At 33.9% G+C, this 72,089-nt stretch overlaps 3 protein-coding genes across 3 annotated transcripts; 2 read left to right on the plus strand and 1 right to left on the minus strand.

Moving 5' to 3' along the window:
- Window positions 1-7,984: 7,984 nt before the first annotated feature.
- Window positions 7,985-14,878, minus strand: LOC129228392 (uncharacterized). Its single transcript, XM_054863070.1, has 3 exons — window positions 14,768-14,878; window positions 10,302-10,522; window positions 7,985-8,171 (listed from the first exon to the last, which is right to left on the minus strand). The coding sequence occupies exons 1-3, from the start codon at window positions 14,840-14,842 to the stop codon at window positions 7,985-7,987; spliced, it is 483 nt and encodes a 160-aa protein (XP_054719045.1). The 5' UTR covers window positions 14,843-14,878.
- A 917-nt stretch (window positions 14,879-15,795) lies between these two features.
- On the plus strand, window positions 15,796-25,107 carry LOC129227325 (uncharacterized). Its single transcript, XM_054861870.1, has 3 exons — window positions 15,796-15,884; window positions 21,261-21,469; window positions 24,905-25,107. The coding sequence occupies exons 1-3, from the start codon at window positions 15,807-15,809 to the stop codon at window positions 25,080-25,082; spliced, it is 465 nt and encodes a 154-aa protein (XP_054717845.1). The 5' UTR covers window positions 15,796-15,806; the 3' UTR covers window positions 25,083-25,107.
- Window positions 25,108-57,623: 32,516 nt separating this feature from the next.
- Window positions 57,624-65,207, plus strand: LOC129227361 (uncharacterized). The gene is made up of 3 exons (XM_054861908.1): window positions 57,624-57,725; window positions 60,162-60,370; window positions 65,005-65,207. The coding sequence occupies exons 1-3, from the start codon at window positions 57,648-57,650 to the stop codon at window positions 65,180-65,182; spliced, it is 465 nt and encodes a 154-aa protein (XP_054717883.1). The 5' UTR covers window positions 57,624-57,647; the 3' UTR covers window positions 65,183-65,207.
- Window positions 65,208-72,089: the final 6,882 nt, after the last annotated feature.

The raw sequence follows: 72,089 nt of genomic DNA on the forward strand, positions 1-72,089 counted from the left end.
GCCCCCAATGCTCATTACTTTTGAGCTTTTCACCACTCTAGCCAGCCACAGAAGAATGTTAATGGTTAATATAATGCTACCTTCCCTCAAAATCATGTGGGTATGAAACTATAGAAGACTGTAAAGTCAGACAAAACAACGTAAGTAGAAGCACAAATTTGCTGTAATTTACAAATTTGTTCTTCTACTTACGTTGTTTTGTCTGACTTTACTTTTCAGCACAAAGGTATTTATTTATCTTATAGAAGACTGGTTAGAATAGGGGGATCTGTTCCCCAAAAGTAATGAGTGAAAAATGGCAGTCATATTCGGGCTTTTATGTCATTTTATACACGAATCAGCAAGAATGATCTCGAAAAGTATTTTGTGGAAGAGTTTTTTCTTCTTCCCCCGCGCATTAATATAGGTTTGCGGTTTTCATATAAGACGACAGGTGGCACCACAAGTAGAAGTTCAGATTTAAAATTTCATGGAAGATGACAGCATCGTGATTCCCCGCCGATCCGGCTTTGGGGCAGGGCCGCCAGGAGTCCACTCGAGGTCCTCTTCAGTTGGGTCGGCGGGTCTCCTTCTCCCATAAAACTGACATAGGCGTAGGAACCGTTGGAGCAGGTTCTCCCCCTGGAATATTTCAGACAGGCTCAGCTCCCCGGGAAAAAAGAGAAACTCTAGCACTACAGCTTTTTGTTAAGCCGTACAGACTGTCTCAAACCTGATTTCAAAAATGTGATCTGCCTTTTCTAGGAATTTCCACACAACAAGCAACAAAAGCACCTGGGGACAGATGGAGTGGTCAGTGCATTTGAGTTCGTTTCACCCTTTTCCTCCCCATATATATCATTCGAACACATTTTTTAATTTCTTTTGAAAACTTAAATTTATTGTTTTTGGTGGGATCTTAGGAATGGTATAGTCAAGAGAAACACCCTAAATCAGTGGCATACCTAGAAATTACTTTTCGCGGCGCATATCATTGCTGTGATAAAGAAACGCAATTTCTAGAGCCATCCGAAGGTGAAAATGCAAAAAAAAAAGTTCTGTTTATTCTTTGTACCAGTTATTTTGAATTATTCTAAACCGTCAGGGATAGATATTTTTTATGAAGTTATAAAACTGAAAACTTAGATACATTTTCAACTATATGCAATGAATAAAGCTAGGCCAATTTTTGGAATCAAAACTTATAAGTTTCTTATAGCCTCTGTTTGTAAATTTTTTGCTCCTCAGTCATCTGATGTTCCAAAGTCTAAAGACAATCTTTTGTAAAAAATTCTTAGAATGATTGTGGTTAAAAATCCAGGTAATGATTTAAATCTACCTTCCAAAATTCAAATAACAATAATAACACTTCTGATTCTCTCATTTTCAAATTGGTATAACTTCCATTTTAGAAGCAATTTTGTAATCATCCTGTATTCTCGAAAGCATATCATATTTTATAACGTAGGTATTGACTTTTTTTTCTTTCTTTTATGTCATGTTAGTAAAACATATTCTATTGCAAGAAATAGCAAAAAATTTTAACTTGAAGAAATTAAGAGTTAAAAAGAAATCTAATTAGAAGTGAAAAACACAAGAAAATTTACCTCGCATTCACCTTTTTTTAATTATTTGCTTGTAACTCAGTAAATAGCAGAAATTTTCACCAATTTATAGTTAAATGCACATGTCCGTTTTTGTTACATTTAATGCTACCATCGCAATTTACTAATGATGGATGCATAGATGCTTAGTAAATAAATCCTCAGTACAATGGCGGTAAATAACGATTAGATAATTTATTCCAATGAAGCAAATACAAATATGCTTCTCTTGAAAAACGGAACAACATCGAAGAAAGATTTTTTCTTCAGTTAAAAATGACTAACCGCTCTTCTCTTGGGACCATAGACCTCACAATTCAGTAAGATTTAAAAGTACGAATTTCAATAACTACTTTTAAATTACATGTGTTATATGGCCGAACTTGCAATTTCATAAACTGATCACAGTAAAATATTTGAGTAATTTTCAGTTTCATTCTTCGCTTTATAAAATTTTGATACAGCGAAAGTAATTTCGTTGCAACAACTTCAAATTTTATTTATTCACTTATTTTACCTTCAAACAAAAATACTTTTTGGACATTTAATATGTTTCACGGTCATGTTTAAATATTGAGTGGAAAAACATCCGTAAAAATCTAGTTTGTGCTAAAGATAAGACACAAATGTTCAAAAAAAAAAAAAAAAAGAATTTTTCAGGATTACAGTTTAAAAGTTGTAAGCTTTCGGGGAGATAATTAATCTATTATTGTTAAAAATAAACTAAATGTTTAAATAGGATTATTAATCAAAATATAAAAGAAATCTGAAATGAATCATACCAAAAATATAAAGAACAAAAATTAGTTAATTAATAATTAATGTTTATTTTTTTCTCATCCTCAGACACGCGAAATGTGTAGAATTTCTTTTTCGTTGCTGTCTGAACTTAGTTTTTAAATGGGAAAACAAATTAACACATAAAATTGATCGTATTATTAAGAAAACTTTAAAAGGAAACACTACAACTTACCTAGTTTGCGTAAACTTAATTTTCTTCTGATTACAATTTCGTTCAAGATATGTTTCCTGTAAGTGTGTGGTAGAAAGATACTGTGTGTTAAAACAGAAAATAATAGGAATTTCAGATAAATATCATTCAAAGAATACTAAAGATACTACAAGAACAAAAAATCACACTAATAAAAATCGGTGAAATCTTCCTTAGACTATTCATAAAAATCTCCATAATTGTAAAAACAGTTACAATGTAGAACACAGTTTAAAACGGTGCGAGTTTATTGAAATAAACTTTGAACAGATTATAATTTAAGAAGTTAAATTTATTCTTGTATTTTGCTTTCTGAAAATTAAGATTTTTTGTCGCTTACAAATATATTTTCATGTTAAAATTGTTACTTTTCATTTAATTATTTCAGAAAAAAAGCTCCAATAATATTTTATAGTTTCTATTAAGTACTTTTACTAAAATGTATCTGAACAATTTAATACATAACGAATATTTCATTTTAACTCATTTCAAACGTACTGTTTTTCCGCCCTCCTCTTTCACTTATTCCCCTTTTTCTAGTTCTCTGAAAATAAGTATGTCTTATAAATGCTACACTGCTGAAGCCCTCCCTTCCCGCCGAAACTATTTACAGAGTACCTGAAATTTTGTTTTCAGGACTCCCGATTATTTCCTGAAGAGAGTCCCTGAATACCTGGCCCTCCAACAACATATATCATATAATGTTCTGTTTTTGGGGCTTCAATTTCAAAAACTTGCTGGGACCCCAATTCTATCAACAAACAAAATCTACAGTCTTTTTTTAGACTACAATTTCGAAAAATTACTGGAGCGCTGCTGTCGAAACCCTTCTCTCTGATATTGAAGAAAAAAAGGAAAAAAAAAAAACGACGAAATGGAATTTTTACAATTAGAATTTCGAAAAATTGAAGGGGAAGGAACCTCTTTTGATAACATGATTGAAGAACGCTCTCTAAGACTTCAGTTTCAAAAGTTTTCCGCAGGAAAGCACTATATCCTTTTTTCCCCTAATTAGAAATTGTTTACAATTGCGTTTTTTTTTTTTTTTTTTTTTTGGAACTTCAAATTTGAAATATTGGGAGGAGATGTAAATCGATTCGAAAAATCGATCGAGGACAATCTCCGAGTTATGTCATTTTCACTAAAGACAACAAATCTATCTATATTAATAATATAAAGCTGAAGAGTTTGTTTGAACGCGCTAATCTCAGGAACTGCTGGTTCGAATTGAAAAATTATTTTTGTGTTAAATAGTTCACTTATTGAGGAAGGCTATAGGCTATTTTTTTAAAATCAGATTGGCCGAAATATTTGCAATTGCAAATTAATTGTTTAGTTCTATATATTCCTAATAGATGGCGGGGTAAGTTAACTCATCGAGAGGGCGCTGGCTAACAGTGTCAATAGCTGCGAGGAACCATGCAACGCGGCTCAGACACTACGCTACTGCTGGACTGTTGTGGTCAGCGAACTGATTTTTGAATGAGATTTTTTTTTATATTCAGGTACATAATTTGATTTTGTACGATTTTTATTGGGTTTTGTTTTCCTTATTTCTTCAATGTTTATTTTTGTTCTTATAGTTGAAGATAGTTACTTATCTAAGTAAACAATTTGATATGCCGTATTATTCAATTGTGATTGTTCTTTATAACGTTTTAAGTGAAGTATTGTTTACTTGGAGAAACATTTTAAATAGCTGAAAAAAAAAACCACTTCACTCGCTAAAGGGCAGGGTTACGGTAGCGTGGTTGCTTGGCGCGTTAAGTGATGAACTATACAGTTGAAGGATTATTTTGAGTTTTAAAGCTACTGTTAATCATTTTATGTGTTTTGGCGAATATTTTTAAATTCCAAAGAGACTTCAATAGGTTTTTTGAAAAGGTGTGTACGCGTTTTAGTTAAAAAAATTATAATTTCACATTAGAAGGGGGTGGAGCATGGATTTTTTTTTGTTCAACAGACTTCCTTTAAATTCTTAGCACGGGCATCGCCGTGCGGGTACTGCTAGTATGGTAGATATATAATCGTATTTTTAAGACATCAACTTCGAAAATTTTTCAGGGACAAATATTGTCTACCCTCAGCAATACTAAACAATGCCTAAAATTACGATTTCAGAACTAGAATTTCAAAAAATTCTGGGGGAGAACCCCTTGGATCCCTCAATTTTTACGTACTCATCTTCGAGTACTGAGAGTCCCCTTTTCAAAACCAGAAGTTTTATCACCCCATGTGCAATATTAAATATGATTGAAAATAAATGCTGGGAAAGAGAGATAGAAGCATCGAAACTAATTTCATATGAGAAAAAAAATTAAGTCCTCACCCCCCCCCCCCCCCACTCCAAATTATTTTCTGGTTGCGCCACTGCTTCTACCTCTTGGATCCTGTACATTTCCTACTATCAGCCCCAGCTCCCCCTACTTTTACAAAGCTCCTACGCATCTGAAAACTGATGAAACTTATACAACTGCCAGGGACAGATTAAGGCATGGGGCACAGGCCCAGGGCACTAAATTTATCGATAAAGATTTAGAAAATTGAGTAATTTCCAGGGTTGGATTTTTTAAAGTAACATGACAGAAACTAGTAGAAAAGTCGCAAACCTGACGAAAACTGTCGAATACGGACATTTGTCAAACATTGTCAATATAAGACTGTTTATAGACAAAATTTCTTCATCAGGCCCGGATCTATAAGTATTGGTTCCCACTGCAACAATATGTAGATCCCCTCCCCAAAGGTCAGCAGTGTATTATTTGCAATGTTAAGTCTTACTGGTATTTTTTCCCTCCAAATTTCGTGGGTCTCCCCCCCCTCCCGCACTGCGGGTACGCAGATCCGGGCTTGTTCAACTGAAAAAGTATGTAACTGTTGTTTACACATCCTTTGAGTCTATTAAAAGTGTAATTAATAAATTTTAAATAAAGTACATGTATAAATTATTCTTTAAATTAATTTGTTAAGCACCATGCCCTTCTCTTGTTAATTTAAAATAGTCAAACAAGTATTACATTGAAATAGAAGCAAATTTGATACAGCATTTCCCTTTATTATAATTAAAAGCTTATTTTAAATTTTCTGGAGTCTTGAAAGTTTAGGTTTCCGGGAAGAATCTGAAGTCCCAACATCGGGGAGAAGGGACACCTGTTGGCCCGGGATTCTAAAAATGATAAGTGGAATACATATATAGGGATGTAGGGGTAAACAATGTGGAAGGGGGGCCCGTAAGTCATTTATGACAGGCCCCAAAATTTCCATGCACACCTCTGTGTCCCAACATTCAAACTCTGCCAGACTATTTGCAAAATGTTGTTCCGGTGGTCATATGACATGCTTCGTAAAGTGTTTAATCAAAATTCCAATACTCTGGTATTAACACTGAATATAGTAACATTTAATGCATACCTATTTCTGCCATAGCCAGTTAAACGACCGGTTCTGGTAGATTACGATGCAGGACAAGTATTACTCCAACATATTTACTATAAACATTTTAATATTAAGTCATTTAGCTAAATGTGCTAAAGCAGTAAAATATCGCTGCTCTAGAAGATAAATGAATACTAAATTACTCCAAAAAACGGTTAATTATAAATAGCACCACCAAGGCTTTGTATTTACAAGAAATAAACCAATGGCTTTGATACCACAAGAATTAAAACATCCAAATTTAGTAACTTAGTTGTTCTTCTGGATAGCTATATGTTGATTTTCAATGCAAAATATTTATGGTATGTTTAAGTGTAATGGGAGCAAATATTTTTTCAAAAACAAGATATGTAATGCTTTTTGGTAAAAACTTTGGAAGGCGTTTCTGAAAGTCAAACCAATTAATACTTTAACATTCCTCTGAAGAAACTTTGGAAACCCAAAGACTAACTAATCCACTATTTGTCTAATAATAAAGATTCTTCAAACTGGTTTGAAACTTTGAAGTAAATAGCTGCAAAATTAAAGTAACTTAAGGGGGGTATTCTAGCCTAAAAGTTCAATAAGTAACTTTTTCTTTTCATAATTTCAAAGTTTAGACTTTGAAGAATAAGCTTGTAAGAGGATTTTTGAAATTCGAATGAATTTCAGAGTTAGTAGTGAATTTTGTCAAGATTCATCCTTTTTTTTCTCACTATATACCTGACAAACCTTCAAGCCACGTGGATATAAGTTCCCTGCGTACTACGTATTTTTTTTAATGTTAAATTCAAAATTTAAATACAAAACAGATTAAAGTCGAAGGGGAAGTAATTCGCATCTAGATCGACAAAGAAGACACCAGCAACCGAGGTCAGCGTATCAAACGCTGCGAGGTAGGACCTTTCGAAGCTTCAAAAGACGGCAGAACTGCTCATATGGCTGAAAGATCTGCCAGAAATGTAGCTTTTGAGGTACAGGAAGGAATAATGTATAAGGCAGGGTCGGCTGTTCGTTTTAAAAAAATTAGTATAGCATAACCATTAAACCATTCCGACTGCCCGAAATGAGACTGCAAATTTTACTCTTTTCTAGAAACTACTTTTTCCAATACGGTTGACAAGATAAAGTTCTAATGCACAGAATTATGAAATTTGGTAGACTTTAATACAGTAAAACCTGTAAAATTGACCACTTTTCAATTAGAATTACATCTTAGAATTCAACCTCTAAATTGACCACTCAAGTAGTGTACCGCAAGTAGTCTACTTACATAGGGGTCACTGTACTAAGAAAATTGTCTCTACGAAGGGTTTCCGTATTTTCTTTGTACTATTTAAAAAATTACCCAAGTTAAAAAAGGAACCAAAAAGACTTTCGATAAGACCCCATTTCGTGCACCTTTTCCAAATTGGCTACGTCCAGATAATTCTACATACGTGTTTCAACAGAATGAAACTTAATGTTTCAGATTACCAGGAGGATTGGAATCTTGTCAACCAGAGTAGACACCTCCCCCCCCCCCTCTAAGTCTTCCAGCCTCTATCGATTTCAATTTTGAATCATTTTTCCCTTTATCACGCAGCTTTATACTTCAAGTATCGGTAAAAACTGATAAAAACTAGAAATGGTTGCTGTTTTACTCCCGCAAAGTCCCCTTAAAATCTAGCCTCCAAATTAGAATACCCCTTTAAGTCTAAGCTTAAAAAATTTTTAAATTCCGCTAGTGAATTTAATTACTATTACGCAGTATTAAGTATTTAATTAAAATATTTAATACTGCGATACGAAAGTTAAGCAGAGTTTAACATGGCAAAATGAAACAATGAAATTAAAGTATTAACTCCTCAAGAGTTGCGATACTGTCACATACCATTTTGATGTGAAAAGATTTCAGTCTATACTATTAAAAATCTAAATTAGAAATGATTTGAGTACTAAGATAGATGAATAAAACGTATTTATTAATATTAAAAGTAAAAGTGATTAGTAAAATTTATAAATCGTCGTGCAGTTGAGCTTCTACTCCTTTCCCTCCGGAGGCTGTCGAGGGGGTGGTGACTTCTGTTTCTTCAGCTGAAGACTCGTCAGTATTCGTAATGTTGGCGCACTTGTAATAGAAGAATCTTTGCGACATGTGTTCACCAGATCGTCGGCATTCCATATCCTCCGGACAATCACAGCTTAGGATAGAGAAGTACATGATTAAGGAGTTACAGTACCTCAGAAATGAAACTATCTAAAAAATTTTGCTTATTTTAAAACTATTCAACACAGGGGAAAAGATTCATTGCTTTAGTTCAAATATTGAAAAAGTTATGAGTGGTTTTAGGCCATGCTCGCTATATGTTCTTATGCAAAAGAAAAACTTTAAATTGCTTTTTCTCGATGATGGCTTTGTATTTTCATGTCATTAGAATCCCTAATGATTTTTTCTATTAAAGATACAGCTTTAAAGTAATACTTTTTGCAATTGGGATAACATTTGACAAAACTGTGCATTGGATAAATTACTCGTGTTTAGAGCATGTTAAACGTTTAAAAACAAATTTTTAAAGAAACTGATTTTTTACATAGTTAATCACAGAAAATTTTCTAATAAACTCGTAAGCAAATGAATGCACAGATTTTGAGAGGATTATAGTGATCGTTTAGCAAAAAACTTAAAATTAGTGCAAAAATAAAGCCTTGGGGATTTTAAAAAATTGAAATTTTCCAATATAAAAAAAGTAGCCAATACTTTAAAATTTTGAAAATAAATTATCGATTACGAAATAAGTGTGCATGTTATGGTTTCAAAGAAATATAAAATTTACTTAAATTAAAAAACGTTTGAAAGGTACTGTGACCCCTTAAAGACAAAAGAAACATCAGAAATTTGTATATTCGTTGCATGGACAGTCTGCTCGTCTACCTGATGCGATGCTAAATAGCGCAAACTTTAGGTATGCACCTAAGTTGTTAAAAATTGACACACCGATTCAAAATTTATGTATTGAGTTTTGAAAGTGATGTTGCTGCACTCTGTATTTTAAGAGTTGAAATCTAGTTATCAAAATCTTGATTTTTTAAATAGGTACTAAATTTGCATTTCAAGAATCAAAACTAGAGCCAAAATGATCGCAAATTACTGCAACTCAACAAATATTGAGTGGCAAATGCTTCTCAACCAGAAAAAAAGGTAGCGTGGAAAGCTATGCAAAGTTTTCCAGTAGAATTTAGAAGTTAGACAATTTTAAACTAACTTTCTCCATACAATTGCAAATTTTAAAATCTTAATAGATAAATACAGGAAACTTGCTTAAAATGCGAGTTACTTGAAACTACGATTTGAAATCTTGAAAATATTAGATGGTAATCTAGTTTGATATTAAATCTTTAAGTTGTTCGAATTGTAGGCTTTTTCAATTTGTAATAAACTTAAATTTCACCAAGTTTATGTCAGTAATAACGTACTAGCAGTTAACTTTGGACCCTCAAATACTCTTAACGTTAAAACATCTGAAAACTTATTTGTCAAATTTCATAATTTCCAACTGAAATACAAATGTTTTTAGTTCATCTTTCGATTCATTTATTTACTACAAGACATTCAAATTAATTCAATTTGATTTTTTCCATTCTCTAGCAAATTAATATGTTCTGTTTGTTAAACATTTTTCAATCAGGTTTAGTGTTTCGAATACAAACATTTTAGTGCAGAGTATTGCATTTCTTCATGTTTCAGGGTATAGTTTAAGATTCATTAAGGATCCTCTTATGATATTCTGTGTGAATTACTCTGAAATTTTGCATTTACCTTTAGAAAATGAACTAAAGAGCATAAGTATCGAAGATATTAAGAAATTCAAGTATCAATACCTTGGTTGCCATCTTTTAAGAGTCGCAAGCTAATTTTACGCTAGTACTTCCAATCAATTCCATATCGAAATTTACTATAACTTTGAATTTATCATTTGCCAAGGGGTATGATACTTCAAAAGAAATACTTCGCTGTGCATGCCAAGCATAGAAACTATGAAAGAAATTTCTGTTGAATAAAAAACTAGCAATTTAAGAATTTAATTGTGCTTAAAAGCAATAGTATACCTTATAAAGACACAAATCACGAAAACTGCATACACGTGTTTCAGGGTCACAAGCAACTGTTTTCGGGGGGAAGAGGTTGGAGATTGATAGTTTTGTCCGAAATCTTAATCTATGAGCTCACTTCTACTAGAAATTTTTATGTTCCATGCCATATGCCCTCAACTGTTCATTTGAAAAGTCGCGAGTATATGCGCAACTATCGAAGAACGTATGTTTCCACTTACTATTTGATAAAGTCTCCGACGGGGTATCTCGTCCACTCTGCGTACTGTTGGAAGCCACATTTGTCGTGTACGTTACAAGTGGGAAACTCGGTGGTGGTTTCCGGCTCGCATGTGGTGGTCGGCAGGACGTTCTCTGCGTACTCTATTGTCCTCTCTTCGCTTTGTTCGGCAGATTGGGCCCCAACTTCACCAGAATCTGATTCTCTAGAACCTACCCGTTTCTGAAATAAATAGAAGTTCATTTTTACTTTCGGTGAAATTCTCCATTTTAAGACATTTGACTGGCGAGGTCTTACACCTCGAAATTTCAATTCTAAGGTATCTTACTTGACTAGACATCCTTTTAGCATAATAACAATATACCGAGCATAACCGAGTTAGCTCTGAACAGTCTTATTTTAATGCTTGGAGTCCAATAAGCCCCACTTCACCAAAACTGCAATGCACTCTAGAGATTTAGTTATAACCAGTATCTTCCGACTAATTTATTGAAAGTAAAAACAGATAAAAGTAGTACGTTGTTTCCAAAACTGCTTTTTGTTAGTAGAGTTGTCAAAGATATTTCTGATAGTTAAGTTTCAAATACCACATAAGTCATGGTTTTACATAAAAAATTGTGATCCTTTCTGCATATATACTAATTGCAAATTCCTAGCAGGTTTTGACCTAAATCTAGGTCAATTCTTGACCAATTTCCTCCTCTATTTGGACTAACTACAGTATATAACGTTAGTAAGGCCTATTTCCTAAGACGAATCAGCTGTTGATTACCACCTACTTTACAATATCCGACACTTAGTATTATTCATAAAATTCTTTAAATAAGAGTTTAAATTTGAAAAGTAACATCAATTTTGTACCACTTACAATTGAAAACCACCTCTAAATTTATAGCGCAAGAAATCTAAACGTGCAGAAAGTGTATGGATACCGTCGAGAGTCACAATGAAAGTCAAATACTAGTTCAATAGACTTCCGACATACAATAGGTTAGTTGCAGAGCAGTAATCTAACTTTTCTCCAGTTAGTAGAGACCAGACTACAGTTTTATTTAGTCTAATTTGTTTAAAATCAGCAGTAAGCTCGATTTCTGCTACTCAGACTGAAAACAAGATTGTGAAGTAACAGAATGATGAAAACTTTAATGACTAAAAGCAGATCAAACATTGAAATCAACTCTGAAAAATCATGTACTTGCAAATTCACACCCGCTTAATTCAAAGGAATTAACTATTTCAAGTGATAGTCACGGAAAGGCCGTTACAATAAAGTATACATTCATGACAATCGCATTCGGGGGGGGGGGGGATCTTTAATGCGCTTCCTATTGACAGGATCTGGTCAAAAATCAAGGACTCAAAAGTTTCTAAGAGTCCTTTTGAAAAGATAAAAACGTTCAAGGTGAGCTACACACAAAGTCGTAATCTTTGAAATGCGTATTGAGAAGCAGTCACAGGGGCTAAAGCAACATTAATACATTTTGCATCTTACAGCAAATACCAAAACTTACAGTAATGTTGAAATCTTGGTGGTCAAGTTTATCAAAGGAGCAAAACTATTTAAATTTCTAAAAAATGGTTGAAACTAAGCATTCAGGGAGGATTAAAAATCCACGAAATTCCAAACGGATATTTATTTAAAAAAAACCAAACATTTAATTAGTTTGAATACATATTTTAGTTTTGTCTCGAGAGTAAATAGCGGATTAACTACTGAAGTGCCAAGTAGGCATTAGAACTTGGAATTTTCTAAAAAGTACAACTCTAAACAACCGTTTTGTTAATACTCCCCACTTCGGTCATTGTTAGTAAACCCGCAGGGTTAAAAATGTTCAGTATGTTATTCTGAAAATATCATTTCAAGCGACTCTTTGCTATAACCACCACAGAAAGTTTAACTGCTCATAATACTCTATGCTGTCGAAGCTTTTAATTATTTACTCTTAATATGCCACAGGAAATTTAGAACCTAATTCAAGTGCAAAATTATCAAGAACAACTTCTCGATACGTATTGAATTTGTACACCGTCTCCCGTTTAACAATTTACAGGGTTCGGATTCGAGAAGGCATTTATTTTTCAGTTTAGACTTAAGTACCAGGCAACTCCTTGTACGAACAAAGATATTTCGTACTATAACGCAATCTGTATAAAAACATGGTTCTGCTGCAATTGTGCAGCTTTCGAATGAAAGATACCAAACAGGAAAAGTTCTCTCAAACGATATTCGCTTTGAAAAACATTCCACCACAATAGTTTACGAAGTCTTGTTTCAACATAAAGAGTTGATTCGGAAGCCAACTAAAAGTCTTTTTTCAATTATTAATTCTAACGAATTCTCTTTTTTATACTGTAGTTATTCGGATGCCTCAATTGCCAAATCGATTTAGTCAACTGTTTAAAAAATCCTCACTTCCGCTTTAATAATGCTTAGCATGTGAATTTATATTAAAGTTTTGGTTCAGTATATTCCGTCCATGTGATGGCAGAAAATGTAACAGAAGGACCTATCCACTCCTATGGAATGAGTCTTCTTAATCTCTTTTCTCGACTTCGTCTTATAGAGTTAAAGAGTTAAATCTATTTTCCAAGTGAGGAATCCACATTGGATTTACTAAATTTAACCACATCAATGAAAAAGAAATTTAAAATACAACGAAAAACTACAACAGCAAATTTCCATGAAGTAATTAAAAGAAATGGAAAAACTTCAAAATTCCAGGATCTCCCAGATCTGTTACAGTTGCAACATTTCGTTCGGAAACTGGTCACGATTGCCTTGCTAAACATCTAAATCGCATTGGCATCTTTACTCTTTACTAATAACAAAGCTGAAAGTCTGTCCGGATCTCTGCGACTCGCATAGCGCCTAGAACGTTCAGCCGATTTTCAAGATTATATTTTCAAAATAACAAATCCGTTTTCAAAGATCTTAAACGACGGGAGGTCACTGCACTTCCAAAAGTTCTTAGATGGGCAAGTTTTGTCTGACGATTCGACAAGATCGCAATTTTTAAATTTCCCGAATGTCCCTTTTAATTAGATTTACGTAAATATGCATTCTTATTTAATCAATCGGCAAATTGAAGATTCCCTTTCAAAACTGAGTTCTAAGCGTCGCTGTACCCAACGTTGATTAAAATGCTAGAATTTGGTTCAGACAAAATTTCATGTAAATCAAACCTACAAATCTTGTAACGAGAATTGTTCCAGTTAATATTTTTGAATCTGTGCGAATGATGTCAATTCATGTGCGAATGACGTAAAATTCAAATAATTTACCGAATTATTAGTACAAAAATTTAAAATTGATGGATAATTAAGTTAATAGTTATATCTATCTATAGCTCTTAAAACAAATCTAAATATTTGAGCCATCGTCTTAAGTGTTTCGCACCTTATCCAAGATTCCTTCATTTCGTAGTGGAGACAAGTGTCCAAGATTACTTTTCACAAAGTAAAAATTCTGCTTACTTTACTTGAGAAAACATTCCATTAGGTGGAAATGGTAGAGTCACAATACCCGGCAACCACAACTGATATTTATGGAACAGTCTTCGACAACTTGATTGCTCACTGATTGAACTACTTGCCATGCCCAGAGCTACCAAGACGTCCCCCTCCTTCCCCTAACCCTGCCTTCCATAGTCCTACACTACTCCAATTCCGAACATCCACGAGCAGAACCCCAGTTTCCGACTCCGTCGACGTGTCTTCTTGGCGGACTTGATTATACAAGATATCAAATTTATTCAGTACTAGCTGTACCCGACGCGCGTTGCTCCGCCAACAAAAACATACATCATTATACTGATTTTCATGACAATCGGTTGAACGGGGCAGAAGTTGCTACTCTGCAGTGGCACCTGGTGGCGAGTGACTTCAATGAGCATATTATGCACCATCTCCGTGGAAAAATACATATATATATAGCAATTTTCGTAATAATCGGTCCAGGTATCAAGTGAAGCCGTGACTATACTCAAATTTTGTACTCGCGCAGTTTGCAAGATCCATCAATCGCTAAAAATATCAAATAGAAAAAGTTTTAAATCCCCCCGTTGCATGAAAAGCCATAAAACAATAAAGAAAGAATTTATTTGTTCAAACTCAAGAAAAATGACAACAGCTAACTTCTTATCAATGAGATCTTTCACGCGAATTAATTTCTGCAGCCGATCATTTTATTCGTATTTATCCAATGGATTGTGACTTAAATTGGAATAAAAAAGGAACTATCGATCGGATTTTTTTCGAACTGGTCTATAAACATTCCCAGTACCAAAAATAACAAACGGTGAAAGTTTCAGCCAAATCTGCCGGGTAGTTTTTGAGTTCATGGATGACATACAGACAAACCATTCATTTTTATATATATAGATAAAAACACCTGCAAGTTTCAATATCAAAACTAAATATCCAAAACGGAACCTTAATATAGACTACTCCTACAGTGGACAAACTTACCACAACTCTATGAACTTGGCCATAAGTAAACACGCAGGACGCTAGGAGAACAATCAGCACGATAGACAAAGCCATCACGAGACGAACAAGCTCCAAATTTCGCACTGTAGAAAAAAGAAACAATCTACCGGAAACTGACAGCCAGTCGTTTAAATGATGAAGCAGGGGTGGCTCATTATGCAAATACCACAGTAAACAAGAACTTCTTCTTCAGTCGTACTCTTGTAAACTTCAAGATATTTCTGAAAATGATCCTCACCACAAGTGCAACGGCGTAGTAATTTAATTAAAAGTAATAAGAAAAACAATTTTAGCATGAGATTTAGAGGTTTACTATTTTTAGATTAATAAAAAATTTTTTTTTTTTTATAATTTTTTAAAAATCAATGCAGTTTTGCCAATTTTAAAATTCAGCATCTGATCTAAATTTTGTCAAGTATCATGAAAATCTTACAAAGGACCGTTATTTTATTCATCCATTTTTAACATTGTTCTTAAAATTCCAACTTCCTATCCTTGCGTTCGACGAAACTCACCGGTCGACCGGTAAGTAACCGGTTACTAACCGCAGCGTTCTATAATCAACCGGTTACCGCACCGGTTACCATTCTAAGCAGTTGATTGGTTGAATGGAGCACGTGATCATTAACTGTCACGTGATTAACTAACCGGTCGCTACCGGGCGTGCTCGTCGAACGTAAGCTATGTGAACCTTTTGAGTCCTTACTGTTGACAAAGGTTCATTTGTGCTAAATCCTTCACCTTCAGCTAGTATTTGTAAAATCATTTCCTCAGTTGCTAAAAAATACCATGAAGATGTGGCCATGGCCATGCTTTTGGCCACATCTGACATGTTTTTCCCCCATACCTCTTGCACTTGACACTTGTCGACAACAGCACAAGAAGAAGAGGCAGGATACTTGTTCTAAGATTTGCATGGGGTGCTGTTCGTAACTGAAATATAAGACAGTGTCGACAGCTATCTCGCTACTTCCTGTCTGCTGTTCTATAGCAAGTGGTTCCGAGATCTCTCCTTAAGATGGCATTCATCCACGCTGTTTTGGCTTACGTCTTGGTGTCCAGTGCAGTTCTTTACGCTCAAGTTCCAAGAATGATGGTTTGTCGATTAGTTTTTAAACTTACAATTTGAAAGGGTGTTTGGGTTAACATGATAAACTTTAGAGGAAGTAATTATATATATGCGTTTAAAAATATTTATGGGTTAATACATTAAAAGCTACGTTGATGCTTCACGTTAATGGAAGAATGAAGTTCAGATTTCTTTTGAATCGCCTAATCTGAACTTTTCAAACTATATATATATATATATATATAATCATATTAAACTTCATTTAATTTGAAATACGTAAAGCTTAATAGAATCATCAGTGTTTCTAATAACTTATTGTGGATTTTAGACTACGTAAGATATCTTCGAGTTAAAAACGAACTGTTAAACTAAATAATGTAAAAATGTTCATATTTCAATATCGGAGCTGCGTAGTTCTAAATTGTAGTTAAGTATTTGATAGAAGTTTCGAAATAGTTAAGCTTGATCACTAAATTCCCTTAAATAGTGTATTTTCAGAGTAACTTCGTGATTTTACGAAAATTAGTGTATTTGAAAACTATTTCGAAGTAAAGACTTGTACATTGTCGAAGTATAAGTTTGAGAAAGTAATTAAACTACACAGATGCTCGTATCCGGTAACATTTGAATATTACAGTGCTGCGGATTTTAGAGATCTTTTCAGAATTTAAACTGTTAATAAAAATGTGCTTTTAATTAAAAATATATTAGACTTTAAGCATTTCTTTTACTTATTTTTCATAAATAACTTTAGTTATTTAAAAAAAACATTCGCATTTGTACGAGGCACAATCGCGTCTGCACCTTTTTGTATTAATTTATATCATAACTTTTTAGACTACTGAAAATATAAAGTAAATTTTAAAGAATAAATTAAGCTTTTTCGGTGTTTAGAGTTTCGCGGTTTAACAGTAGTTTTAGCATCAAGCATTTTTATCTCCGCTGTTAAAGTGTAAGCGTATGTTTGGACCTTATTCCTTAAAGAGCAGTAATCTCCAAGAGATTATACTCAGCTAGAGTAATCTCTTGGTTAAAACTAATTTTAAAATGCATTAATGTTGCAGGACAATCAAATTGTATTAGATTTGACTAACTGAGAATTAGGTAGAAATATCGAATATAAAACTACATTTATTTTGAATAAGTCAAACGTGTATAGGTAGTCGGTGAAACTTTTTTCACTTGCGACTTACTATTCCACGTCCAAACTAATTTCACTCCTGTTATTTCGTGGTGGGAACTCTAAACGCTAGCCTGATATTGGGGCTGCGGCGTTACTTATTTTAGGGTTGGCAGATTAGAAGGCTCTTAAATCCTGAGACCAAGAGTTGGTCACTTTCGTGCAGTATTTCTTAAAATCGTTCGTTCCATTGGAAATGTGATATGGGGAAATTAAATGATTGATATAATACAGCTCAGAAATTGATTTATCTATTTCCCTAAATGTGTTTTAAATGTCTACTCGGTAGATGCCTAAACTGTATCCAACTAATAACATCGAATCTACTTGTTTGTCTGAGAGCTGTTTCACTTTGCGCGAATTTATGCTGAACTTGTCTGCGTAAGATTTAACCATCTTACTTTTGAATGTGTTCAGTTGGTACAAAGGTATCCCAGTACTCGATACCTTATTTTTGAAAATTTAAGTTGTTCGTTCCTTTTTTCAATCGCGATCCTAAGATTGTAAACTTCACTTTTACAATTTAAAAGAAATATAAAACAAAGTTTCAAATCAACACACATCTGAACCCCATTATTTTTTAACTTTAGTATAGTTAAAGAGCCGATAAAAGAACTTAAGGTAATGTAAATTTCGATAAAAGTATAAACTGTAGAAAAGCAATTTGACCTGGAAAGCCAGTTCGACTCGACTATTAGAGTGAATAATTTTATTCTAAGAGTTTCTCAAGCCCCATTCTTATCTTAAGACTAGATAAATATAAAGGTGCTTAATTTTTTATAATGCTGTTCTCGGCCATAGTTACTGTTCTTACACTGTAAAAAAAATCCGGAAACGTTTCTGAGTATATAGTGCAGCTGTGGTTCATAAAAGTTTCGAAAACGTTTCCGAGAATTTCGGAATCCTTTTTCCGTGATTTTTTCTAAAATATCATTCTTTATTATAGTATTGCATACCATATCAGTTTCAATTCTTTCATATCTAAGAGCAATAATACAAGCAATTTTAGAATCATTCGTAATTTTTTTTTTTTTTTGAATTTCTAATGACAAATAGCATGGTTAACAGCATAACATATGCACAGTTATAGATTTTTGAAAAATTATGAAATAATCTAGTAGTTTCATTCCTAGTCATTAAATCGTCGGGGAATTGGAGGGGGGTACCTTCTGAAAAGTGGGGATTGTTTGTTAAACTTCAGTTTCTCTCAATATTTTCAAGACAAAACTATCAACATATTGTATTTTTAATGCAGAACTTAAAAACATATCTTGTATCAAACTTGATAGCTTTTATCTTCGGATAAAATTTGACAGGACTTACCTACCCTTCGCGTTCCGGAATTCGTTCACCTCAAGTCAATTTCTCTGGCGAACAAAGTGTACCGGAAAGTACCAACAGAGAAATTGATGAATTTAAATATGACACCAAGTCCCCCTGCTGGAACCATTCGGGTTGATTCTTCTGTTCTTGCCTTTTTCCAGCTCATCACAAATATAAATACTTATTCAAAATAGGTTACTGATATTATTTTTACAGTGTGCGCAAAATGCAATATATATTTTATTTATTAAAACATTGAACTCTATTACATGATTATTCCATTTCATATATACGAGAATCCCCCCCCCCCCACCGTAAGAGTGATGGTGCACCCATAAAATGCTATGAAGCGCCCACCCCCTTCAAAAAGCAACCCCCTGAAAAATGTCCATGGCACAGTCTGCGTGGTGAACGCCCCTCGTCTTCTCCCCATATGTACATTGTATATTAATAACATAGTTTTTTTTAAAAATGATCACTTTTAAAAGAATGACATGAAATAATATTACTTTTTATTTTGGCATGTAAGTGCAGCTGTTCCTTTTTTGCCACTGACTCATTCCTCCTGATTGTCCTACATTAAACTAGTATGCATGCAGTAGGTACTGTCCTGAGGAAGACAAATTATAGGGACTTGTTTCTTAATTTAGCCGAGGTAAAAAACCCCTATTTTTAATTTTAGGTTTAAGCTCTTGTTTGTTGCATATAGTTTAGCATATGGTGCGTTTGGCCCAATGTAATGCATATATTAGAGCTTAAACACTCTCTATTTAGTAAATAGTTTAATATCTTTTGGTCTTTTGACCATATTTATCGAATCTTCCACGGCTGATGAGCTCCGAATTCAACCTTTCAACTTTATTCTAATAATTGCTACTTTTAATTTTCTTTTTCTCATTGCTATTCATTGCTTGTGTATTTCATATATATACAAAAATATATTATTGAGAAATAATTCTTGTTTGTTATATTTGCAGCTTTCCCTTAAGGGCAGGTACAATGCAACTAAAATAAATCGTACTAATGAAGCTCTGCTGAGATAAATAATATTTCATGTATAATATAAATTATAAATCAAAGTATCATATACATTATAAATAAAAGTGTCATATAAATTATAAGTCGAAATACTTTAATATGGTGTAAAAATACAATTATTTTATTAAGTCTTTTTTTTGCTTTTTGCTTCTGGTAAAATTGAGGCTCGTAAAACGAAAAAAATGAAGACGCTTTTAAATACATATATGTATCTATTTGTAAAAGAAATTAATACACTTAACTAATTTAAAGCGTTTCGCTAATGCAAATATTTAAAGAGATATCGTCATTTAGATAATACTGAAGCACTATGTTCCTAATTACAAGAGATAGTTTTTTTTTACTTCATACAATCTAGCTACACTGTTTACAAGAGAATGAAAACATGCAACCTTAAAGACGAACTATCAAACCTGACAATTTGCATATTATAACATTTAATTCATAATGCTCGATACATAAATGTTCAGCCAAATATTAACTGAGATTGACACATAAAAACAAAGTGCACAATAACACTTATTTAAAGTTTTTTATAATCTTCAATTCATAAATTTTCCAGAATAAAACTAGACACACTTGCACTTTAAATATGTGTTCTACGTAATGTAAAATATTTTCAAATTGCAATAGTTCACAACGAAAAAATGATACTGAGGAATATTTTTTTTTAACGAGATTTATATGAACTAAATAACTTTAAAGTAATCGAGTTGCAAAGCGACTTACCTATTCGTCGGTGGTGGTCTTTTGCAGGCTTTAGTCACCAAAAAGGTGACTTTTATGACAGAATAAAATTCTGCCAACAAAAATTACCCATTTGGTAGAAAGAAAAGTATCCAAGAAAGTAAATTACCTGCACAAGTTATGCGACGCAACGAATTTACATGGCGTCCTCTCGGCAGTTATTTGGTTTCTAATTTCAGTTTGTATTCCTTCCGCGAGCATGCGTCGAGAAGTTGCACTTCGTACTTAAAAATAAGTGACATAGCTTCAAATTCAATCTCATGACTATACATAAGCAAGAAAATATAAGACTTTAAAATTATCTTCAGTGAATTCATGCGAGGAACAAAACTTCTACTAATCCCCTTGATCGAGTGTTACTTCGCATACATGAGTCAGCACTTGTTTTCATTGCGTGCTTTCGAAAGTTTCAGTTTGGATTTGGTGCTGGGCTATAAAATTGCCGTGTGAGCTGCGCATGCGTCGACTCTTACTTTCTTGCTAAACCGGAAAGGTTTTTGATAAGAGCAGATAACTGCTGAGGGCGTACGAATCTGTATTACGGAAAGCTTTTTGTATATTCAGAGTTTTCCGAGATTTTTTACAGTAGTAAAAGCAGCGGCTATACTGTTTGACTGGTGAGAAGTAGGTTGTGCTTATAGAATTTAAGATTTCGACCGGCTGTAAACGGAATTTTCAAATTGAAGTTAAAAGCAAAATTTAATTCTACAGCGGGTAGTATAAAATTTTACTTCCGCGAAATCATTAAAAATCGCTGTGATACCTCCTCAGTTTTTAAAGATACATGGTTCAATATTTACGGTCTGTGGCTTATTGCTGGTTACATAAGAAACCGAAAACTTAGTATCATACCTACCATTTTTATCACTTGGTTTTGATTTCTACTTTAAAAATTTGCAATATGCAGTATTTATTTCAAAATTTACCTACCGATTCTTTTTCCAGTATGTGTTTACAGGTATGTTTTATGGAAAGTCAATGCTGGTTAATTATATTTCAACTAATTAAGTGACCACGCAACACCAGTCTTGGTTTTGGATTGGAGATTCAAAACCAGCAACTACCTGCTACTGCGTGTGCTTCTTGAAGCTGATTCAGTTTCCAATCTCTTTCAGAGGCGGGACGGAATGTCCGGAACTCCGGCCGATATAAACGAAACGGAGAGTGGCGAAGACCCCGATTTTTCGGAACATCTGAATAAAAGTGTTCGCGTCGACAGAAGCGTTCCCAACCCCAGTTACGACTGGTGCAACAATACCGCCGAACCTTGCAAATTCCGGATATACGACAAAGAGACTCGAGAAGTCAACGAAGAGTGGATCTAGTAAGTAGACCTTTTCTGATAGTAAAACATGCCACATTGCCAGTTACAGGCCGCTTTTGTAAAGTGCGCAGTTCTCCCATTTTTTATAATAAAAGAAAATCAACCCGACTACCTGCCTATGTTTACTATTTAAAACCATGTGTATGGTGAAATCAATTTGTAAGTTCACTTCATTCGATTCTTTTTTGCAAAGAATAAAAATCCTTGGACATAATTTATAGCAGGTTGTTTCATTTTATTGGACCTGCAGCGTATAGTTTAAAAATAGCTTGGTAATAAGAAACTAAATGAGGTCTTCAATTAACTATCTATTAAAGGGTTTATAAAACCTTTTCAAGCTAATCTGATGTTTTTTAACTAGTAAAATTTTAAGCTTTATAAAATCTGGTAAATAGTCTCTAATGTTATTTTTAGACTTAGTTTCATCCGGATATAATTAAAAGAAATCTTTTTTATTATCCAATTTGATGCCCTCGTGTATAAAGGAAGACTTTATACACGAGGAAACTCTTTACAAGTTTGCTTCTAAAAGACTGCAGTGCAAGTGTTTTTACTCTTACACGTTTCTCTGTACTCTTCACTTCAGACAGGTTTTTTATGAGCAGTGAAGTGAATATATTTTCCACCCCGATCTTAGTCAAGGACATATTTCTAAATTGAAGTGGCAGTAGTTTGTTTTCATAGTTCCAGTTTACTTAAACTTCACTCGGATTTTTGTCGCAGTAAATATTTATCGCGTAGCCCAAAAGTTGTTCGAAGAACGTTACACTTTTTATTGCAACAAAAAGGAATCTTACTTTCGAGATATTTCAGGGTTTAATTTAAAAAAATAGCTTATATGAGATTTAATCTATTAAATGGTTGGCTAATGAAGTACTCTAAAATGTATCTATGCCTCAATGTCTTAAAATAGAAACTTGTCGACGAATGAGCTTCGGCGCAAAATTAGTTCTAACTTACGTTCAGTTCATCGTCTTCTACCTATTTCAACCTAAAATTACCAATGTTTGAGCGTTCAGTAACTTATCATTTGCTTGCCACAGTTTATAAATGTAAATAATATGGTAGGGTTGAATGCCCCTAGAAAAGGTTTCTACACTTATTATACTAAACATATCTCAGTCTCTGATCTCGCTTGCTTTTTAAACTTTGGACTTCAGCCCCAAAAACGATGTTTTAAAGCTATACAAGGATGACTCATTCACAAAATAGATTTCGAAAGGTATAGTTCCAGACACTTTCTTTGCGAGAAATTGCATATAAAATAACATTTTTTGTTAGCCGATTGAAGTTAAAATTTTACTGTTCCTTAAAACTTCACTTCATTTTAAAACTGATTGTCAGACAAGCAGAGGTTTCTTTCTATCCTCTCCCATGGAAAATGGTTCCATTAACATAGGTTGTAGATAGAACCTGACGCACGCGCATGATCGAGCGAATTTTTATGTCTGCGTTCCTGTATAGCTCTTTCCAGCTGTAGACTAATTGCTCTCCCGTGCATAAAATGCGCTCTATATAGAGTAGTCTAAATTTAGAAAGCAGTCTCATTTTTATTCCATTCAGGGTAAATCTAATGAACTTGGCGTTCTGCTTTTAATTTACGTCTTATAAAAGCTGAAGCGTAATTTATCCACTATGAAAATTACAGAATTAAAATTAGTCTGCTGCATTGATGGCTCAGACAAGATTGCGGTAAATTTTGAACTAGAGTAATAAATAGCTAAATTACAACAGATTTAAATTTAAGCAATGTAGCTGCTTAACACTACTCCGGTTTTAACTGCATGACTAAACTCTGAAATTTAAAGACGTGTTTATATCCAAACTACTAACTTGGTGATATTTTAAATTTTATCCAAAGTTCTATTGAAAGTTAGTCGCTACGACACACATTGCCTCATAACTTATAGCTGCCCCGCAAATATTCAGTTTACAAACTTTAATCTCTTGTATAATTAAAAACTGAGCGTATCTTTGCATGTCCAAGCTTCTTCTCGAGTGACAGTGAACTGACCATCGAACCAGGTATCGATGGATTCGTAATCTTCCCTTCTTGTTTGGCTATTTAACATAATCCTCCGATAATTAGCGGAGATATCAATTAAACTATTGATTATGACTCTTGGATTTCAAAATAAAATCCCTATTTTTCGAAGGCTTTCCTCCATTGAAATTATTATTCAGTGCTGCATCTCAACTTTCCGCAACAATGCCTTTATTAAAATGTATAGCGGTGAAGAAAATCATAGAGATGAAAGATCTGTTGCCATTTTTTCTCGAATATGCACAGGTAACATTCTTTGTTTTGAGGCTTTTCCTGTTAGGGGATTTAAAATGTTTACTTTTGGGTTTTTCCGCAAAATTTCAGACTTTGAGGGTCAAACCTGAATGAACTTGCGTCACTTGACATAACTTTTATTTCCGAGGTGGACCGGGCAACGCAGCTAGTTATTACTAAATGACGATGTTTTGATTTACTGTAGAGTAATTACTGTATCTGAAATCATTGTATCAAATTTTTGATACTTTGAGCTATGAATCGTAATGTTAACTTATCTTGGTGGAAAAGGGCAATTGTAGTACAGAAGATTGTTCACTCTTCTCCGCACCAATAAAGCGTCCTTTTTCAACCTCCCCAGAGATATTCTTAGTCATCTCAAGTTCAACAACATCCAACTTTTGCCCAGTTCGTAAGTGTTCATCAAATTTTGGATTAAATCTTGTTTTAACAGATACGATGTTCCATTCACCGCAGTCTCAAGGTATTGTCGCACTAGGTCAGCGCAGAAAATCTCGCACCACCTTTGTGTTTCTAACATGAAACCTTTCAATTTCGGTGAATTATTTTCTTCAAAAAATCCGTACTGTTCAGTAATTAGAACTATTTCTTTGCTCTTTGGCCGTCCCAAGAATCAAATTGCCCAATGGTAGAAACCGCGCCGATTCTATTCAATTTTAAGGGGTCACAGTACCTTTCAAACATTTTAATTTGAGAAATTTTAATTTTTTAAATCCCTAAGGCTTTTATTTTTGCACCAATTTAGAAATAGTTTTTGCTAAACGATCACTATAATCATCTCTAAAAATCTAAGCATTCATTAACTTACGAGTTTATTAGAAAATGTTCTGTGTTTAATTATGTAAAACAAAGTTTTTAATATTTGGTTTTTAACGGTTTAACTTGCTCTATACATTTGGGTAATTTATAAAATGCTTATCCAATGCAGTTTTGTCAAATGTTATCCCAATTGCAAAAAGTATTACTTTAAAGCTGCATCTTTAATAGAAAAAATTCCTTAGGCATTCTAACTTTCCATGTGTTTGGAATAAGCAATAAAAAATTTTTAGATAGCTTCATTTTTGGGGTACTAAGATTCCTTAATAATGAAAAGTCGAATATATTTCAACAGATTTAACTAATGTTATGTTTTCCAGTTGCGCTTGCCGTGATGGACTGGTGTGTACCTACCACGGAATCAATCTGTCTCAGAGCTTTTATTACTTCATGTGCAAGAACGCTACCAGAGAGCGCAGAGAATCCGAAATGGCTGAAGATATTCCCGAAGACATTGTAGTGAGGAGAGTCGGTTTGATGGAACACGATGACTTGTAACGCTCTTCAACTTGTAACTTTTAATTTTTTTAAGCTAACACTTTTAATAAACTTTTTACACAGTACAATAGTTTATTTCTTTCTGTTTAGTAAATTTTTTTTTGCGGTTACACTTTTGAATCATAAGCTTCTAGACTTCAATAGTTAGAATGAACCTAATATATTGCTCCAGCTGCTTGTGTACAGTATTAAATCTAATTTCTGAGTCTCTGTAATTGCTTTATATGAATTCCCACTGCAGTGGGAAAAAGTTGCAAACATTCTTATACTACCGAGTAGTTCTGTTGAATTTAATTTTTAATTGGATTTGGATTCATTTAGTTGGTTTATCTTAATCTACTTTAGGTTTCATTCGCTTAAGAGTGATTAATCTGTTATTTAAATTAAATTTCTGTTCAGATTTCATACACCTGGATTTAACTTCAAGTAATTCTGCAAGTTTTAATCCGTACCCTAGAAACTCCTCAAGCGTTATCTGGATACTTTAAGCAGAAGCTTAAACTTCAGTTATAAAACCGTACTTTTACATTTGGTAATTTCAGTCTTTGATTACTTCCCTGGAGAGGATCACAAAATGTAACTTGTTTTATGGATTTAATATGACTTTTCTTTCGTAAAATCCAAAATTTTGGGTTTATGGAACACTCGCGAGTGGAGACTGCTTTCAAGACTTTTAATAGTTTATTTTAAATTATAGTATTGTTAAACTCGACTTGTATTTTCCCTTTCTCTCGAATGTACGTGTTGTCTTTTTAACTAGAGTTAATATACATTTTAGTCTTAATTTACCAACAAACCCTTAATGTTTAAAGCATTAATCGCTAACTTATTACCCTGCAATTCATTTTATCTATGGAAATGTTAATTTAGTTTGATACTCCTAAATTTATCTTAAAGTTTTCCCACTTTTAGGGACTTTAATTTCTTACATATGTAACTTGGGCTTCGGAATATTTAGCTTTCTGGAAAATACTCCTGTCACGAATTCTGCCTGCATTGATGTTCCACGTATGTTTCTGTCTTTTCACCTGCATTAATCACTTAAGTTTAAAATTGCACGTAAATTATAAAATTACGGTAAACGGCAATAACACTCGTCTTGGGTGAAGTAGTTTTTAAATCAGTACACTGTCGTGGGCAAGGAACTGCACAGTTCATTACTTTAAATTTTTACTTTCTACTAGTAATTGCTCCGCTGGAGCACACAGATGTCCGAAAAAAGAATAAGTGTGAGGTGAGGGACACAGACTTCCACGTTAACTCAATACTTAATTATTAGGTGCTTACAAATGGCTCTTTAACGATGATCTATTTACATGTGAAAATGAATGTCCTATAACTACTGGTTACCACGGCATCCGGTCCCAATCTGGCACACGGTACCTTCCAGCACTGGTACTTGAAGCAGTACTCGACCTCAGCCAAGTCTTTCACATGGCGCAAGCCATACAGGTCCCCTCTCTTCACCGCAGTCAATCACTCTATCTGTTTTCCCGCCCGATATGGTAATACTCTCGCTGCCACGTAGACGCTGGCAGCGCCACCGCATGATCTCTTGTCATGTAGTTGGGTGGGTTGAGGCTTGTTAGCTAATTCCCACATAAGTATATATTCTTTAGGTTGTTGGAACTAATTTCTAGCATTCTATGAACTGCACTCTAATTTAAGATTGTAAAGGTAGTTTTGGAGGTAATGTAAACTCTAAAATTTTTGACAAAAGTTTGTTTAAAAAAGTCACTAGTGAGAATAGTTAAGAGATGGAGGAGTGTTTAATCGAAATTTCTCGAGGTCAAGTTTAATTTTACAGTATAATTTACTGAGGTTTATCATCTCTGTTCTCAGTAAACAAAATATTAAACTCGCCATTACAGCCGAGATTAAGGGGTGGACAGTTACTGGGTAGTCTCAATAATAGTGATTGACCAAAACGGTTAAGTAATGAAGTTATGTTAGTTTTGATATTTTTCTCTAAACGTATGCAACTTTCCCGCACTTGGGCGAAACCAAAATCTAAAGTTATTATGATCCGCCCTAATAAGCATGCACTTTCATAGTAACTTAAGACGAGTGGCGTAGAAAACAGCCTAGGGGTCATTTAACATTGAAATACTATCTCTAAATTTTCTGAATAAGGATAATTTAGGGAGGTCACAGGGACCTGCTGCCAAGTTAGCCTTACCGTGACAATAGAAGAAAGGTATATGTTACATTTTTCTGAATTTCTTTGTTTATGAAAGGTGAATTATGATATGTCAACCTCTGTCGAAATGGGTTTTCGCGTCTGCTCCTACCATGCCATGTTTAAAGAGACCGTCGAGAAATGATGTCACGTTTTGAGAGGAAGGGCTCGTGCAGTTGTAACAATAGGAGGGGGTAACAAGAGTGGCATATTTTTATAACTGTGCATATTAAAAATAGCTTGGCAAGGGAAGGACTAAGGTTAAGGGCGACCAGAGGCGGCGATTAGGACTGAGAAGGGGGGGGGAGGCATGAAAGCCATTGAATTTTTAGCGGCAGCAAAAAAGAACGAGGGATGTGGAGTACAAAATTTTTCTAAGGTTAGTTTGAGAGAACATGAGTGGTAATTGATATAAATGTAACAGCTTAACTCATGGTTTTTCTTAAGAATTTGATGGATTATGTCTTGTTGTTTGAACTTTCCCGGAAGAAACACTTAGACATGAATTAGACTTACATTATTTACCCCAAAGTATTTTGAGATGTAACAAACGCTTAGCAATAATTTAACTAAGCAAGTATGGCTTGTTTAAGTAAAACAATTTATTTACTACTAGCTGTACCCGACGCGCGTTGCTACACCAACAAAAAAATACATCATTATACTGATTTTCATGACAATCGGTTGAACGGGGCAGAAGTTGCTACTCTGCAGTGCCACCTGGTGGCGAGTGGCTTCAATGAGCATATTATGCACCTTCTCCGTGGAAAAATACATATATAGCAATTTTCATAATCGGTCCAGGTATCAAGTGAAGCCGTGACTATTCTCGAATTTTGTACTCACGCAGTTTGCAAGAATTCAACTTTAAATTTCTTTCTATTAGAATTATGTTGTCTTGAAATTAATTTCTCCCTTTTTTTTCAAATCCTTATTCTATTATACCCTTCGCAAATAGTTCTAATTGTGCGTGCTCAGTCATTTAAAACGAGGGGCATCATGACCGGATAATTGTAGAATTCGGGCAATTAGAGAGTTCGGATAACTGGACCCCTACTTTGATATAATACTAATGTAATGTATCTTCAAATTCAGAAACCTGTAATTCTGTTATGGGGGGGGGGGGGGGGAATTCACTTCAGGGAACTCACAATTTAAATATATCGCTTTTTTTAAAAAAAATCACTTTTTGTGAAGTTATTTCTGAAATTAGACATTTTTTGGAGTTTTAAATACTAAAAAATGTAATAAACATCCATGGAATGACACAACCAATGATTTAAAAAATTATAATAACGAACATTTAAAAAGAATCGCCGTTTTTGGTTTAGGACCGAAAATGGCCGCCGGGGGGTGTGTTTGGGGGGGATTTCGGAATGCCTCCCCTTCCTAAAACTTTTGTTTGTACAATGCCTACAAGCATGCCGAGTTTCATAATTTTATCACAATTTGCAGTTTCTTCCCCCGTAGCCCCCCGACTAGTTGAGTCGAACCGAAGTTGATCGTCAGGTTGAACGAATTTCGCTACGTGTGACATGGCCTTTAATCTATAAAAATCTTCTGTGCGGACGTTTGTCACAATAAGGCTTTTAAACGGCTTTACCGATTTTGATCAAATTTTTTGTGTGTAATTAAGTTGTGGCAAGCATGGTTTTGAAGCGCGATGGATCGAATCGAAATCGTTTTTGTTAATTGATTAATTAATTTAAACAATGGATGGTTATATCTCCCAAATGATTAATATTTATTTTAACCTATTGTTGAGCGAGAATTGAAATAAATATTTAACCCGTTGCCAAAGGACAATAAGAAATCCAGTTCTGCTTTTTGTAATGAAATTTCCTACTGTGACATGTCAATTGAGAATAGATAAAACGTAGAGAGAGTGAGTGAAGCCTTCATTTCTTGAAAGCAACGATTTTTGGTCCAGTGATATATTTTGAAGTAAAGTACTGGAAGAAATCGGATTTCTTTCAAGAGGTTCACGCAAAATAAGGTCCCTATATATACGAGCCGACGCATCAGCTTAAGACAGCGGATCCCAACCCGTGGGCCGCATGGAACTACCTAATAAAGATGGAACTGTAACGAAAATTCGAAGATCAATTCCAAAATTGAAAACTGGCGCTTATCCAAAAATATTCCTGAACTGTCCGAAATATTTAACAGAAAAGCAACTTCCATCAAGAGTAAGCAGAGATGACAAATTGGAGACTATTGACAAAATAACTTTAGATAAATTCATGGCAAGTGAACAGGTAAACAATTTTGCTGATTTTTCTTCTGAAATTTTTCAAAAAATTCGTAATTTTGCATGCTTTGAAAATATTGTGTGTCATAAAAGGCAAAACGGAATTTATTTATTTCTCTTTAGCTGGGAACCAATTCCCTTTTCAAACAAATCAATAAAAGTTAGTACCGATCTGACCGTAAGTGTTGTTTTTGAAAACAAACTTGTTGAATATTCGACGTTTAAACACATATTAAAGCAAGAAAAATTGTTACTATGGAGCGAATTAGAAAATCTATTATCTTTTGTGAAAAACTTGTCTGTAAAAAATATTGATCCCATGTCTAATTATGAGAAAGCAATATTTCACTGGGAATCAGCAATAGAAGAGTCAAATGACCAAAATAATGATGAAGAAAATTATTGCGCTAGGAAATTTTTATTGGAGCAAATGCGTTTGTGCAATATTAATATTCATGGTAAAAGATATAGTAGCCATTTAATTGTATTTGCATTTTCTGTATATATTGTATCTCCTTCAAGTTATTCAACCATTTATAAAAGCCGGTTGCTATCAATACCGTCAATAAATCACTTAAAAAGACTGATTTCAGCTTTAAGTTTAACTGAAATGTCCACCAATAGCTCTTCCAATCTGAAGTATGTCCAACAAAAATGTAGCAAATTATCCAATAAAGACAAAGTGGTAAATTTAATTCTGGATGAAATTCACGTAAATAGCAAAATAACATATAAAGGGAAAACATTACTAGGCTTCGCTCAAAATTCTCCAAATACAGAAGCTAGTTCAGTGCAAAGTTTTATGATAACTTCAATATTTTCAAATTTTAAGGAAATTATTGCATTAGTCCCAGTAAGTAAAATGACTGCTGACGATTTGCATTCCTTAACCCTTCAAGCTCTAAAGCTCCTTCATGAAGCAGGGTTTTCGGTGTTATGTCTCATATCTGACAATAATCGAGTCAACAGAAATATGTTTAAAAAGCTCTCAAACGGCGATGACTCAACGGGAAAAATTAAAAATCCAGTAAATCCCTCTGACGACTTATTTTTATTGTTTGATACTGTACATTTGCTGAAATCGATCATCAGCTTGGTTTATCCAATTATTTCTGTTGAAAAAACATTTCTTTGCCCTGATTTTGAAGATTTTAATGTAATTACACCTGTTCACTTTAATTTGCTTAGACTGATGTTTAAGACTGAAAAAGATTCAATAATAAAATATGCTTACAAACTAAATTATAAGTCTCTGTACCCTTCAAACTTAGAAAGGCAAAATGTAAATTTAGCATGCAAAATTTTTGACGAAAGCAATATTGCAGCCTTACAAAGATATGGCGAGACAGATAGCAGATTTTTTAACTGGAAACATACTGCAAAATTTATTGAAATCATTAAATCTTGGTGGGATATTATGAATGTCAGCCATCCTCGAAAAGGAATTTTTCAAAGAAATGCTAATAGTCATCCATTTAAATGTGTCAATGACAACAGATTGTTACTGTTGGAAAATATTGTTAAATGGTTAAATAACTGGAGAAATATCAAACAAAAACCAAGAAACGGATGTTTATCGGAAGAAACATTCTTCGCCTTAATTCAAACAACAGAAACCATGATTTTAGTAATTAAATGTTTATTGTCTAATGGAGCTCAATATGTCTTAACTACAAAATTTCAATCAGATAAATTAGAATCCAGATTTGGTATTTACCGCCAAATGAGTGGCGCAAATTATCACATTAGTGTGCAGCAAATTTTAGAATCTGAAAGGAAATTAAGATTAAAATCAATTCTCCAGTTGCATTCAAACAAATATGGAAATATTCCATTGAAAACATTAATTAATGACATTTGTTCATCCACTGATGTCCATGTTGATCCCTCAGCTGAAGTTGACATAACAGAGTTTCAATTGATTGTAGATGATATTGATCTAGATTCTATAAAGTCTACTGACATTGAAATTTTGACCTATATAGGTGGATATTGTGTCCACAAACTTCAGATAGTTTGCCCAACATGCCAATCATTTTTTGCCTCAGAAAAATGCCTAGAGACGGATAACACCGAAAACTCATTAAATCAAAAATATACCAACATCATAAGCAGAGGTGGTTTGAAATATCCCTCCAAAAATACCATGCTTGTTCTGTCAGTAACATATTTGATCGTTCAAAAATTAGTAAGTGAAGAGTATGAACAAATGTTCATAACAAGCCATATTCCACAGCACACACTACTAGTGCTATTGATTAGTTCGTTTCTAGTTGACTCAAAACTGTTTTCACCAAATGATGCTTGTGATGAATGTCACAAACCATTTTATTCTGGTCTGAAAAAGACCATTGAAATGTTTTCAAACGTTTGTTTAAACAATTACACGAGGTGTCGCATCGACAAACGTTTGTGCACTTCCGAAGAAAGAAAGTTAAAGAAATTCAAGAAATGACCGACTTTTCTGGTGAGTGCATAATTCTTTTATCGTATTACGTAATATCTAAATAAATTTAAGTCTTAAATTTCGTAATCTTAGAAAACTTTTTAAAAATGCATCTCTTAGTTTCCTATGTACATAACTGAATGTCTGTGTATATGTATGGAGATAGAGATAGCTGAACAGATGGAATGATATAGTTACTTATATCCCATTCACCTGCATTATTCTATGCTATTTATTTAAAATGTCAATCACATTGGTAATTTAAAATATGGTACGAGCAGTGTGTTCGTACTTATTGTTTAAAAATGATAAAAACATTTCGAAAAATTGCACATTTGCTTGCAAAAAAAATCTGAAACGATGTTTATTCATGTGCATGTTTGTGCGTGTATTTATATGCATTTATACATGTGCGTTTACATATATCCACACTTGTGCGTATTGTATTTGTATGGGGAACACAGAGCGAGAGTCAAATCAGAGGTGAAAAAGCTAAACACTCTCAGACGATTTTCGTGACGTCATTTCGAACTGAGGTGGCCTTTTCCCCCTCTAGTCGGCCTTGGTTCAGCTCACACCGTGGGAGAAGAACTTATCATACCCGCCGCAAAAATTATAAGTAATGCTTTGTTTGATGAAAAATGTACAAAACAAATTAATGAAATTCCGTTATCAAACACAACAGTGAAAAGAAGAATAGATGAAATGTCAGAAAACGTAAAAGAAGTTCTCGTTACTTTTCTGAGAAAAAGTGAATATTTTTCGCTCCAATTTGACGAAAGTACGGACGTTGCTGGCCAGGCTAATTTATTAGCTTTCTGTCGTTTTGAATGGAATGGAAATATTCAAGAAGGAATGTTGTTTTGTCAGTCTTTGCCAACAAGAAAAACTGTAGAGGAGATTTTCAAAGCTGCTGACAATTTCATGAAAGAAAATGAAATAGATTGGAAGAAATGTGTAGGATTGACAACTGATGGAGAACGAGCAATGTCAGGCATTCATATTGGTTTGGTCGCCAAAGTTAAGACAGTTGCTCCCTTGGTTCAATGGACGCATTGTAGCATACATAGAGAAGCTCTTGTAGTAAAAGGCCTGGACGTGTCTTTAAAAAAAACTCTTGACGACGCAGTGAAAATCGTGAACTTTATCAAAGCAAGACCTAAAAACTCCAGACTGTTTAGTGCGACGAAATGGGCGCTGAACACAAGCAACTTTTGCTTCATTGTGAAGTTCGATGGCTCTCGAGAGGAAAAGTTTTGATAAGGTTATTCGAACTCCGCGATGAACTCTTGATTTTCCAAACGGATGGAGTAAATGATGGAAAAATAGCAAGTTCCCATTTAGACCAGGGTCTTTAGAAGAGGAGACTAGGGTTGGACCATCTCCCGAAACAGGTTGTGGGGGTATGAAATTGGTGACGTAGCTCCGGAAGCACTCGCGGAGCACTTTAAGACGATTTCAATAGGAAATGGCATTGCTTCGCTCCTATTTTTGCACGTAAAAGCATAATTCGGAAAAAAAAAAAAAATTAAGTCTTCGTGTCTTAACTTACCTTCTTTGATATTAGTGTCTCACCCATATTTTACGAGAATTATTTTCAATTCGAATAAAATGGAAGAACAAAACTTGATCATGAGTGATGTCAAACGATAATTATTATGAAACTAAACCAAGTTTGAATACAACTTAAAATAATTTTATTTGAAGAAAATGGTAATCTATGAGAGTCATTAAATTCGTAAACTGCTACAAAAAATCTTTTCCTGATTTGGAAGAGAAATTACTGTTATTCATTTACTTTAAAGTTTATCTTCAAAAAATTGTAGAAGAGAGAAAGAATCATTATTAATATTAATAATATAATAAATTAATATTAATTCTGAGAAGTAAAAAACGAATTTTTCAATGAATAATGATTGAATTTAATAATATATAGTAACTATATTAGTTCAAAATAGTTATATATTTACATTTATAAAATATATACAACAACATAGAGGGAAAAATACAAATACTCAGAAACTGATTACCACATGGTAATACTTCATTTATACGTCTTTTATGAAAGAAATTAAATACCTCATGAAGCATTTTTAAAGCAATTACTGTTATTACAAGCAGATATTTCCCAAGTACTGTTACTCGTGTATAATGGAAAGATTTTGTAACTACAGTGCCCGCCGCTTATTAAAATCACATTCGTTCGGGGTATATTTGATTTTATAAAGCGGCTGATTTTATTATACGACATTCAAAAAAATGAAAGGTTTTGGAGTTTAAATACTCTAAAAATGGAATGGAGAATTACTTCATTTATTTCTGTTTTAAGTATTTCAAAAGGCAGTTATCATTTTAACTAAACATGAGGCGCATTTTTTTAAATGATTATTTGCACAAGGATCTTAAAATGTAGGTGTATTGTTGTTTGCTTAGCAGAATTGGGAGAGCCAAGATTCAATATCGTTTGAGAGTTTACAAAGTGTTTTGTAACATTCAACATATTTTCCTCTTTGTTCTAAAGTGCATCGTACATTATCAAGCGCTTTTCTGACATCTATTGAAATGAATAGGCAAATTTGACTCTGAGATTTCCTCATCTTCTGAGACCGATTCCTTCACTTCTTGGTGCTTCTTTAAAAAATTCTTACGTATGATGTTCAAAAGTTTGATTTTATAAAACGGCGATAGTGATTTTATTAAAAGATGGTTTTAACATGTTTTGGTATTGCAATGATTCTGTTCTTCCAGATTTGATTTTAAAAAGCGGCTGATTTTATAATCCAGTGATTTTATTAGCGGCGGGTACTGTACTATGTTGATTCAAAATGCAAATAGCTGTGTACATAAATGACTACAATAAATACATATATTAAAATATTATTTTTGCAGAATATTAAAATAACTATAGAGGAATATGTACGGAATATCAGAAGCTGGTTGGTACATAACGTTTCTTTAATAACCCCCCCCCCCCCCCAAAAAAAAAAAAAATTATCCTATGAAATATTTTTAAGATCAAACCTTTACTTTAAACTGATATTTCCAAGAACTATTGGCTGTGACTTTTCAAATGGGTACCACTAATGAACATTCAAAGTATGATCAACTATGTAATTACTGATGTTTATGATTGAAATAAATGAAATAAGCTATAATAAATACATATACTGCAAAAAAATTGCATTTGTAGAATATATGCGCAACTGTAGATGGAAAAATATGCGTTATACGAAACTGACACAACAGGTTGGCACATAACGTTTTATTAATAACCCCACAAAGGAATATTATTCAATTGAATCATTTTTTAAAACAACTACCTTTACTTTAAACAGATATTTCCAAGAACTATTGTTGTGACTTTTTAACTGGTTATCAATGATAAAAATTCAAATTATAATCAGCTACGTAATTACTGATGATTATGGAACAAATAAATGAAATAAACTATAATGAATAAATGTACTGAAATGTTTGCATTTGTAGAATATATGTACAACTCTAGATGATAAAAATATGTAATCTCCGAAAATGACACCACATAACGATTCGTTGAAGTTCATCATCCAATGATTTTTTGTTCGTTCGTTTGTTTTTTAACAGTTTAAGATGTTGCTAGAAATTAATCCATGAAATATTTAAATTTGCAAAATAGATAAAACAACTAGAAATGGAAAAATATTGATTCTTTGACATTTAAACCACTCATTGTTCCAATATTTAACTGCTGTATTAAGAGATTTATTATCCTATGAAACATTTTTAAGAACTCATACTATATTTCAAAGAGATATTCAAACAGCACACTCCGAATTGAAATGAAAAGATGCACAAGTCATCAAATATATGCATATTTTTTATTAATCTCCAATTAATTTACATTCTTAAATAATTTCATTCAATAAACATCATTGATTATGAAATAACAAAAAAGTGCATAACATTTCGAATTCAAAGGTAATTTTTAAAAAACCACTCTGAAATCCATAACTATTCAGGGGCGGACAGGATTCCCCAAGATAGAACCAACCTTGACTCCCAAAGGTTTCAAAAAAAAAAAAAAATAAATAAATAAAAAAAAAAAAACCCTCGAAAGTCCGCAGGTTTAGGGGGGGGAAACACCCCTAAAGCGCACAGGTTTTAGTCCGTAAAAAATTAAGTAAAATAAAATAAATAAACCGAAGGTACACAGGTTCAAGGGATGAAAGAAAAACAGAGCTTAGGTTTGAGGAAACAAGGGGGAAAAAAAAGAAAGAGGCTCAGGATTGAAAAGGTGCAAAAAAATAAAAAATAAAAAAGAATGAATGAAAAAAAAAAAAAAAACCGAAGTCACACAAATTTGAGGGTGCAAAAAAGAAAATAATAATAACCAAGGTACACTGAGGACGCATCGGTCGGCGGGCCCGTCCGCCCCTATCACTGTCTGACCCCTTTTTTTCCAATTATACCAAAACCTATGTTGCAGCTGCTCTTAATTTTCGTCATCAGTTATTTTATTTTTGCTTCTGTGTTTTAAATTCATTATAAACTACACCCCCCCCTCACCGAACGAAAAAGGGAAAACAATATAGGAAGGAATACTAAGAATTAAAGAATTTATTTCAAAACACTAGGATAGTTTTTGAAAAATAATTTAAATGAAGTATAAAAAATTCTCCTGGTTCTTGGAAATGTCATGCCCAGGGCACGGGCAAGGGAAGCCCGTGCGATAAACAGTGCGAGCAGAAAAATTAAAATTGAAGATGCAAACCAGTATTGAGCTATGGAAATACGCAAGTCAGTGCTTCCAGGATGACGTCAGACACGGCCGTTTCCCCCCTCCTTTAGCCACTAAGCGGCGAAACTGAAAGATCAAAGACACGGTCCCACCCTCCTTTTCCTTCACCCTGCATTTAGACTGCATAACTGATGAAAATTGGTTAAAACGATTGGCCTATTTGGCAGCAGCGGCGTACGCAGACAAATCAGTTCGGGGGGGGGGGGGCTGAGCTCGAAAGTCTTTGAGCTGGGGGGGGGGATACTTATGAACTGTAGCTAAGAAAAGTTCATGTATCGCTTTTCTGATATCAATACGAATGTAAGATTTCAAAAATACATCATAAAAAAAAACTTGCTCTTTATTATAATTTTTATAATTAATTTTGAAAATTTCGGGGGGGGGGCTGTAGCCCTATCAGCCCACCCCCTGGAAACGCGACTGTTAGGCAGATATTTTCAATTCCCTCAATGTTCTGAATTTAACTCTGCAGGGCAAGGATTGTCATAAGTTTTTTGTGCAAGACAAAATCGAAGCTATGATAATTAAACTGCAGAGATGAGCTCGAAAAGTAGACCAAGATTCTTTTGATGCGTTTCCTACTTTACATGACTTTATTGAGACCAACGAAATTAAAGTCGATAGAAAAACAGCTGTAACCATAAAAGATCACCTCAACGCTATGGCCTCTAGCCTCTGGTAAGCTGAAAATTTTATTCTCCTTAGTTTTTGTCAGTATTTTAATACGTCTTATTATTAAAGACATTAATTTTCTTAAGAACTTCTTTAAAAATTAAATATTTCAAATAATGCGATTTTAAAACTAATATTAACAAATGATAACTATTTTGTATAATATAGTGTGAGTGAATATTCATTCATATGAATGAGGCTTTTAGTAACTGAAGCAGTATTGAGATTTTTCATATTTCTTAGGCACTTCTTCCCTAAAATTGAGGATGAAATTCAGTGGATCAGAAATCCCTTTGAAGAGAACTACCTTTCCAAACTGAAATTATCTTCAAGTGAAGAAGATTCATTAATTGAACTATCATGTGACCAATCTTTAAAATCGCTTTTCAAAACAACACCATTGGTCTCGTTTTGGATAAACGCTCGGCAAGAATATCCAGTTATTGCCAAAATTGCACTCTCACACTTGATGGGGTTTTCTACAACTTATCTTTGTGAACGAGCTTTTTCAACTTTAGTATTTTTGAAGAATAAATACAGAAACAAGCTGAATGTTGAGAGCGATTTCAGATTAAAACTGTCTGGTTTCAATCCAGACATTGAATCGCTGGTGGAAGACAAACAGTGTCAAAAATCCCATTAAGAATCTCTTGACTTTTAATACTTGTTTTTGACTTTTTTACAATTTTGTCAGCTACGTGGATTATAATAAAATTATTTTCGTTAAAAAAAAAACATCTTAAAATTCTTCTGGTACATTATCTTTTACTTACTGCTGATGAAAAATGTGCATTATATATATACATACACACAAATAGATATGCTGTTTGCCATTAGCAGTTATACAAAGCAGTTAGTGGGCTTCCAAATTTTTCTGACGAAATTAGTGGGCCGCGCTACTGAAAAGGTTGGGAACCGCTGGCTTAAGATCAGCCTTTTTGGATCCGAGCGCGTGTTTGAGTGGTTGTCTTTTCTGGCGAGTTATCGCGTTGGCGATTGTTCACTGCAAGCAATTATTAGTGGCACGTGAATTGTTTATAAAATAAAATATTATTTTCTGCAAATTTGGCGAAATCTGAAACTTGGCTGTGGTAACCCAAGAAGTGCAACAATGAAAAATCCGATCCAAAATGGCTAAACTTAAGCTGATGCGTCGGCCTGTCTATAAAGCGGCTCTAACGCAAAACGCGTATTTTTCGTCGAAGTTAAACTATGTGACCGGGTCGGTGCTTAAGGTTTTCCTAACCAAATGATCGAATACTATCGTACATAACAACATTTGTTTCTCGGTTCAAATCCATTCGAGTTTTGGCACCAATGGCAAAAATACTTTAAGGATTATCAAACTAATCAGTACATTATTAAAGGAAAAATGGTGGAATTTGAAGATGAAATCAATTTTATTTTCGTTCAGATAAATCACAACAGGGTAGTTCTGTACACACAAGATCAGGGCAATGGAAGATTTTTTATTTTTGGTGGAAAGAACAAATAAGGCAAATATATGAAGTTTCCGTTCCAAAGATGGGACCGCTAATCGGTCAGAGTTCGCTTCGCTCACTGATCTGCTGGATTACAGGAACTTGGTGGCTTGGCGACCTTGGCCATAACAATACGGTTGCGTGATTATTTGTTTACTACTGTTAATGTAATTTATTGTATCTTCTGTTCATATGGAGAAATATTTTAAATTGCAAATAATTGTTTTTGGTTTTTAAAGAGTGTTTAGTCTATTTAATTGAAGAAAGTGTTTATTTTACATCGGGAGGGGCGATGGGAGTGATTTTCACTTATTCAGGGACCTGTTTTTACATTTATCATTTTTTAATCGATATCCATTCGATTGTTTTATTTTTTTTTTTCATATTGGGGACGTTGCAGCGGGATTTCCCGTTTTTACTAAATGGGTAAGTTATTTTTTTATACTTAATATCTGAGGATGATTTTTATCCTTTGAGTATGGCCTATAGGAACAAACCATACAATCTCTGAAGATCTTTGAAGTACGCGAGAAAAAATGGTTGATAAAACTGCTCAGTGGGCACTAGATAAATCGAGTTGTAATAAATGTGCATTTTGACACCAAGCAGCTTAAAACATTTTCTATTTACTTATTTTTTTTTCAACAAAACGGTTGAAACACTGGATAGTTTATTGAAATTTTTCAACTTTTCAATTGACAAAGTTTGTACAGAACAACGTCTGTCGGGTCCTCTAGTTATATTATACAGATTTAATTCTGTACCTGAAAATAGCGGTTAACTTAGACAGGTTGTCAACTTACAAGGGTGGTCAACTTTACAGGTTTTACTGTACTCCCTTGCTCATTACCACCTCTTCCGGTAAGCTGTGCCAAGGTTCCACTACCCTGCTAAAATAATTTTTCCTAATATCCATGTTAGCCTGAGATTTAAATAGCTTAAAGCAATGACCCCTTGTCCTGTTTTCAGTGCTAAACTTCAGGTCCCGTAACATCTTTCATTTTAATCAACTTAAACAACTGAATCATGTCACCTCGGTCTCTTTGCTCAAGACTGATTCCAGGCTTAGAATGCAAAAAATGTACATAGTTTAAATGAGAAAGTCCATTTATTAGCCTTGTAGCCCGCCTTTGAACCCTTTCCAATACATTAATATCTTTAAGATAAGGAGACCAAAACTGAACAGCATACTCCAAATGAGGTCTTACCAAACTTCTATATTAGGGCAGAAGAACTTCTTTAGATTTGTAAAAGGTAGAAATCATTAATCGAACTAATCTTGATTAAACTATCCCAAATATTCAGTTTTAAGTCAAAATAGTATAAATTATTTAAGCATTTGCAAAAATGTTTTTCTCATGAGATACTTTGTTTTCTAAATAAAAGGTAAAGTTTATGATAAAAACATATTAAATTAAATGTTTTCATTGCAATTACCTTAAATAGCTAAAAAATTTCAATATTGAAACCAATTTTTCAAGATTAAAGAAAAAGTTTAGCTAAAATTTAGCATTTGTATTGATATAGTAACACTCATGAGAAATACTCATAAATGATTTATTGTAGAGTTTTGGCTGTAATTCCTCCAAAATATGTAGTTATTTCAATACCATATCTTAAGAATTAGTTTTTCCTAAACGACGTACACAAAATTCATTTTTGCGAATATTAGCTTTGTTTCAGTGTTCACTCTTCAATTTTAAATAAAAGTGAATTTTATACTAGTGGTACCCGCACGACTTTGCCCGTAATAGAAAAACTAAAAGGTCTTTTGGTTCGCCTGTATATTTACAAAGTATGGTGAATTTTCTCGCCAATTGGCTTGTGCCCATGTTACGGTTCCACGTTATGATGATTTCGTAATTTACTTATCCATCTTAGGATAATTTTGTTCTTAAAATTGGAATAGAAAAAGAACCACATCGAATTTTCGAAAAGTCGCTTCGAGGTGCACACTCCCATGCTACAAACTAACTTTCATGAAAATCGGTCGAACGGTCTAGGCGCTGTGCGCGTCACAGAGATCCTGACAGAGACTTTCAGCTTGATTATTAGTGAAGATAAACCAATGGCATTGATACCACAAGAATTGAAACACTCAAATTTAGTAACGTAGTTCTTCTGGATAGCAATATGCTGATTGTCAATGCAAAAGATTTGTGGTATGTTTAGTGTAACTGATGCAAATATTGTTTCAAGAAACAAGATAAAGCTTTTTGATGACTTGGGTATTTCTGAAAGTTAAACCAATTAATACTTTAACATGCCTCTGAAAAAACTTTAGAAACCCAATAACCTACTAATCCACTATTTGTCTCTTAATAAAGATTGTTCAAACTGGTTTGAAACTTTGAAGTAAATTGTTTCAAAATTAAAGTATCTTAAGGGGGTATTCTAGCCTAAAAGTTCAATAAAAAGCCCTTTTCATAATTTCAAAGTTTAGACTTTGAAGAATAAGCCTGTAAGAGGCTTTTTGGAATTCGAATTAATTTCAGAGTTAGTAGTGAATTTTGTTAAGATTCTTCCTTTTTTCTCAATATATACCTGACAAACAACCTTCAAGCCACGTGGATGTGCACTTTTGTATTTTTAGGGTTAAATTCAAAATTTAAATACAAAACAGATAAGTCGAAAAGGAAGTAATTCGCATCTAGATAGACAAAGAAGACACCAGCAACCGAGATCAGCAGCGTACCGAACGCTGCTAAGTAGGACCTTTTGAAGCTTTAAAAAAGGCAGAACTGCTCATATGGCTGAAAGATCTGCCAAAAATTTAGCTTGAGGTATAGGAAGGAATGCATAATGCAGAGACGGCTGTTCTAAAAAAAGTATAGCATGCCATTAAACCACTCTGACTGCCCGAAATGAGACTGCAAAATTCAAACTTTTGTCTCGAAACGACTTTTTTCAGTACGGTTGATAAGTTCTAATTCACAGATTTGTGAAATTTGAGACTCTAATGCAGTAATACTTTTAAAATTGACCACCCTTGTAAGTTGACCGCTATTTTCAGGCACAGAATTAAATCTCATAATTCAACCTCTAAGTTGACCACTCGAGTAGTGTACCGCAAGTGGTCAACTTGCATAGGTGTCACTGTACTAAGAAAAGTCTCCACGAAGGGGTTTTTGTATTTTTGTTTTTACTATTTTTTAAAGAGTACCCAAGTTAAAAAAGGAACCAAAATACTTTCGATAAGACCCCATTTCGTGCAACTTTTTTATCCAAATTGGCTACGTCCAGATAATTCTACATACGTGTTTCAATAGAATGAACCTTAATGTTGTTTCAGATAACCAGGAGGATTGGAATCTTATCAACGAGTAGACACTCCCCCCCCCCCCCTCCCCAAGTCTCACTTTGTCAGCCTCTATCTGTTTCATATTTGAATTATTTTTCCCTTTATTGGGCCAATTGAAAAAAGATTAAAAAAAAAAAAATTAAAAATCGCCAAATTTGTCGCCAAGTTGGCCATAAAACTCTGCGACCAAAAGACTGGCGATATATTGCCAAGTGTCTTCCAAATTATAACACTACTTGAGTTTACATCGAAATTAACAATGATTTCCCCCAAAAAAGGAGGAAAAGACCCCCTTTGGAGCATCTGAATGCAAACAAAAAGGGAGGTGCACAACTAGACCCCACTAGGAATGTAAGTACCAAATTTCAACTTTCTAAGACATTCCATTCTCGAGTTATGCGACATACAGACGTCACGAGAAAACTCGTTGTAATAAACTCTTAGATCATCAAAATGGATATTTCGGGTGTCTGTACGTTCCTAGGCATATATCCACGTGTGGTCGGGTTGAAAAATAAACTCAACATTCATTCGGGGGTGAGCAAAATGGAAATTATGGCGGATTTTCGAGTGAAAATTTTCTCGCGAATACATTACTTTCTTTTTTATAAAAAAGCAAAAATGGTTACTGTTGATTTTTACTCCCGCAAAATCCCCTTAAAATCTAGCCTCCAAAATAGAATACCCCTTTAAGTATAAGCTGGAAAGAGTGCAAACTATTTTTTAAATGTCACTAGTTAATTTAATTACTCATACTGCGATACGAAAGTTAAGCAGAGTTAAACATGACGAAATGAAACATTGAACTTAAAGTATGAACTCTAGAATTGCGATATTATCACATCTTTTGCTGTGAAAAGATTTCAGTCTATACTATTGAAAATCTAACTTACAATGAGTTGAGTACTAAGATAGATGAAAATAAAACTTGTTTATTAATATTAAAAGTAAAAGAGATTAGTAAAATTTATAAATCGCCGTGCAGTTGAGCTTCTACTCCTTCCCCTCCGGAGGCTGTCGAGGGGGTGGTGACTTCTGTTTCTTCAGCCGAGGACTCTTCAGTATTCGTAATGTTGGCGCACTTGTAATAAAAGAATCTTTGCGACATGTGCTCACCCGATCTTCGGCATTCCATATCCTCCGGACAAGTACAGCTGAGGATAGAGAAGTACATGATTAAAGACCAAGAAACATCAGAAATTTGTATATTCAGTGCATAGACAGTATGCTCGTCTACCTGATGCAATTTTAAATATAGCAAACTTTAGGTATGCACCCAAGTTGTTAATTGACGCACCGATTCAAAATTTATGTGTTAAGTTTTGAAATTAGGACGTGATGTTGCTGCACTCTATTTTCCGAGCTTTAATCTAATTATCAAAATCTTTATTTTTTAAAATAGGAACTAAATTTGCATATTCAAAAATCAAAACAAGAGCCAAAATGATTGCAAATTACTGCAACTCTACAAATATTGAGTGGCAAGCGCTTTTGAACCAGAAAAAGTTAGCGTGGAAAGCTATGCAAAGTTTTAAAATTTAGACAATTTTACCGACTTTTTCCATAGAATCGCAAATTTTTAAATCTTAAAAGTTAAATGCAGGAAACTATTGAAATTTAACTATTTTAAATCATGAAAATAGATGGTAATCTAGTTTGATATTAAATCTTTAAAGTGTTCGAATTTTAGACATTTTGTGGTTCAATTTAATAAACTTTATTAAGTGTATGTCAGTAATAACGAACTAACAGAAATCTTTAAGACACTCAATTACTCGTAACGTTAAAAAATCTGAAAACTCACCCGTCAGATTTCATAATTTCTAACTGAAATAGAAATGTTTAGTCATATCTTGATTCATTTTTTTTTTCTAAATATTACTACAAGACTTTTAAATCAATTCAGTTTTTTCATTCTTTAGCAAATTTTAAAATACGTTCTGTTTGTTATAAACATTTTTCAATCAGGTTTAATGTTACGAATACAAACACTTCTTACTGCATTTCTTCAAGTACCAGGGCATAGCTTAAGATTTAAAGATTCTCTGATATTCTGTATGAATAACTCTGTGTACTGAAATTTTGCATTAACCATTAGAATCTGAACTAAAGAGCATAAGTATCGAAGATATTAAATTCAAGCATCAATAGCTTGGTTGCCATCTTATTGAAAAAAGGGTCTCGAACTAATTTCACGCTAGTACTTCCAATCAATTCCATATCGAAACTTAATATAACTTTGAAAGTAGGTTTAATTTCTTATCATTTGCCAAGTTATACTTCAAAAGAAATGCTTCTGTGCATGCCAAGCATAGAAACTAGGAAAGAAACTTTAATTTAATAAAAACTAGCAATTTAAGAATTTGTGCTTAAAAGCAGTAGTATACCTTATAAAGGCGCAAATCATGAAAACTGCACACGTGTTTCGGGGTCACAAGCAACTCTTTTCGGGGGAAAAGGTAATGGATAGTTTTGTCCGAAATCTTAATCTATGAGCTCACTTCTAGACATTTTTATCTTCCATACCATATGCCCTCAACTGTTCATTTGAAAAGTCGCGATTATATGCGCAACTATCGAAGAACGTTTGTTTCCACTTACTATTTGATAAAGTCTCCGACGGGGTATCTCGTCCACTCTGCGTACTGTTGGAAGCCACATTTGTCGTGCACGTTACAAGTGGGAAACTCTGTGGTGGTTTCCGGCTCGCATGTGGTGGTCGGCAGGACGTTCTCTATTGTCCTCTCTTCGCCAGATTGGGCCCCAACTTCACCAGAATCGGATTCTCTAGAACCTACCCGTTTCTGAAATAAATAGAAGTTTATTTTACTTTCAGTGAAATTCTCCATTTTATGACTTAACTGGCGAGGTCTTACACCCCGAAATTTCAATTCTAAGGCATGTTACTTGACTAGACATCCTTTTAGCCAAATAACAATATGCCGAGCATAAACGAGTTAGCTCTGAACAGTCGTATTTTAAGGCTTGGGGTCCAATAAGCAGCACTTCACCAAAAGTGCAATGTACTCTAGAGATTTAGTTATAACCAATATCTTCCGACTAATTTATTGAAAGTAAAAACCAGATAAAACAAGTTGTTCGCAAAACTGCTTTTTGTTAGTAGAGTTGTCAAAGATATTTCTGATAGTTAAGTTTCAAATGCCACATAAGTCATGGTTTTACAGAAAAAATTGTGATCCTTTCTGCATATATTCTAATTGCAAATTCCTAACAGGTTTTGACCTAAATCTAGGTCAATTCTTGACCAATTTCCTCCTCTATTTGGAGGAACTACAGTATATAACGTTAGTAAGGCCTATTTCCTAAGACGAATCAGCTGTTAATTACCGACTTTACAATATCCGACACTTAGTATTATTTATAAAATTCTTTAACTAAGAGTTTAAATTTAAAGAGTAACATCAATTTTGTACCACTTACAATTGAAAACTACCTTTAAATTTAGAGCGCAAGAAATCTAAACGTGCAGAAAGTGTATGGATACCGTCGAGAGTCACAATGAAAGTCAAATACTAGTTCAATAGACTTCCGACATACAATAGGTTAGTTGCAGAGCAGTAATCTAACTTTTCTCCAGTTAGTAGAGACCAGACTACAGTTTTATTTAGTCTAATTTGTTTAAAATCAGCAGTAAGCTCGATTTCTGCTACTCAGACTGAAAACAAGATTGTGAAGTAACAGAATGATGAAAACTTGAATGACTAAAAGCAGATCAAACGTTGAAAACCAACTGAAAAATCACGTACTTGCAAATTCAGACCCGTTTAATTTAAAGGAATAAACTATTTCAAATGATAGTCACGGAAAGGCCGTTACAATAAAGTATACATGCATGACAATCGCATTCGGGGGGGGGGGGGGGGGGATCTTTAATGCGCTTCCTATTGACAGGATCTGGTCAAAAATCAAGGACTCTTAAAAGTTTCAAAGAGTCCTTTTGAAAAGATAAAAACGTTCAAGGTGAGCTACACACACAAAGTCGTAATCTTTGAAATGCGTATTGAGAAGCAGTCACAGGGGCTAAAGCAACATTAATACATTTTGCATCTTACAGCAAATACCAAAACTAACAGTAATGTTGAAATCTTGGTGGTCAAGTTTATCAAAGGAGCAAAACTATTTAAATTTCTAAAAAATGGTTGAAACTTGGCATTCAGGGGGGATTAAAAATCCACGAAATTCCAAACTGATATTTATTTTACAAAAATAAAATTTAATTAGTTTGAATACATATTTTAGATTTGTCTCGAGAGTAAATAGCGGATTAACTACTGAAGTGCCAAGTAGGCATTAGAACACCGGAATTTTCTAAAAAGTACAACTCAAAACAACTGTTTTTCTAATACTCCCCACTTCGGTCATTGTTAGTAAACCCGCAGAGTCAAAAATGTTCAGTATGCTATTCTGAAACTCATTTCAAGCGAGTCTGCTATAACCACCACAGAAAGTTTAACTGCTCATAATACTCAATGCTGTCGAAGCTTTTAGTTATTTACTCTTAATAAGCCACAGGAAATTTAGAACCTAATCTTAATATATATATATATATAAAATGCTAATGTGCGTACGTAAAGACGGAGTTCTCTATCACCACCAATTCCAATCAACTTCTGCTTGGGGTTGTAAGCACCCCTTGGTCTCCTGGTGGGAATAAGGGAGTTAGGTTGCGGTGGGTGGAAGTGGGTGGTTGTGGGTGGCAAAAATGTGAAAGTGTATGTCTGTCCTTTTCTAACTTATGAGAACTAGGAGAAAGTTCATAAAATTTCAGGAAGTCTAGAAAACTCCAGAATGTGTGCAACTGTTACAATCGATCTAGATTGTTCTAGAAGATTCTCAATATTTCCAGAATGATCTAGAAAGTTCCAAAACGTGAACAACTGCTAAGATCTATTTATAATCTTCTAGATTGTTCTGGTACTAGAAATTTCGATGGTATATAAACCAAAAGTCTGCGATTTTTCGTGCTACAAAATAACATCATCGAAACCAGTATAATGACTGGTAAAGACAAAGGACAAATAGTATTTATACCACGGATACCTTTAATATCAAATGGATTGCCTTTTACTTTTAAACGCTTACAATTCCCGGTGAAGCTGGCTTACAGCATTATTATCAACAAAGCACAGGGTCAAACATTTTAAATCTGTGGCGTTGACTTAAAGGAACCATGCTTTGCACACGGTCAATTATACGTTGCGTGCTCACGAGTAGGATCACCTCGAAATTTGTTCATTTACAGTCCGGACAATAAAACTAAATGTAGTCTATAATCAAGTATTGTAAAAATGAACTAAAATGTGTTAATGTATAATAGTATGTAATATATATATTTGTCATATGTTGTATGTTCAATATAGTATGTAAATAATTATGAAAATAAAACATAACTTTTCAATTTACTAAGGTGTTTCATATTTTAACTTGTAATTATTTCCATTTCAATTAATTATTTAATTAATTTGTTATACTCTCTATACATCGCATGTTTAATGGTGGACCAAGTCTCTCAATATTTAAAGTAGAAATCTATATTATCTACGTTAAAAACAATTCTTGAATATTTTATGTACCATTCAACATGCAATGTATTTTAACCCGAGCAACGCCGGGTTTTGCAGCTAGTTCAAGTGTAAAATTATCAAGAACAACTTCTCGATACGTATTGAATTGGTACACAGTCTCCCGTTTAACAATCTACAGGGTTCAGATTCGAGAAAGCATTATTTATTTTTCAGTTTAGACTTAAGCACCAGGCAACTCCTTGTATGATCAAATATATTTCGTACTATAACGCAATCTGTATAAAAACATGGTTCTGCTGCAATTGTGCAGCTTTCGAATGAAAGATACCAAACAGGAAAAGTTCTCTCGAACGATATTCGCTTTGAAAAACATTCCACCACAATAGTTTACGAAGTCTTGTTTCAACATAAAGAGTTGATTCTGAAGCCAACTAAAACAGTTTTTTTTCAATTATTAATTCTAACAAATTCTCTTGATTATACTGTGGTTATTTGGATGCCTCAATTGCCAAATCGATTAAGTCAACTGTTTAAAAAATCCTCACTTCCGCTTTAATAATGCTTAGCATGTGAATTTATATTGGTTCAGTATATTCCGTCCATGTGATGGCAGAAAATGTAACAGAAGGACCTATCCACTTCTATGGAATGAGTCTTCTTAATCTCTTTTCTCGACTTCGTCTTATAGAGTTAAAGAGTTAAATCTATTTTCCAAGTGAGGCATCCACATTGGATTTACTAAATTTAACCACATCAATGAAAAAGAAATTTAAAATACAACGAAAAACTACAACAGCAAATTTCCATGAAGTAATGAAAAGAAATGGAAAAACTTCAAAATTCCAGGATCTCCCAGATCTGTTACAGTTGCAACATTTCGTTCGGAAACTGGTCACGATTGCCTTGCTAAACATCTAAATCGCATTGGCATCTTTACTCTTTACTAATAACAAAGCTGAAAGTCTGTCCGGATCTCTGTCTGTCCGGATCTCTGCGACTCGCATAGCGCCTAGACCGTTCGGCTGATTTTCATGAAATTTGGCACAAAGTTAGTTTGTAGCATGGGGGTGTGCACCTCGAAGCAATTTTTCGAGAATTCGATGTGGTTCTTTTTCTATTCCAATTTTAAGAACAAAATTATCTTAAGATGGACGAGTAAATTGCGAAATTATCATTACGTGAAATCGTAACATGGGCACAAGTCAATTGGCGAGAAAATTCACCCTACATTGTTTGTAAATATACAGGCGAACCAGAAGACCTTTTAATTTTCTATTACGGGCAAAGCCGTGCGGGTACCACTAGTATATAATAGTCCTTACTGCACTTTATGCGATGAAAATATAGAGAACATCTACGCAATTGCTCTTTTATGAACGAAGAAAATATTAGCAAACGATATTGGCATGCTAGGGAGGTGATGCTGACATGTAGTGAAAGAATTTTTGTTTTTCACGTATTTATACGTGATTTCTCTTTAGAATCTTTGTACAGTTCCTTATTGTTTTGTTGATAACTTTACTGTTTTTATTTACCTTTTAAAATTTGTCGTAATATTTTTTCTAATTCAATTTTTAGCTCCAATCTAATTTATCCGCGATGCATGAAGGCATATGATGTAAAATCAAGTGCTTTTGCATTAAAAAAATAAGCTTGCAAAATAAATTAATGTGCTGGAGAATAAAAGTTGAAGACGACTACAGTTTTTATTTATGCGATGCGTCGTAGCTAACATAGAAAACCATTCAATTTTCGAAAGTACGGTGTGATAAATTTGAAAGGGGAGGGGGAATTCAGACTGCATAAATTTAAGTGTTTATAAAAGACTTAAAATTCCATCATATAGTGCACGTAATTAAACACCATGTAACAAAAAGGTAATTCAAACCAACGAATCGGTTTCGAAAATGTTACATTTAAGTCTAGAAATATCTAACAGAGTCGTGAAAATCATTACATAATGAGTAAAGTTTCATCAAGAAAACTTGTTAATAAAATAGTTCTGAATTAAGGCATTGCTCGAAATTTTCACGCATTACCATAATCCACATTTTAAGCCAGGTTTAAATTTTACTAAAAAGCGAATTTTGCTCACATTCCCTACGAAATATTTCCTCGCTAAAAAGACAAATGGGCGTATCTCGGAAAAAAATCGAAAAATTATTTACGGCCACAGAAATGTCCAAAATCGATTTTATAATACGACCAACGGGCGTATCTCTGCAATAAAGAGTAAAAGTTAATCCCCTCACACTGGTGGTGGGAACAAGTCAATCTATACTAATATTATAAAGAGAGGGCGGATCTTTGTATTTATATGTTCGAGGTAATCTCCGGAATCTCGGTACCTACTTTAAAAACCTCCTTCACTGTATGAAAGGTGCTCTCTTACTCAGTAACACAGGCCATAATTCGACAAAATTAGATAGTTTTATTCCAATTAAGGCCCAAATTTCACATAAATTCCCGAATACGGGAGTGAAAAATTGCACATATTAATATTATGTATTGTTAAAAAGTGTAGCATCTTCCGCGTTCTAAACAATTTGTTTCAATGCTCTAACTTAATTATGGCGGGAGTAATTTGCGTTTTTAGCTCGAACTTTTTTTAGGCTTAGATTTAATGAAGAAAGTAGTGCCTGAATTTCAGCTACCATTAAAGAGGGAAGAAATTGTCCCTCTGTTTTCTTTGACACCATTGGCAAAAAGAAAATTTTTTACTCTAGATATCTCGGCCTACGGTCGAAAAACTCTGCTTCTATCTTCAAAGGAAAAATTGCAAGCGTTTTAAATCAAGTATGAAAAATGTCATTTTGATTCAGGTTGTCGACCATTTTATTTTCGCGTTTCCACTTTTTGAATCTATTATTTTTCCTTATCTTGCATTTAATATCTTAAACTTATTTTATTTCTTCGGTTACGTTTTTAAAATCCACCTTTCGCATTTTAATTTCTTAAAAGTATTTTAATATCCGTCGTCATTGTTTGGAAGGGCAATTTTGCATGGTGTTTTTTTACATTTTATTTAAGCCTGATTGAATGTATGTCACTTGACACAATTTTTATCCTCAAGATAGACCGGGTAAAGCCGGGCAACGCAGCTCTTTATATATAAAGATTTGAAAGCTACTGTTAATGTTGACACTTTTGTAATTACACTTTTGTTTGGCGAAACATTTATTACTACCAAAGAAAAAACATCCGCTTCACTCGCAAAAGGGCTCGGTTCCGGCAGCGTGGTCACTTGGCGTGTTAGGCAGTTCAGTCTAGGATTATTGTTTTAAGCAACGGTAAATGTAATTCATTGTTTTGAAAAAAAAGAAACTTTGTTTTTATCCGAGTGAAAACCTTTTTCTGACGATGATTTTCGATGTTCCACGGGGTTGTTTGCTTTTCGTTGGATGGATTATGATAACGTGGTTGCTCGGCGAGTTTGGAGACAAATAGAGTTGTGGAATTATATTTACTTTTGAAAGATATTATTTGATGTCTCATTTATTTGGCGAAATATTTTAAATTGCATTAAAAACCACTTCACTCGCTAAGTAGAGTTTTAAAGCCACTGTAAATTTAACCTAATGATTTGACGAAAAGTTTTAAACTCTAAAGAAACTTTAACAGGTTTTTTGGTAAAGGTGTGTACGCATTTTATAAAAGAAAAATGATCATTTCACATCAGAGGGGGCGTCAATTCCTTTTTTATTCACCGGATTTCCATTAAATTTTTAGCACGGGCATCGCTGTGCGGGTACTGCTAGTGTCCATATATAAAATAAGACGAAAGGGCGTATCTATTTTGGTACCTTTTATTTTCGGTATTACAAATGCCTCAACTAAGAATAGCATTTTAGATTACAGAATTTTTAATAATAAGTTACAATTTAATAAGGCGAAACAAATTACCAAGCGATGCAGTTAATTGGAAGTCTAACTCTGTTTTCTGCAAAATAGTTAAAAGTGAGATAAGCCCATTCGTCTTTATAGCGACAATTTCAAAAAGGTTCCATTTCAGAAACCAGCTGAACTGAAGAAAGCCGACGTTCTTGGCAAAAGAACACATTTTAGATAGTTCTATTTCCGATATTTTAGACATATTTTGCAAACTAAACAGAGCTTAAAATCGCAAAAATAGTCAATAATATTTTCAGAACAGCAAATCCGTTTTCAAAGATCTTAAACGACGGGAGGTCACTGAAATTCTAAAAATTCTTAGATGTACAAATTTTGTCTGACGATTCAACAAGATTGCCATTTTTAAATTTCCCGAATGTCCCTTTTAATTAGATTTACATAAATATGCATTCTTATTTAATCAATCGGCAAATTGAAAATTTCCATTCAAAACTAAGTTCTTAGCGTCGCTGTACCCAACGTGGATTAAAATGCTGGAATTTGGTTCGGACAAAATTTCATGTAAATCAAACCTACAAATCTTGTAACGAGAATAGTTCCAGTTAATATTTTTGAGTCTGTGCGAATGATGTCAATTCATGTGCGAATGACTTAAAATTCAAATAATTTACCGAATTATTAGTACAAAAATTTAAAATTGAAGGATAATTAAGTTCATGGTTATATCTATCTACAGTGGCTCCCAAAAGTGTTCGTACACCTACTACTTTCAGTGAAATAGCGCCCTATCCATTGGTTAGAATTAATATTACGGAATAGGTATTTAATTATTAGATGTATGATCAATTTTCAACAAAACTACATAAATTTTAAAAAAATATTAAAACTTCATTTTTTAAGAATCAAAAACCAAAAAGTGTGAAATTTTATCTCGCAAAAAGTCTTCGTACACTTTAAAAAATGTCTTAAAAAATGTATGTAATATTGAACAATCTAACTTTTTATTAAGTTATTTAGTAGAATATCATTCAGTATCAATCACACCTTTTAAACGTCTGGCAATCGATTTCATTTTTTTTCTTTTTTGCGTAATTTCTGAGTAAGTGTTCAACTACACATCAAGTTTTATTGTTACTAGCTCTATTTTCGTTTTAAATCCGTATTTTCGTAATCTAGCCTCCAGACATCTCTAAATATATTACATTAAATTTAAATCTGGAGATTGGAGGGGTATTTTCTAAACTTTAGGACCATTTTTGAGGCTCTAGACGCAAACGTTGAAAACCGTGTGCTTCTTATCGTTGTCTTGATAAAAAACGAAGTTCTTTCCGGTAACCAAATTTTTGGCTAATAGTTTAAAATTGGTATTTAAAATATTTAAATGAACAGCATGATTCTGTATTTCATCAAAAAATTCCAAACAACCAAGTCCTGATATGCACCCTCACACAAGAACGCTTTCACCGTCCTGATTAACTGGTTCAACCAAGTTCTTAAGATTAAGTTCCTAATACACTCTTAATTCAAAAGAGCGAAAAAATAACTCTTAAAGAGTGAAATCTATTGCGGGTGCATTCCTTCTTTCTGAGTGCTAGCTTTATCGAAAAAAGACGCTTTACGAAAAACCAAGACTAAAACTTTTCTTTATTCGCGTGAAATTCGGAAACACTCCTTTGATGAGCGAAATATAAAAATATTCTTTAAAAGAAAGACTCAAAAACATTTTCATTGGTTCGATTCTGTCACGTGATTTTGTTTAGGGAGAATCTTCTATACCTCCACGTTAGGCTTACCCAACGTTGGTCGCGAGTACCAAGTGGATGTCGCTATCTAAATGTCCTTATTTAATGAATTTAAACAATATTTGTTGCCGAATGAGGTTTCTGAAGGAAACGCACAAAAATTGCATGGTAAGTGCGAAGAATTTTCTTTTTTATTAAAACTTGTAACTGTTAATATTTCTTGAACTGCTCGTATATCATTACAAATCATCCACGTGCAATGTTACGGCGAACTTTTTGTAACTTTTTCTTCCAAATGAATGAAACTTTCATCAACAATTTTATTTCGATCATCGAATCAAAAATATGACATTTGAAACAGTCGTTACCATCTTTGGTGTGTGTGTACTGTATATATATTTTAGGCAGGTGTTACAGACCCGACCATGCGCAAATCTATAGGTCGAATACCGAATCCGCTCCCGATGGTCGGAGCTCCAACCACTGCGTATATTTTAAATTAATCAAACATTGTTTTTGTGTATAATAAACTTTAAAGAGTATCATAAACTTTGTATAATACACTCATTCATATGTGTAACGGGTCATTCATTAATTCAGGGTCCTGAGGGGGAGGGGATGGAAAATTCTCTACATACCCTTGCTTGGAGGGGGGGGGGGGGGTAGATCCATTCTTACGTAATATTTTCCAAGCCGATATTTTATATTAGAAATCCGCGGTCAAGTGGTTTGGCAAATATTATATTTCATTTGCTTCAGGAAGGTAAAAGTATGTATTATAGGATGATCTGTTTTTTACCTGTGTTTCAAAGAATGAAACGTGTAAAATATAATAAAAGAATCGCACTGTGTTTTGCATGTCTTATTTTTAATTATCGCATCATATACAAAAATTATTTGTCAAAAAACATTCGGTCTAGATTCCTTACAGTAAACATTTCTTTACTCAAAAATGTTTTGAAAAAAAATTTAAAAAATAATTGATAGTTAATTTAAGAACGATCCCAGTGATGCAATATTTGTTATTTTATTATTGTGACGAAAAAAAGAATCTTTCCTAAGATTGGGGGGGGGGGGGGAGTCTTGCATACCCTTACATAGGGGGAAGGGAAGGTCTAAAATTGCCAAAATTGTCCTTACGTAATTAATGAATGGCCTCTAAGAAACAAAATTGAATTCAAACGTATCTTGTCACAATTTATGAGTGACTTTTTAAATTAATTTGAACTGATGTAACTTTTAAAACATTATTAATGTTAAAAGGCACACCGAGAATATCAATATAGAGTTTCAAAATTTTAAATCTATTTATTTGGAACTGTGTGGGTTTTTTAGTTTTATTTCAATCTTTAGATTCGGAAATGTACGTAATATTGCACGTGGGTGATTTGTAACGATGTACCAGTAGTTCAAGAAATATTACCAGTTAAAGTTTTAATAAAAAAGAAAATTCTTCGTATTTGCCATACAGTTCTTGTGCATCCTCTTCGGAAACACTAAAAACATTTTTTTTTCATTTTTTAAATTAAAAAACTAATTTTTTTTCAAATGAAATAAGTTTTAAAAACAGTTTTAAATTCAAATACACAGCATAAGCACATGAAAACACGTTTAAAAAACAATTTCACCAAAACAATTTCACCAAAGGAGAGTGAAATGATTTTACCTATTTTATTCTAAAAAAAGAGTGAAATAGCGGCTTTCCAAAACAAAAAGCAACCACTCATTTAGGATATTAATTTAGTCTTAAAAAGAGTGAAAAACACTTATCAAAAGTGAGTGAAATAAGCTTATCCAAAAGGAGTGAAAATAACCGCTCCGCAAAAGGAATGAAATTCACTCCTATAAGGAAAGTGCGTTTTCGACACTGGAAAGGAGTGAAAATTTACTCAGTCTGAGTTAAAATCGCTGGAATTTAAGAGAGTATATTTTCTTCTACTTACAATTGTACAAAAATTTTACCAAAAATGCTGAATTCCTTTTTATATGTAAGTAAGACGACGTAGTTTCAAAACGTTTTGAGCTTATTTATCATTGATTTTGCGACGAAAAGCGTAAGCTTTCTGTTTTCCGCACGGCCAAGAAAATTTCTGCGCGGAAGAGGTCTCATTTAATCCAGCTAATCTGAGAACTTGGCGAACAATTTTAGGTGAAAATTAAATATAAAAATTTTCATTTAACTCTGCAAAAACTTTTACAGCACTCAAATGTGTCTTTTATAATTTTTTTAACTGTAAATCTCCGATCACGATTCGTCAACTTTGCCGGCCGACCTTTTCTTACCTTGTTTTCGGTCCGATTCTTTTCTTAAAAGCATTTTATCAAGCACTTTACTATAGAATGGAATAAATTGAACTAATTTAGACACACTTCAAATTTACCGCTATTGCGAGGAAAAAATTCAAATTTCGAGTGGTGTTTGTGTTTTTTTTACGAATACCAGCCATTTTAAAGTAATAAGCACAATATTAAGTAATAAATAAACAAAAAATTAAAGCCAAATGCCTTTTAAGGGTCAACACAATGCAAAAATAATAAAACAACGACGTATGATAACTTTAATCATGCATTTATTCGAAAATATTAGAGTGTACGATGACTTTTGTGGCGTATTGTTTCTCTGTCTCTTCGTTTTCTGACCCGTTTCAAAAAGAAGATTTGTCAATATTTCGAAAAACTACGGGATATTATTTAAAATGACGTATGAATGATGTGAAAAAAAAAATTGGACTTCATATTCGAATTTAGTTTTGCGTCATTTTGGTTTTACTAAAAAATTTGAAAGTGTACCAACACTTTTGGGAGCCACTGTATATAACTCTTAAATCATCTAAATATTTGAGCCATCGTCTTAAGTGTTTCGCACCTTATCCAAGATTCCTTCATTTCGTAGTGGAGACGAGTCTCCAAGGTTACTTTTTACAAAGTAAAAATTCTGCTTACTTTACTTGAGAAAACATTCCATTAGGTGGAAATGGTAGAGTCGCAACACCCGGCAACCACAACTGATATTTATGGAACAGTCTTCGACAACTTGATTGCTCACTGATTAAACTACTTGCCATGCCCGGAGCTACCAAGACGTCCCCCTCCTTCCCCTAACCCTGCCTTCCATAGTCCTACACTACTCCAATTCCGAACATCCACGAGCAGAACCCTAGTTTCCGACTCCGTCGACATGTCCTCTTGACTGACTTGATTATACAAGATATCAAATTTATTCAGTATAAAAACACCTGCAAATTTCAATATCAAAACTAAATATCCAAAACGGAACCTTAATATGGACTACTCCTACAGTGGACAAACTTACCACAACTCTATGAACTTGGCCATAAGTAAACACGCAGGACGCTAGGAGAACAATCAGCACTGTAGACAAAGCCATCATGAGACGAACAAGCTCCAAACTTCGCACTGGAGGAAAAAAAAACAATCTACTCGAAACTGACAGCCAGTCTCGTTTAAATGATGAAGCAGGGGTGGCTCAATATGCAAATACCACAGTAAACAAGAACTTCTTCTTCAGTCGTACTCTTGTAAACTTCAAGATATTTCTGAAAATGATCATCACCACAAGTGCAACGGCGTAGTAATTGAATTAAAAGGAAAACAATTTCAGCATGAGATTTAGAGGTTTACTATTTTTAGATTAATTATAAAAAAAATTTTTAATAATTTTTTCAAAATCAATGCAGTTTTGCCAATTTTAAAATTCAGCATCTGATCTAAATTTTGCCAAGTATCATGAAAATCTTACAAAGGACCTTTATTTTATTCATCCATTTTTGACATTGTTCTTAAAATTCCAACTTCCTATCCTTGCGTTCGACGAAACTCACCGGTCGACCGGTAAGTAACCGGTTACTAACCGTAGCGTTCTATGATCAACCGGTTACCATTCCAAGCAGTTGATTGATTGATTGGAGCACGTGATCATTAACTGTCACGTGATTAACTAACCGGTCGCTACCGGTCGTGCTCGTCGAACGTAAGCTATGTGAACCTTTTGGCAAAGGCTCATTTGGGTTAAATACTTCACCTTCAGCTAGTGTTTGTAAAATCAGTTCTTCAGTTGCTAAAAAATACCATGAAGATGTGGCCATGGCCATGCCTTTGGCCACATCTGACATGTTTTTCCCCATACCTCTTGCACTTGACACTTGTCGACAACAGCACAAGAAGAAGAGGCAGGATACTCGTTCTAAGATTTGCATGAGGTGCTCTTCGTAACTGAAATATAAGAGAGTGTCGACAGCTATCTCGCTACTTCTTGTCTTCTGTTCTATAGCAAGTCGTTCCGAAGTCTCTCCTTAAGATGGCATTCATCCACGCTGTTTTGGCTTACGTCTTGGTGTCCGGTGTTGTCCTTTACGCTCAAGTTCCAAGAATGATGGTTTGTTGATTAGTTTTTAAACTTGCGTTTTGCATGTATGGAAAGGTGTTTGGGTTAACATAATAAACTCTAGGGAAGTAATTATATTGATGTTTAAAAATTTTACGGGTTAATGCATTAAACGCTACGTTGATTCTTTACGGTAATAGAATTAATTTCAGATTTCTCTTTAAGTGTTTCCCTTTGAATAGCTTAATCTGAACTTTTCAAACTCTATATTTAATTTTTTGTGTATCATAAGCTGCATTTAATTTGAAATAAAGCTTAAAAGAATTATCATTGTTTCTAGTAATCAGTGTGGATTTTAAACTACGTAATATATTTTCGAGTTAAACCCGAACTGTTGAACTAAATCACGTAATAAAATTTATATTTCCAAATCGGAGCATTATGGTTCTAAATTGTAGTTAAGTATGTAATAAAAATTTACTGATCAAGCTTAACTGTTTCTGAATTCCCTTAAGTAGTTAATATTCAGAGTAATTTAATGACTTTACGAAAATTAGTGTATTTGTGAACTACTTCGAAATCAACTTATATAGTCGAACTATAAGTTTAAGTATCCAGTAGCATTTGAATATTAGTGTGGCAGATTTTAGATGAGATCTTTTCAGAATTTAAACTGATAATAAAAATGTTTTTTAAATATAAAAACCATATTCGTCTACATTTCTTTTACTTATTTATCACGCATAACTGTCAATATAAAAGATAAAACATTTCCATTTGTATAACGTTCTTTTTTAGACTACTGAAAATATAAAATAAAGTAAATTAAGCTTTCTTTAGTGCTTCGAGTTTTACGGTTTATGAATGTTTTAGCACCAGGCATTCTTATTTTCTTTGTTAAAGTGTAAGCGTATGTTTGGGCCTGATTCCTTAAAGAGCAGTATAATCTCGGATTATACTCAACCAGAATAATCTCTTGGTTAAAATTAATATTAAAATGTTAATGTCGCAGCACCATCTAATTATATTAGACTTGGCTAGCTGAGAATAAGGCATAAATATCAAATATAAAACTTTACATTTATTTTGAATAAGTCCTACGCATGTAGGTAGTCAATGAAACTTTTTCACTTGAGACTTACTATTCCTCGTCCAAACTAATTTCACCCTTGTTATTTCGTAATGGGAGCTCCAAACGCTAGCCCGAAATTGGGGTAACGGCGCGGCGTTACTTATTTTAGGGTTAGGCAGATTGGAAAGCTCTTAAATCCCCAGAGCAAGAGTTGATCATTTTCGTTCCGTCTCCGCAGTCTTTCTAAATCGTTCGTTTCATTGGAAATCTAATATGGGGGAAAATTAAGTGATTGATACATTACTATCAAATACAGTTCCGAGACGGGTTTATCTATTTTCCTAAAGGTGTACTCGGTAGATGCCTAAACTGTATCAAACTAATAAAATCGAATCTACCCGAGTGTCTTGTTTGTGAGAGCTCTGTTTCACCTTGAGCGAACTTATGCTGAACTTGTCTGGGTCAGTTTCACCCATCGTAATTTTGAATGTTTTAAATTGGTACAAAGGTATCCGAGCACTTTATGCCTTATTTTTGAAAATTTTAAGTTGTACTTTCTTTTTTTCAATCATCATTATTTACAATTTAAAAGAAAAATATTCGAAGTTTCGAATCATAAATTCCCGTATTCTAGCTGGTAAACTACACATTTGAACCCCATTATTTTTTAACTTGAGTATAGTTAAAGAACCGATAAAAAGAGCTTAAAGTAATGTAAATTTCGATAAAAGTACAAGCTGTAAAAAGTAATTTGACCTGGAAAACCAGTTCGACGCGACTATTTGAGTGAATTTTATTCTACTAGTTTCTCAAGTCCCATTTTTTCTTAAGACTAGAAAGAAATAAAGGTGCTTAATGTTTATACTGCTATTCTCAGCAATAGCCGCTGCTCTTACTAAGAGCAGCGGCTACTGTTTGATTGGTGAGAAATATGTAATGCTTATAGAACTTAAAATTTCGATTGGCTGTAAACAGAATTTTCAACTTGATGTTAAAGTATCTAATTCTACAACGGGTAGGATAAAATTTTACTTTCGCGAAATCATTAAAAATCGCCGATACCTCCTCAGTTTTTCCAAGATATATGGCTCAATATTTACGGTCTGTGGCTTATTGATGGTTACATAAGAAACCGAAAACTTAGTATCATACCTACCATTTTTATCACTTGGTTTTGATTTCTACTTTAAAAACTTGCAATATGCAGTATTTATTTCTAAATTTACCTACCGATTCTTTTTCCAGTATGTGTTTACAGGTATGTTTTATGGAAAGTCAATGCTGGTTAATTATATTTCAACTAATTAAGTGACCACGCCACACCAGTCTTGGTTTTGGATTGGAGATTCAAAACCAGAAACTTCCTGCTACTGCGTGTGCTTCTTGAAGCTGATTCAGTTTCCAATCTCTTTCAGAGGCGGGACGGAATGTCCGGAACTCCGGCCGATATAAACGAAACGGAGAGTGGCGAAGACCCCGATTTTTCGGAACATCTGAATAAAAGTGTTCGCGTCGACAGAAGCGTTCCCAACCCCAGTTACGACTGGTGCAACAATACCGCCGAACCTTGCAAATTCCGGATATACGACAAAGAGACTCGAGAAGTCAACGAAGAGTGGATCTAGTAAGTAGACCTTTTCTGATAGTAAAACATGCCACATTGGCAGTTACAGGCCGCTTTTGTAAAGTGCGCAGTTCTCCCATTTTTTATAATAAAAGAAAATCAACCCGACTACCTGCCTATGTTTACTATTTAAAACCATGTGTATGGTGAAATCAATTTGTAAGTTCACTTCATTCGATTCTTTTTTGCAAAGAATAAAATTCCTTGGACATAATTTATAGCAGGTTGTTTCATTTTATTGGACCTGCAGCGTATAGTTTAAAAATAGCTTGGTAATAAGAAACTAAATGAGGTCTTCAATTAACTATCTATTAAAGGGTTTATAAAACCTTTTCAAGCTAATCTGATGGTTTTTTAACTAGTAAAATTTTAAACTTTATAAAATCTGGTAAATAGTCTCTAATGTTATTTTTAGACTTAGTTTCATCCGGATATAATTAAAAGAAATCTTTTTTATTATCCAGTTTGATGCCCTCGTGTATAAAGGAAGACTTTATCACTCTCTTTACAAGTTTGCTTCTAAAAGACTGCAGTGCAAGTGTTTTTACTCTTACACGTTTCTCTGAACTCTTCACTTCAGACAGGTTTTTTACGAGCCGTGAAGTGAATATATTTTCCACCCCGATCTTAGTTAAGGACATATTTCTAAATTGAAGTGCAGTGGCGGATCCAACCGATTGTTTTGGGAGGGGCCATCCGAAATTTTTGAACAAACTCCGAAATCCCCAGAAATTTTATTAAAATGAAGCTTTAAAAACTTAATTTTCGGGGTATCGGGACATTAGGTGAGGGGGTGGATTTCGGAATCTCCCTTGAAAATGTTTCAAAATTTAAATTACTGTGTAATTTTTGAAAATTAGGAAACTAAAAACGCATTTTGTCTATTTTTGATGTGCCGAGAAAGGTCGGCTTTCAGATGCTGGCCCCAAAATATTTTTTGAAAATAAAGCTGAGAAACCAAAATACTCTGTCATTATACATCGAGAAGTTAGAAGAGGAGGGATGCTCTTCTAGCTCTTCAGCTATCCATCATAAAATGCACCTTTAGGTAATGTTTGCTTACATTTCAGGAAGAGTGAAGGTGCTTAGAATCCTTCATTTCTGGAAATATTTTGCATTTGAGGCTCTAAAATTCCATTTTTAACTATTTTTATACATATTTTAGAAAGAGATGGAAAATTCGTGAGCTCCTCCAAAAACCTTCTTTTAAAGCTATTATCACGATATAAACTAGGGAGGGAGGGGGTCCTATCAAAAATCGTTTGTAATTGAAGTCCCAAAAAATTTCATTTAAGTTGCTTTTAAGCAAGTTAACTGATAAGGGCTGGATAAGCTAGTTTCCGTTGACAGTTTTGCCAAATACTTAAAATGCAATTTTTTTACTACATATCAAGGCATTTGTGAAAGGGTATGGGAAAAGGGGTTCTCCTAGTTTCGAAATTAAAGCCATAAAAACGAAAATTTAGGCTCTCTTTGGTCTTGTAAACAATAGGTATACTCTGAGAACCGCAGCATTTAGAGATCGTCCAAGTGTCTGTAGTTGGAATCAAGAAATGATGTAAAAGATGGAGAAAAATTTTGGAAATAAGTTTCGTTTTGAGGGTAGGGACATAATTCATCTCCCAATTAAGGCCTATACTTTTTCAGTATAACACATGTGTTAAATTTTGTTATCTTCTCATAATTTTTATTTCTTTTCCTAAAATTCCTACAATCACAAGGCTTTGGGAGGGGCCATGGCCCCCCTCTAGATCCGCCCCTGTTGAAGTGGCAGTAGTTTGTTTTCAGTTCCAGTTTACTTAAACTTCACTCGGATTTTTGTTCCAGTAAATATTTAGCTATCGTGTAGCCCAAAAGTTAATCGAAGAAAGTTACTTTTTATTGCAACAAAAAGGAATCTTACTTTCGAGATATTTCAGAGTTTAATTTAAAAAAATAGCTTATATGAGATTCAATCTATTAAATGGTTGGCTAATGAAGTACTCTAAAATGTATCTATGCCTCAATGTCTTAAAATAGAAACTTGTCGACGAATGAGCTTCGGCGCAAAATTAGTTCTAACTTACGTTCAGTTCATCGTCTTCTACCTATTTCAACCTGAAATTACCAATGTTTGAGCGTTCAGTAACTTATCAGTTGCATGCCACAGTTTATAAATGTACATAAGTTGTTATGGTAGGGTTGAACGACCCTAGAAAAGGTTTCTACTTATTATACTAAACATATCTCAGTCTCTGATCTCGCTTGCTTTTTAAACTTTGGACTTCAGCCCCAAAAACGATGTTTTAAAGCTATACAAGGATGACTCATTCACAAAATAGATTTCGAAAGGTATAGTTCCAGACACTTTCTTTGCGAGAAATTGCATATAAGATAACATTTTTTGTTAGCCGATTGAAGTTAAAATTTTACTGTTCCTTAACTTTCATATTTACTTCAATTTAAAACTGCTTGTCGGACAAGCAGAGGTTTCTTGCTATCCTCTCACACGGAAAATAGTTCCATTAACATAGGTTGTAGATAGAACCTGACGCACGCGCATGATCGAGCTAATTTTTATGTCTGCGTTCCTATATAGCTCTTTCCAGCTGTAGAGACTAATTGCTCTCCCGTGCATAAAATGCGCTCTATATAGAGTAGTCTAAATTTAGAAAGCAGTCTCATTTTTATTCCATTCAGGGTAAATCTAATGAACTTGGCGTTCTGCTTTTAATTTACGTCTTATAAAAGCTGAAGCGTAATTTATCCACTATGAAAATTACAGAATTAAAATTAGTCTGCTGCATTGATGGCTCAGACAAGATTGCGGTAAATTTTGAACTAGAGTAATAAATAGCTAAATTACAACAGATTTAAAATTTGCAGCAATGTAGCTGCTTAACACTACTCCGGTTTTAACTGCGTGACTAAACTCTGAAATTTAAAGACGTGTTTATATCCAAACTACTAACTTGGTGATATTTTAAATTTTATATAAAGTTCTATTGAAAGTTAGTCGCTACGACACACATTGCCTCATTATAACTTATAGCTGCCCCGCAAATATTCAGTTTACAAACTTTAATCTCTCGTATAATTAAAAACTGAGCGTATCTTTGCATGTCCAAGCTTCTCCCGAGTGACAGTGAACTGACCATCGAACCAGGTATCGATGGATTCGTAATCTTCCTTTCTTCATGTTTGGCTATTTAACATAATCCTCCGATAATTAGCGGAGATATCAATTAAACTATTGATTATGACTCTTGTATTTCAAAATAAAATCCCTATTTTTCGAAGGCTTTCCTCCATTGAAATTATTATTCAGTGCTGCATCTCAACTTTCCGCAACAATGCTTTTATTAAAATGTATAGCGGTGAAGAAAATCAGAGATGAAAGATCTGTTGCCATTTTTTCTCGAATATGCACAGGTAACATTCTTTGTTTTGAGGCTTTTCCTGTTATCAGGGGATTTAAAATCTTTTGGGTTTTTCCGCAAAATTTCAGACTTTGAGGGTCAAACCTGAATGAACTTGCGTCACTTGTCATAACTTTTATTTCCGAGGTGGACCGGGCAACGCAGCTAGTTATTACTAAATGACTAAGTTTTGATTTACTGTAGAGTAATTACTGTATCTTAAATCATTGTATCAAATTTTTGATACTTTGAGCTATGAATCATAATGTTAACTTATCTTGGTGGAAAAGGGCAATTGTAGTACAGAAGATTGTTCACTCTTCTCCGCACCAATAAAGCGTCCTTTTTCAACCTCCCCAGAGATATTCTTAGTCATCTCAAGTTCAACAACATCCAACTTTTGCCCAGTTCGTAAGTGTTCATCAAATTTTGGATTAAATTCTGTTTTAACAGATACGATGTTCCATTCACCGCAGTCTCAAGGTATTGTCGCACTAGGTCAGCGCAGAAAATCTCGCACCACCTTTGTGTTTCTAACATGAAACCTTTCAATTTCGGCGAATTATTTTCTTCAAAAAATCCGTACTGTTCAGTAATTAGAACTATTTCTTTGCTCTTTGGCCGTCCCAAGAATCAAATTGCCCAATGGTAGAAACCGCGCCGATTCTGCTCAATTTTAAGGGGTCACAGTACCTTTCAAACATTTTAATTTCAGTAATTTTTATATTTTTGAAACCATAACATGCATACTTATTTCTTAATTTAAAAATATTGCCTACTTTTGAAAAAATTGAGAAATTTTAATTTTTAAAATCCCTAAGGCTTTTATTTTTGCACCAATTTAGAAATCGTTTTTGCTAAACGACCACTATAATCATCTCTAAAAATCTAAGCATTCATTAACTTACGAGTTTATTAGAAAATGTTCTGTGATTAATTATGTAAACCAAAGTTTTTAATATTTGGTTTTTAAAGGTTTAACTTGCTCTATACATTTGGGTAATTTATAAGATGCTTATCCAATGCAGTTTTGTCAAATGTTATCCCAATTGCAAAAAGCATTACTTTAAAGCTGCATCTTTAATAGAAAAAATTCCTTAGGCATTCTAACTTTCCATGTGTTTGGAATAAGCAATAAAAAATTTTTAGATAGCTTCATTTTTGGGGTACTAAGATTCCTTAATAATGAAAAGTCGAATATATTTCAACAGATTTAACTAATGTTATGTTTTCCAGTTGCGCTTGCCGTGATGGACTGGTGTGTACCTACCACGGAATCAATCTGTCTCAGAGCTTTTATTACTTCATGTGCAAGAACGCTACCAGAGAGCGCAGAGAATCCGAAATGGCTGAAGATATTCCCGAAGACATTGTAGTGAGGAGAGTCGGTTTGATGGAACACGATGACTTGTAACGCTCTTCAACTTGTAACTTTTAATTTTTTTAAGCTAACACTTTTAATAAACTTTTTACACAGTACAATAGTTTATTTCTTTCTGTTTAGTAAATGTTTTTTTTTTTGCGGTTACACTTTTGAATCATAAGCTTCTAGACTTCAATAGTTAGAATGAACCTAATATATTGCTCCAGCTGCTTGTGTACAGTATTAAATCTAATTTCTGAGTCTGTGTAATTGCTTTATATGAATTCCCACTGCAGTGGGAAAAAGTTGCAAACATTCTTATACTACAGAGTAGTTCTGTTGAATTTAATTTTTAATTGGATTTGGATTCATTTAGTTGGTTTATCTTAATCTACTTTAGGTTTCATTCACTTAAGAGTGATTAATCTGTTAATTTAAATTAAATTTCTGTTCAGATTTCATACACCTGGATTTAACTTCAAGTAATTCTGCAAGTTTTAATCAGTACCCTAGAAACTCCTCAAACGTTATCTGGATACTTAAAGCAGAAGCTTAAACTTCAGTTATAAAACCGTACTTTTACATTTGGTAATTTCAGTCTTTGATTACTTCCCTGGAGAGGATCACAAAATGTAACTTGTTTTATGGATTTAATATGACTTTTCTTTCGTAAAATCCAATATTTCGGGTTTATGGAACACTCGCGAGTGGCGACTGCTTTTAAGACTTTTAATAGTTTATTTTAAATTATAGTATTGTTAAACTCGACTTGTATTTTCCCTTTCTCTCGAATGTAAGTGTTGTCTTTTTAACTAGAGTTAATATACATTTTAGTCTTAATTTACCAACAAACCCTTAATGTTTAAAGCATTAATCGCTAACTTATTACCCTGCAATTTATTTTATCTATGGAAATGTTAATTTAGTTTGATACTCCTAAATTTATCTTAAAGTTTTCCCACTTTTAGGGACTTTAATTTCTTACATATGTAACTTGGGCTTCGGAATATTTAGCTTTCTGGAAAATACTCCTGTCACGAATTCTGCCTGCATTGATGTTCCACGTATGTTTCTGTCTTTTCACCTGCATTAATCACTTAAGTTTAAAATTGCACGTAAATTATAAAATTACGGTAAACGGCAATAACACTTATCTTGGGTGAAGTAGTTTTTAAATCAGTACACTGCCGTGGGCAAGGAACTGCACAGTTCATTACTTTGAATTTTTACTTTCTACTAGTAATTGCTCCGCTGGAGCACACAGATGTCCGAAAAAAGAATAAGTGTGAGGTGAGGGACACAGACTTCCACGTTAACTCAATACTTAATTATTAGGTGCTTATCTACAAATGGCTCTTTAACGATGATCTATTTACATGTGAAAATGAATGTCCTATAACTACTGGTTACCACGGCATCCGGTCCCAATCTGGCACACGGTACCTTCCAGCACTGGTACTTGAAGCAGTACTCGACCTCAGCCAAGTCTTTCACATGGCGCAAGCCATACCAGTGGCGGATCATGGCATTGTGAGGCCCCAGGCGCAGCCTGATCCGAGGCCCTCTATTGACACAACAAAAACGATATAGTTTATTAATATTAACAATGCAGAAAATCATTTTTTTTTTGAATAAAAAAACAGGCTTAGGAGGTGGGGGGGGGGGCGCAATTACATTCTTATTTAAAAGGAAAAAACGACATTTCTGACAAAAAAAAAAAAAAAAACATTATATTTTTTCGTAATTTAGTCAGAGCAAGGGGAGATATCCACCGAGCCCCGATTTCTGGCAGTTAGCAAAATCTCAGTTTTACCTAGTTTTCCAATGCAAGTGTAATTCAGTGGCGCAACCAGAAAAAAGTTTTTGAAGGGCGGGGCACTTAATTAAAAAAAAAAGAGGAAACCTGTGGTCTGATAAGTGAAGGGTGGTCCGGGGGTTCTCCCCCGGAAAAATTTTGAAACTTGAAGTTTTAAAAACGTAATTTTAGACTTTCTTTGCTGATGTTTGGAGACAAAAAGGTGCAGGTGTCTCAGCGGAAAGTAATAGAAATTGAAGCCTTACAAACGCCATTATAGGCCATATTTATTTCCGTTAGGGTAAGGGATGGAGCCCAGGGAGTGACCCCGATCAATCTTTTTTACAAAATAGACCGAAATCAATTTCTCTCTCACCCCCCCCCCTTCCCAATTTTCAAAATTGAAGTTTCAAAAACGCAATTGTAGACAAACTTTACATGATAAACAATTTTTCAAGAAAGAGGTGCTGAAAAATTATGGCCCTAAAAGCTTCAGCAATTTTTTTTTTTTTTTTTAGGGGCTATTCCACTTAAGTTTTTTTTAAGTGTAGCTTAAAAGACTTGATGTTTTTATAATATTAAAGGAAGGCAGTTCGGGGACCCTTGCTCGAATATTTCCTGAAATTTAAGTCTTAAAAAGGCGATTCCTAAGACCATATTTTGTAACATTAGGGCCAGTAATTTTTCGAGGGTCATTTAATAAGTCATCAATGAAGCCCTTTTATTTTCGTTCCTTTATTTATTTATTTTTTGACTTCAGTTGGATGATGAATTTCTTTCGTAGTACGTTTACAGAATGAAGAAAATATGAAAGAAACATCAAAATTTCTGAGTATCCAGATTTTTTGACAGTATTTTCCTGGAATTATTTATTTTCTTCTGAAATCCAAAATTCGAAAATCCTTATTCTGCAGAAGTTTTCAAGTAAACCTTAAAGTCTATGTTTTTCTTTTTTTTTTTAAATCATTACCATCATTTTTTTTTTCGAAGCATTAAAACACGCTCTTTACCTGTGCAGAATACGGCATATGTACACTCCTGAAGATAAAACTGAAGCACTTCTATAGCTGGGGAAAACCTAACCTGGCAGCTTAGTGAAAGCTACGCAGATCTAATTCTTAATTATAGCATTACGACGCTGTCAGGTTAGGTCTGCCCCAACTACAGTTTATATACAGTGGCTCCTAAAAGTGTTCGTACACCTACGACTTTCAATGAAATAGGCCTCCATCCATTGGTTAGAATTAATATTTCGGAACAAGTATTTAATTATAAGGTCTATGATTTATTTTCAACAAAACTACATAAAATTATTTTTAAAAATATTAAAACTCAATTTTTTTTAAATAAAAAACCAAAAAGTGCCGGAAATTTTATTTCAAGGAAGTCTTCGTACACTTAAAAAAAATTCTATATATTATTGAATAATCTAACTTTTTATTAAGTTATTAATTAGTAGAATATCATGCAGTATCAACAACACCTTTTAAACGTCTGGGAATATATTTCATTGTTTTTTCTTTCTTTTTTTGCGTAATTTCAGAGTAAGTGTTCAACCACACATCGAGTCTTACTGTTTCTAGCTCTACTTTCGTTTCAAAGCCGTATTTTCGTAATGTAGCCTCCAGATATCTCTAAATATTAAGATTAAGTTTAAATCTGGAGATTGAGGGAGTATTTTCTAAACGTTAGGACAATTTCGAAGCACTAGACGGAAACGTTGAAAACCATGTGCTCCTTATAGTTAATTTGATAAAAATCAAAGTTGTTTCCGATAACTAAATTTTTGGCTTAGAGTTTAAAATTGGTTTTTAAAATATATTAAATAAAAGCATGATTCATTATTTCATCAAAAAATTCCAAACTACTGAGTCCTGATGCTGATATGCACCCTCACACAAGAACACCTTCACCGCGTCCTGATTAACTGATTCAACTGAGTTCTCAAGATTAAGTTCCTCATTTTTTCTTCTATTTACAATTATGCAACAATTCAACCAAAAATGTTAAATTTATTTTCGTGTGTAAGTAAGACGTAATTCCAAAACGGTTTGAGCTTATTTATCATTGATTTCGCAACGAAAAGCGTAAGCTTTCTGTTTTTCGCACGATCAAGAACATTTCTGCGGGAAGAGGTCCCATTTAATCCAGCTAATCAGAGAACTTGGCGAACAATTTTAGGTGAAAATTAAATGTAAAATGTTTCATTTAACTCTGCAGAAGTTTTTACACTACTCAAATGTGTATTTTTTATACATTTTTTAACTTGAAATCTTCGATCACGCTTTGTCAACTTTGCAGGTTGACCTTTTCTTACCTTGTTTTCGGTCCGATTCCTTTCTTTAAAGCATTTTCATCAAGCACTTTACAATAGAATGGAATAAATTAATTTAGAGACATTTCAAGCCAATTTACCGCTACTGTAAGGAAAAAATTCTAATTTCGAATGGTGTTTGTTGTTTTTTACGAATGCCAGCCATTTTAAAGAAATAAGCACAATATTAAGGAATAAATAGACAAAAAAATTAAAGCCAAATGACTTTTAAGGGTCAGCACAATGCAAAAATAATAAAAACACAACATATGATAATTTTAATCATGAATTTAATCAAAAATATTTGAGTGTACGATGACTTTTGTGGCGCGTTATTTCTCTGTCTCTTCGTTTTTTGACCCATTTCAAAAAGAAGATCAGTCAATATTTTGAAAAAACTACTGGGTTGCAATTAGAATGACATAGGCTCATATTCGAATTCACTTTCGCGTTTTTTTGGTTTTACTAAAAAACTTCAAAGTGTACGAACACTTTTGGGAGCCTATAAGACGTTTACCTTTAATGAGTAAATCAATCTTTATGAAGTAGAAATTGTTAAATATATCATAAACAAATCACACCAGTGAAAGAAAGAGAACACTCAAAATCAACTACTTTCGCTGCAGAGGCATTTAAAGTTTTTATAGTAATTTTATAAAGCGTTTTTGCAATGAATTGACAGATGTTCCTTTTCTCTGTAATGGAAATATAATTTAGAGAAGAATGAACAGTATATATATATATATATATATATATATATATATATATATATATATATATATATATATATATATATATATATATATTAAATCTATTATATTCAAAACACCATCATCATTTAACACCATGATAGCAGCATTATTCTAAAAATTAAAGTTCTTAAAACATATTATTAAACTTATCTCAAAAAGAATGGTCTTGTCGTTGATTGCAGACACAGAGCAAAGCACATTCACGAGCAGGAGAGAATCAAAACAGCGACGAACGACGTTCTTCGTTCTTCCTCCAAAAAAAGAAAAAGAAAAAATTCCCGCCTTTTCCAAATTACTTATTTAACTAAATACGTCATAAAACTATCTTGTTACGGGTTGGTTTTACTGGTGGGAAAGCGGGAATCTTTGCAAAAAGTAAAGAAAGAAAACACAGCTGTGCCATTGTGCCGACAGCTTCGATCTGGACCCCCCACAGATCTGTCTGCTCCCTTCGGCTAACTTCTCCCTTCTAGATAAGGAAGGGCAATATAATTGTTCGTCAAGAAAAGTGACCATTCGAAGAGGTCGAATTACGTCAAGTTACATCCCATTTAGTAAGTCCTGCTTGCCTTAAAAACACAGACTCGGGATAATCGCACAAATGACGACTGGGATATTTTGAAGACTGATATAATACTGCGACAAATGACGACTGGTTATCGTTTGTTTGGGGGGGGGGGTCTAATCCCCTCTAGACACGTCCTTGGCCAGGCCCGGATCTATAAATTTTGGGCCCCCCTGCATCAAAATCTGTAGGGCTCCTCCTCAGAGGTCAGCAGTGTATATTTGTAACGTTAATAAGCATTAGTGCAAGTTTTTTTTTTTTTTTAATTTTTCCTTCAATTTCTTGGGCCGTTGGGCCCTTTATGGACGTGGGCCCCCTGCACTGCGGGATCTGCGGGTACGCAGATCCGGGCCTGTCCTTGGCTATTCCAATTAAATCAAATATCTTCATGATCAATAGTTTTTTTTTTTTTTTAACAAGATGCATACTCTTTACTCAGCCGAGTAGTAAGTGGCCGAGTGTACAGAGTACTCGGCCAAAAATCTACTTAGAACGGTAAAAATTATTCTAGCAAGACTAACTGTGCATTTTATCGGAAAGTACTAGATAGTTTTGTGGAGTATTTAAAAACAGACAATTTTGTACTAAAATTCTGGGAAGAATGAGGAAAATCCAAACTCCTGGGAAAATCTAAACAAAGGCACCTGAAGCCTGGGGCCCCTTAAGACTCAGGGAGCCCTAGCTCTATCGGGAGCAATCATCCCGCACCTAAACTCCATGATTATCTATCAATTTCCATGAGTTTTGAGGATTTACCATGGAAAACTATAATTTTGAGGATGTGACACTTGGTGGCTCCGAGGCCCCCTGCTTTGCTAGAGGCCCCAGCTATCGCCTCATGCGCCTATGCGGTGATCCGCCACTGTCTGTGTGCAGGCATAAATGTGTGTGATCGGAAAGTACTAGATAGTTTTGTGGAGTATTTAAAAACAGACAATTTTGTACTAAAATTCTGGGAAGAATGAGGAAAATCCAAACTCCTGGGAAAATCTAAACAAAGGCACCTGAAGCCTGGGGCCCCTTAAGACTCAGGGAGCCCTAGCTCTATCGGGAGCAATCATCCCGCGCCTAAACTCCATGATTATCTATCAATTTCCATGAGTTTTGAGGATTTACCATGGAAAACTATAATTTTGAGGATGTCGCCTCATGCGCCTATGCGGTGATCCGCCACTGTCTGTGTGCAGGCATAAATGTGTGTAATCGGAAAGTACTAGATAGTTTTGTGGAGTATTTAAAAACAGACAATTTTGTACTAAAATTCTGGGAAGAATGAGGAAAATCCAAACTCCTGGGAAAATCTAAACAAAGGCACCTGAAGCCTGGGGCCCCTTAAGACTCAGGGAGCCCTAGCTCTATCGGGAGCAATCATCCCGCGCCTAAACTCCATGATTATCTATCAATTTCCATGAGTTTTGAGGATTTACCATGGAAAACTATAATTTTGAGGATGTGACACTTGGTGGCTCCGAGGCCCCCTGCTTTGCTGGAGGCCCCAGCTATCGCCTCATGCGCCTATGCGGTGATCCGCC

Source organism: Uloborus diversus, chromosome 8 (genome assembly GCF_026930045.1).
Source record: "Uloborus diversus isolate 005 chromosome 8, Udiv.v.3.1, whole genome shotgun sequence".
Lineage (NCBI taxonomy): Eukaryota > Metazoa > Arthropoda > Arachnida > Araneae > Uloboridae > Uloborus > Uloborus diversus.

Excerpts from the sequence above, each read along its gene's own strand:
- LOC129228392 (XM_054863070.1), bottom strand. The coding sequence starts at position 14,842 with ATGGCTTTGTCTATCGTGCTGATTGTTCTCCTAGCGTCCTGCGTGTTT. Across the intron at positions 10,523-14,767 it reads GCCAAGTTCATAGAGTTGTG|AAACGGGTAGGTTCTAGAGA; the intron begins GTAAGTTTGTCC and ends TATTTATTTCAG. Across the intron at positions 8,172-10,301 it reads GTCGGAGACTTTATCAAATA|CTGTGATTGTCCGGAGGATA; the intron begins GTAAGTGGAAAC and ends CTCTATCCTAAG.
- LOC129227325 (XM_054861870.1), top strand. The coding sequence starts at position 15,807 with ATGGCATTCATCCACGCTGTTTTGGCTTACGTCTTGGTGTCCAGTGCA. Across the intron at positions 15,885-21,260 it reads CTCAAGTTCCAAGAATGATG|AGGCGGGACGGAATGTCCGG; the intron begins GTTTGTCGATTA and ends AATCTCTTTCAG. Across the intron at positions 21,470-24,904 it reads GTCAACGAAGAGTGGATCTA|TTGCGCTTGCCGTGATGGAC; the intron begins GTAAGTAGACCT and ends TATGTTTTCCAG.
- LOC129227361 (XM_054861908.1), top strand. The coding sequence starts at position 57,648 with ATGGCATTCATCCACGCTGTTTTGGCTTACGTCTTGGTGTCCGGTGTT. Across the intron at positions 57,726-60,161 it reads CTCAAGTTCCAAGAATGATG|AGGCGGGACGGAATGTCCGG; the intron begins GTTTGTTGATTA and ends AATCTCTTTCAG. Across the intron at positions 60,371-65,004 it reads GTCAACGAAGAGTGGATCTA|TTGCGCTTGCCGTGATGGAC; the intron begins GTAAGTAGACCT and ends TATGTTTTCCAG.